At 50.1% G+C, this 68,629-nt stretch overlaps 15 protein-coding genes across 15 annotated transcripts; 10 read left to right on the top strand and 5 right to left on the bottom strand.

Moving 5' to 3' along the window:
• Window positions 1–9,482: 9,482 nt before the first annotated feature.
• On the top strand, window positions 9,483–9,883 carry EI90DRAFT_3018630 (uncharacterized protein; the record flags this gene model as incomplete). Its single annotated transcript, XM_039057243.1, has 3 exons — window positions 9,483–9,524; window positions 9,557–9,734; window positions 9,771–9,883. The coding sequence occupies 3 exons, from the start codon at window positions 9,483–9,485 to the stop codon at window positions 9,881–9,883; spliced, it is 333 nt and encodes a 110-aa protein (XP_038912816.1).
• Window positions 9,884–11,377: 1,494 nt separating this feature from the next.
• On the top strand, window positions 11,378–11,911 carry EI90DRAFT_2930259 (uncharacterized protein; the record flags this gene model as incomplete). The annotated part of the gene is made up of 1 exon (XM_039055018.1): window positions 11,378–11,911. The coding sequence occupies one exon, from the start codon at window positions 11,378–11,380 to the stop codon at window positions 11,909–11,911; it is 534 nt and encodes a 177-aa protein (XP_038912815.1).
• Window positions 11,912–24,360: 12,449 nt separating this feature from the next.
• On the top strand, window positions 24,361–26,354 carry EI90DRAFT_3127874 (uncharacterized protein; the record flags this gene model as incomplete). The annotated part of the gene is made up of 5 exons (XM_039064046.1): window positions 24,361–24,613; window positions 24,669–25,016; window positions 25,072–25,358; window positions 25,413–25,637; window positions 25,695–26,354. 5 exons carry the CDS (start codon window positions 24,361–24,363, stop codon window positions 26,352–26,354), a joined length of 1,773 nt encoding a protein of 590 aa, XP_038912814.1.
• Window positions 26,355–27,373: 1,019 nt separating this feature from the next.
• Window positions 27,374–27,859, bottom strand: EI90DRAFT_2999310 (uncharacterized protein; the record flags this gene model as incomplete). The annotated part of the gene is made up of 2 exons (XM_039056286.1): window positions 27,558–27,859; window positions 27,374–27,513 (listed from the first exon to the last, which is right to left on the bottom strand). Coding segments are annotated over exons 1-2 (384 nt in total), but the record flags the coding sequence as incomplete, so codon positions are not given.
• A 2,861-nt stretch (window positions 27,860–30,720) lies between these two features.
• EI90DRAFT_1935470 (uncharacterized protein) lies at window positions 30,721–32,676 on the bottom strand. Its single transcript, XM_039052349.1, has 4 exons — window positions 32,304–32,676; window positions 32,090–32,243; window positions 31,527–32,036; window positions 30,721–31,474 (listed from the first exon to the last, which is right to left on the bottom strand). Exons 1-4 carry the CDS (start codon window positions 32,415–32,417, stop codon window positions 30,858–30,860), a joined length of 1,395 nt encoding a protein of 464 aa, XP_038912812.1. The 5' UTR covers window positions 32,418–32,676; the 3' UTR covers window positions 30,721–30,857.
• On the bottom strand, window positions 32,389–33,058 carry EI90DRAFT_3070294 (uncharacterized protein). Its single transcript, XM_039061226.1, has one exon. It carries the CDS (start codon window positions 32,884–32,886, stop codon window positions 32,518–32,520), a length of 369 nt encoding a protein of 122 aa, XP_038912811.1. The 5' UTR covers window positions 32,887–33,058; the 3' UTR covers window positions 32,389–32,517.
• Window positions 33,059–41,110: 8,052 nt separating this feature from the next.
• On the top strand, window positions 41,111–42,628 carry EI90DRAFT_3070280 (uncharacterized protein). Its single transcript, XM_039061224.1, has 3 exons — window positions 41,111–41,407; window positions 41,467–41,853; window positions 41,912–42,628. The coding sequence occupies exons 2-3, from the start codon at window positions 41,589–41,591 to the stop codon at window positions 42,220–42,222; spliced, it is 576 nt and encodes a 191-aa protein (XP_038912809.1). The 5' UTR covers window positions 41,111–41,407; window positions 41,467–41,588; the 3' UTR covers window positions 42,223–42,628.
• EI90DRAFT_3070282 (uncharacterized protein) lies at window positions 41,134–41,728 on the top strand (the record flags this gene model as incomplete). Its single annotated transcript, XM_039061225.1, has 2 exons — window positions 41,134–41,407; window positions 41,467–41,728. A coding segment is annotated over one exon (225 nt), but the record flags the coding sequence as incomplete, so codon positions are not given.
• On the top strand, window positions 42,382–52,363 carry EI90DRAFT_3070268 (uncharacterized protein; the record flags this gene model as incomplete). The annotated part of the gene is made up of 11 exons (XM_039061223.1): window positions 42,382–43,585; window positions 43,676–45,204; window positions 45,261–45,362; window positions 45,417–46,883; window positions 46,905–47,495; window positions 48,368–48,684; window positions 50,541–50,628; window positions 50,684–51,154; window positions 51,176–51,208; window positions 51,230–51,250; window positions 51,272–52,363. Coding segments are annotated over 11 exons (6,915 nt in total), but the record flags the coding sequence as incomplete, so codon positions are not given.
• A 281-nt stretch (window positions 52,364–52,644) lies between these two features.
• Window positions 52,645–54,057, top strand: EI90DRAFT_3070255 (uncharacterized protein). The gene is made up of 2 exons (XM_039061222.1): window positions 52,645–53,834; window positions 53,896–54,057. The coding sequence occupies exons 1-2, from the start codon at window positions 52,652–52,654 to the stop codon at window positions 53,964–53,966; spliced, it is 1,254 nt and encodes a 417-aa protein (XP_038912807.1). The 5' UTR covers window positions 52,645–52,651; the 3' UTR covers window positions 53,967–54,057.
• Window positions 54,058–58,026: 3,969 nt separating this feature from the next.
• EI90DRAFT_3070242 (uncharacterized protein) lies at window positions 58,027–58,679 on the bottom strand. Its single transcript, XM_039061221.1, has one exon. It carries the CDS (start codon window positions 58,345–58,347, stop codon window positions 58,090–58,092), a length of 258 nt encoding a protein of 85 aa, XP_038912806.1. The 5' UTR covers window positions 58,348–58,679; the 3' UTR covers window positions 58,027–58,089.
• Window positions 58,680–59,129: 450 nt separating this feature from the next.
• EI90DRAFT_3018625 (uncharacterized protein) lies at window positions 59,130–61,541 on the bottom strand (the record flags this gene model as incomplete). Its single annotated transcript, XM_039057242.1, has 12 exons — window positions 59,130–59,175; window positions 59,225–59,281; window positions 59,323–59,492; window positions 59,549–59,704; window positions 59,759–59,929; window positions 59,986–60,369; window positions 60,429–60,491; window positions 60,553–60,729; window positions 60,801–60,964; window positions 61,013–61,148; window positions 61,217–61,390; window positions 61,452–61,541. 12 exons carry the CDS (start codon window positions 61,539–61,541, stop codon window positions 59,130–59,132), a joined length of 1,788 nt encoding a protein of 595 aa, XP_038912805.1.
• Window positions 61,542–62,160: 619 nt separating this feature from the next.
• On the top strand, window positions 62,161–62,528 carry EI90DRAFT_2868868 (uncharacterized protein; the record flags this gene model as incomplete). Its single annotated transcript, XM_039053843.1, has 2 exons — window positions 62,161–62,265; window positions 62,331–62,528. Coding segments are annotated over 2 exons (303 nt in total), but the record flags the coding sequence as incomplete, so codon positions are not given.
• A 162-nt stretch (window positions 62,529–62,690) lies between these two features.
• On the top strand, window positions 62,691–63,125 carry EI90DRAFT_2857125 (uncharacterized protein; the record flags this gene model as incomplete). Its single annotated transcript, XM_039053777.1, has 1 exon — window positions 62,691–63,125. A coding segment is annotated over one exon (435 nt), but the record flags the coding sequence as incomplete, so codon positions are not given.
• A 141-nt stretch (window positions 63,126–63,266) lies between these two features.
• Window positions 63,267–63,932, top strand: EI90DRAFT_2820577 (uncharacterized protein; the record flags this gene model as incomplete). The annotated part of the gene is made up of 1 exon (XM_039053571.1): window positions 63,267–63,932. A coding segment is annotated over one exon (666 nt), but the record flags the coding sequence as incomplete, so codon positions are not given.
• Between the last annotated feature and the right edge of the window lie 4,697 nt (window positions 63,933–68,629).

Below are 68,629 nucleotides of genomic sequence, written 5' to 3'. Positions count from 1 at the left end.
CAGAGTATCCAGGGCTGGGCATTGTAATGGGTCTATCACCACTAGACTTGAGACAGAAGAGAGGGGGAGGGTTGGAGTGGTCGCATGCACAGGTTTGTTAACTGGGAGTGGATTCCACTACTCCTCACTGTCTAGCTAACTATACAGCTGGTCACGGTATCACGGAAGAGTCCGGTAATGACAAATAAGGAAAGAACAATGAGAAGGGGAAACATCAGGTGGAAATGGAGTCAGAAAAATCAGGAAAAATAAGAAATGTGTAGGAGGGAACATTGGCTAAGGGTAGTAGAATCGCAGGATTTGGCTTGTTTATGGTACACCAGAAAATCCCCGTTACAGCATGTTGTGCGTGGACTGTGGGTGGGTCAATGGTACATTGATCAAGGAAAGTCGTCCGTGTAAATAGAAATAGAAAGAATAAAGAATGATACAGAGGAAGGATGGAAAGAGGGGGGAAGTAGAAGGAGGAGGAAATAGGAAGGGGGAGAAGGGGGTAGCGGGTGGAGTGGAACCGGGTGGAGCCGGGTGGAGCTGGGTGGGGCGGGTGTGCCCTAACACCATGAACATGTATGATGAGTCATCAGCATGCATGAATATGCATGAGATGTCACAAGCACTTATGTGACAGACCTTCAGCACTGACTGATCAACCTCCAACTCATGGACTTGTGTTGGCACTGCACTGAACTCCACTTTTCCTCCAGCCACCTTTGCTGCTTGGTATCAGAGACAGTGTTCAAGGGTATTCATGGGAAGTGGAGTGGAGTATGGCATTGTGAGTGATCACTTAGCTGATAGGTTACTCCATTGCCAGGTGTCAGGGGGTTGGGATGTTGGGATGTTGGTCCCAATGACTCAGTGGGAGCATTGTGCCACATGCTCCAGGCTATCCTGTATTTCAGGTGTAGTGGGGGGAACCTGGTGTAAGTACCTAATACATTTATCTATTCACTTAACTCACCAATATTGGCACTTGATTTGTTTACTTATTCATTTTTCACTTCCCATTACCTGGGTTCTTGTCCTTGATTCAATTTAACAATCCCCACTCATTTCTGCACTGGACCAACTGGCCCTTCCCATGATTTCTCTCCCTTATTTATACCTTGTAAATACTTTCAGGGACCTTAGTCTGAAATCAACTAGAGCAACCCCCCCTGTTTGGACAGAGTCTCAACTTCTCCAAAAAGGGGGCTTCCCCCCTCTGAGTCTGTCCCTGTCAGGGCTTGGCCTTGGACTCAGGGGCTCCCTGACCTCCTCACACTATGTGGGGCATGAGATGAGAAGAAGGGTAAAGGTCTCATCTCCCCACATGGTTACTATATAAAGGGATGGGTCACATGCCCACAACTATACAGTTCCTAGAGTTGTATAATATGACCTGGAGGGAACATCCAGGTGGCAGTGCCCAGAGTGTGGGAAGATTCTGGGCAAGCTGCTTGCTCAGAAAGTTCCCACACTACCCATGTGCATGGATACACAACACACAGAAGCAACAACAGGGCAACAATGAAGGAATGGGAGGAAGGGAGTGGTTGGGGAGTCTGGGGCACCCTAGGGCAGGGTGCTGAACCCTGACAGTCCCCACTGAGTTTTGCCCCATCTCCAACAGGCCTGCTCCATCCACAAGTTTGCTCAAAGTCCACTGTAAGTCTCTGCTCCACAAATAAGGGAACTCCCCCAGATGTCAAGCTCAGGGCACAGCACTCCCCTTGAGTTGCTGAGGCTGCAATCCCATTCCACCAACACTGAACAGCACTTCCAGACACACCACTTGCTTCCACCCATACCTCTGCACGTGCACACTCTGACAGATGGGATTCATGACTTTCTTATGTGATGCTTTCATATCACTTTCAACTTAAGGGTAACATGTAATTACCCATTATGCCCCCAATTGTCATTGTTGTACCAAGAATCCTAATTTATGATCAATCACAATGATTCTTGGGAAGACTCATAGTGATTCATGAAGGTCCATGTGGGTCCATGAGGGTCCATGATCCTTTATGAAGCCCCATGAAGGCTCATGACACTTCATGACACTTCATAGACAGGCATGTAACCACTCAACACCTGCCTGGAAGAACCACTTAAGTCATGAGCAATCATGACCCCCCATGCAGGTTCATGACATCTCATGAAATTCCATGATGGTTTGTCATGAACCAGCATGACTGTGTATGACACTTCATGCTGCTTCATGAAGTTTGGTGACCATTCATGAAATGTCATGACTTCCATGACAGTTCATGAACCACCATTACACTTTTTGCAAGTTACTGTTAGTCTGAAGTGGGAAATTGTATTATCATTAAAAGAAAGGAACTACAGTACTTACCTGAAGTGGGAAGTTGAGAAGAAGGCTGCTTCTTCTGTTCCCACCCCAGGTGCTATTATATACATGCGGTCAGGGTCACGTCATCTCCGCACACAGCTGGACCTCTCTGGGTGTCTCTGTGGGAGATCCCGAAGGTGTGCTGCTCTGTAGGCAGGGATGCGCGTGGCGGGTGCAGCAATCGGGGGAGTGGTATTAGGTGTGTGATGATACATAGAGAAAAGGGAAATTGACCATGGAATAGAAATAGAGACAAAGAAGAAAAAGGGAGGGGAGGAACGAGGCGTGGGAGTGGGGGGAGCAGAGTAGGGCAGGGCAGCGCTGGGTGCGGTGCTGGGTCAGGCAGGGTGTGCCCTGACAGTCAGGAGGGCTTCCAGCTCTTTGGTTATGGCTCCATTCTCGTTTGGGGTTCCATCAACGTTATGAATGGGAATGGGCTGTGGGAGAGGGGTTGTCTCGAGCTTGTGCTTGCAGACGAACTCAGGGCTCATGAAGTTCCCAGTGGCTCCTGAATCTAGGAGGGCTGATACCAACACTGATGCGAGGGAGGTCAGGGTGGTTAGTTTCACCATAAGGTTGAGGGATCTGGGGGATTGCTTGGAGAGGACATAGATGGCTGGTGGGGATACTGCCACTTCGGGTGCCGCCTCCATGGTTCTCTTACTCTCACAGGCTGAGGATGCGTTTTTTCTCCTCTTCTTTGCAATAACTCAGTGAAGTTTTGGCATTGGTGTCGACTCACGTGCACTGCAGTATTCACACGAGCTATCTTCTACGGGCAGCCAGGACACATCCCTCACTGGTCACCTTCCTGAAAATCCCCCTGAGCCTCTGTCTCCGGCTCTGTCCCTTCTGTCTCTGGCTCCTCAGTCAGCTGCCTCTTCAGCCCTTCCATCAACGCTCGAAGGTCCTCAGGGTGGAGGTGTTGTGCTGTAGGCAGGCACAGCCGGTACCACGCAAACGAGCCGATTATCGCGATTTCACCACCCACATCAAGCACCCCACTCCCAAAACACATCTACCACTGTTCCAGATACCCCTTCCATGTTTCCCATATTTTTTCCGATTTTTCAAACCATTCCTGACCATGCACAACCATCAGTTTCCAAATTGGGTAACTGTCACCCGCATATTCCACCGCTTCCTCCATATCTCCATCAATTCTCCACCGATCCGGACGAATTTGGTATCGTTGGAAAGCCCTTGTCAACACGAGTCGAACAATGTTACGAGTGACGCATTTGGTTCAGCGGTTGAGGCGATCGCCATGGTTCTTTATTTCCTTAACAATGTCAATATTTCTTTGATATTGCTTTTTTTCTTAAGTGTTCCTTGTGGATCTGTTTCCGTCCTAAACCCGTCGGATTATTTTCATTTCCACGTATTTCTTTCATATTTATAGTTACCCTCTTTCCTGTATTTACAAAAAGGACACCCCCAAAAACAGAGAGGTGCTCCCAACGAACATGAAGTTTTAGCAAGAAGCTTACCAGCGCCCAGAGCGGCGAATGCGAAGCCAAAGAGGCTCAAGACATAGTGCAGGGGCAGAGTTCCCCATCAGTTTGATTATCAATGAGATTTACGAGTTTATCATTTTTATCATATAGCACCGGACCATTTCTCCTCCCCCTCCTCATCATCCTCACCTCCCCTAAGCATTCCCAACTCTGTGGCCCCCTCTCTTTCTCATTAGGGTGGTAGATCCCTTGCCCCCTTACAGCAGCCAGCGGACTTTGGGGTGTGGGCAGTCTCGTAGGATGTGCCCCTGGGTGTTACAGTTGTAGCACCATCTCTGGTCAGTCCTCAAGTGGTCGAGGTCCATTGGTTGTGGGCCCCTCCCTGTCATGGGGCGGGCTGCTGGGGTGGAAGGTGGAGGCACTGGTGCAAGTCGTGGGGGCCCAGGCATGGGTCGTGCATGAGGTGGGGTCACGATCGATGGGGGTCGAGTTGGTGGGAGCATGGGTTTGGGTGGGAACGTGCACAGTTGAGTGGCCTGGAATCGTTGCCACTGGTTGTCCAGGAGCGTGGCTTCGTGCTTCCACTCGGCCCAAGTAGTGGGCATGGGACGGAGCCGGTATATGCTCTCTCAGAGGCAGGAGTTGATCACCTGCTCAAAACAGTCGACCAGTCCTATGTTGCCCAGCCTCAAGGTGGGTCCCAATATCTCGAACTCTTGGATTACTTTATCCACAGAGTCGCTCCCTTGGCAGATGGCTGCCAGCTTCTGTCTGGCTGTGGCCTCCCGGTTCGGGTCCTGGAACATGGCATCAAGTTCTGTGTTGAACTCGTCCATGGTGAGGGAGGGGGAGCCAGCCGTCAGCAGCATGATCATGCGTTGCATGGCCCATGCCCCTGCAGGTCCTCCTTTCATGTAAGACAACATGAAAAGGATCTGGGAGAGGGTGGTGGGGAACTCAGCCATGTGAACATGGAAATAGATTCCTGTCAGGGCACACCCACCTGACCCCACTCCACCTGGTCCGACCCCACCCGATCCCACTATCCTCACCCACTGCCCCTGTCATATCCGTGCATACCCGACCCCGACCCGACTTCCGGACCTCCACCCTCTTCACCTCCGGAGTCATACCCTACCGCTGCCGTTCCGATACTCACCTTCGGTCCTGGCAACACACCTCCTTCTACCCCCCACGCCACCTCTACTCCTCCTTCCCTCTCCTCCCCTATCTCCGTCCGCTCCGATACTCACCTCGGACCGAACACCGCCCCTCTCGCCACCCTCCTACTACTTCTCCTCCTCCTACTCCGCTCCTCCTTCACAACACCTCCACCCTCCCATCACCCTCCTACGCTTCCCCTGTCCGCTCCGATACTCACCTTCGGACCTGACAACTCTCCTTTCCGCCACTCCGTCTCCCTTACCTTTCTCCTCTCTCCTCCCTCTGGTACTCCTCCACCGGTCTCCCGCCAAGTTACGACCTTCCACCACTGTCCCGTACTTCGTACTCGGACACCGCTCGTACCTTTGCTCCGAGCCTCTGTCACAGTCCCTACCTCAGACTTTGACTCCACCTCGGTCTTAGTGCATTGGTGACCTCATACTACATAAACACCATTGCCAATATCCCTCAGACTTTCAACCCCGCCTCCGTAAGCTCCGTAAGCTCTGCAACCTCTGAGCTTCACGGATCGCCTTTGGCACTTTCGCCGCTTGTAATGTATCTCTCGCGTTTTCCCCTCATCCCTATTTGGACTACTGCTTCTTCCCATTCTAGCCAGTTAGTCATCACCCCCACTTCTCCTCATCCTCCTGCCCCTCTGGGCCTCACCCTCCCTACCTCCTTTCGGACGTATCACAGGTCCTGCCTTATGACCTTCGGTACCGCTCCGCTTCTTTTACCCTTTGTTCCCGTTCGGACATCTTCGTTCCGATTTGGTTTCCCTTTGTTTCCTTGTGCTTTTGCCCCCTCCATTATATATATCGGCACTTGTACATACTCATTTTGGTTCAGTCCGAAATCGACCTGAAATGCCCCCTAGAGACTTCCTGCTCACCTACTGTGAAATTAAGGACCAAATGGACAAACAGCAATGGCACAGCGCTCCGCTTGAGTGGCTGAGGCCAAGGTCCCTCCACGCTAAGTCTCCGATTCCACTCCAGAGTCATCTGTATCTGCCCGGTTCTAACAGCCCCCATCCTCCCCCCTCTCTTCTCTCCTTCTTCCTTCCCCTTTTCCTTCCTTCTTCTTTCCTTTCTTCCCCCTTGTCAGGGTTCAGCACCCTGCCTTAGGGTGCCCCGGACTCCCCACCTACTTTACCCCCTTTTATTCTTTGACTGTTCCCTTGTTGTTGCCTTTGTGTGTTGTGTACATGCGCGCGCACGGGATAGCGTGGGAACTTTCTGAGTGAGCAGCTTGCCCAGAATGTTCCCATGGGTCACAGCCACAGTTCTGGGCGAGCAACTCGCCCAGAATGTTCCCACACTTACTGGGCACTGCCACCTGGATGTTCCCTCCGGGTCACACTACACAACTCTAGGAGCTGTATAGTTGTGGGCATGTGACCCATTCCTTTATATAGCAACCATGCGGGGAGATGAGACCTTTACCCTTCTTCTCATCTCATGCCCCGCATAGTGTGAGGACAGGCCAGATGGGGGTTGAGGTCAGGGAGCCTCCGAGTCCGAGGCCGGGCCCTGACACCCCTTCTTTCCTTTTCTACTACATGGACGACTTCCTTGCTCGATGTGCCATTAACCAGGCTGCACAACACGCCTGGACCCGGACACACTGGGTGACGCCCTACACACCGGATGCCCCTGAGACCTCTTACGGAGATACCTGGGCGGACACGGCTGTGCGCGTAGATGATGTGGCGCTCCCCATGTGACCTCCAACCGCATGTACATAAACACAGCCTAAGTGGGAACTGAGAAGTAACCTTCTTCTCACACTTCCCACTTTAGTCTAAGTGGCCAGGGACCCTTGCCTGCTTTGGGCCCATCGTTACACACGCCCGCACCGCACCCTACCAGGCCCTCAGCCCCGGGCGATATACCCGGACGCTCTCGACCCCAGGTCAGTCCCTGACAATTCCGCACTCAGCCTTAAAACAGTCGAGGTCCTCACTGGCTCCTGAGAAGGGAGTGGGGGGGGGGGGCGACCTTAGGTGGTTTGGGTCTGGGTGCGGGTGCAGGGGTAGGCGCAGGGGCGGGTGCTGGTGCAGGTGCAGGTGGGGGGTGATTGCGGGCCTGGCTCTCCACAATGGCTTGGAGCTCTTGGAAGCGAGCTAGCAGCTCTTCATACTGCTCTTCTGACACCATGGCTGGGGAGGCAGGGGAGATGGGGGAGGCAGGGGAGACAAGGTTGAAACCTTCTTCTGCTGTCAGGGACGTGTCCAGGGTAGAAGGGGTCCGGATGTATCGCCCAGCAGAGGGGCCCTTGTGGGATGCAAATCGGGTGGGCATACTGGCAGGTCCGGAAAGGGACAGCAGTCCCTGGCCACTCAGACTGAAGTGGAGAATGTGTTATTATTATTAAAAGGGAAAACTATGCTACTTACCTGAAGTGGAGAATGTGAGAAGAAGGTTACTTCTTCGGTTCCCACTTCAGGTACATTTATGTACATGCGGCTTGAGTCACATGATGGGTGCCACGTCATCCTCGGAGACAGCCACAGCCATCCAGGTATCCCCATGGGGGATCCCGAGAGCGTCTGCTTGTCAGGGACATGTCTGGGGTCGAGGTGGTCCGGGCATAGCGTCCGGTGCTAAGGGCCTCACAGGGGGTAGATTGGGCGTGCATACTGGCAGGCCTGATGCGGGACAGCGATCCCTGGCCACTTAGACTGAAGTGGGAATGTTGAGTTATTATTAAAAAGGGGAACTATGCTACTTACCTGAAGTGGGAATGTTGAGAAGAAGGTTACTTCTTCGGTTCCCACCCCAGGTGTGTTTATATACATGTGGCTTGGGTCACATGAGGTCCACCACGTCACCCCAAGGTACTCTCCAAAAGTGTAATCCTGCCACGAAATCATGAGGAGTCATGACATATCACAAAATTTCATGACCCCTCATGACATGTCATGACAATTGAATTGAATCAGACATTTTTTACATTCAAAAATTTGGATTTCATGACAGTCCATGACAAATTGTCATGAACTGTCACCAAATTTCATGAACCGTCATGAACCGTCATGTGTTGACAAGGTTCATGATGGCTGGTGACACAATTTGACATGATGCCTCATGGAGGTTCATGAGATTCATGAATGTTCATGAATGTTCATGACCCATCATGAGGGGTCATGGAGTGTCATATGTTTATTTTGACCTTTCCTCATCATGTAAAATCCTATAATGTTCCATGATGCATCATGGACATTCATGATGCTCCATGAACATGTATGATGGGTCATGAGCATGCATGAATATGCATGAGATGTCACAAGCGCTTATGAACTGTCATGTGACATCATGTGGCTGTGTTAAACTTTCGCACTTGCTACCACCTCACACTCACACAACTATCACTGCACCCTACTGTGCTTTATTTGAGCTTGAATATCAATCACCTCTCATGGCTCACCCTTTTGGTCAACAATCAGAGACTGGGCAGCATAGGAGCACCAGGATTCATGACAAAGGGGCTCCTCAAGCCCCTAAACCCACCCCAGCCTCAGGCAGCCAGAAGAAGGCCCAGGATTCAACCTTGGCTAGTGGCTCTAAGCGACAAAACACTAAGAAGACCTTTGCAGCTGCTAAGACTGGGACTGTCAGAGACCAGGTTGAGACAAAGGAGTGTCTCTGTGGCGGAGGGCTTCGGCCTCAGCGACTTGTGCCAGGAGCGCTGTGCCAAGTAACACATCCATGCCCTAACTTATGAAGCTGGCAACCAGGACCGAAGGGGGATAAACTCTAGTTGATTTTATTACTGAAGTGTAACCTATGTACAAGTTGAGTATATATAGTTACAGCGAGGGTGGGTCCGCAAATGGCGGAGCGGAGCTAATGGGGTTAAACATTAGCCGATTGAATATTACCGACGAGTTGGGTTACGGGGTTAATGGAAAGGCAGGCAATAACCCAGAAACGGAAAGGAGGGATAGGCCCAAAGGTGGGCTCTGCAGGGCAAGCGAGTATATTGCCCAGCGGAGGTGGGAGTGCACTAGCGGACGTCGGAGCTGTCCAGAAGCCTTTGGGGCTCCGTACTTGGGGAGGCGTAGGTAATAAATTGAAAGGAGGGGGTGGTGACCATTGAGGGGTACCGAGGGGATTGTGGAATGCGGGAGCTCCGAGGTTAGTGAAGAAGGAGCGGAGGTAGAGTGGAGGAGTCAGAGGGATCAGAAGTCGATGGCTGGGGATGGATATGACAGGGACTGGGACTGTGGCTGAAGGTGATAATGATAATGACCCGGCACCAGGCCCCTCCATTGCCCCTCCAGGTCGAACTCGCAAACAGGCTGCAAGCCCAGAACCAAAAGTCCCTACTGCACCTTCCTCTACAGTCCAGGCAGCTAAAGCAGGAAGAAAGAGGGCAAAACAAGATGTGAGCCAATTTTTCTTTGCAAAAATAACTTTAAAAAATCAACTCCCAACCCTTTTGGATAGGATTCCAAAGGGAAGGGTGCTACTCAGCAAACACACTTTGCTGAGGGAGTCACTGCAATTTCTGACTCCATGTCTGAATCAGCAAAGCCCAAATCAACTCTTCAAATTTCGGTAAGTTTTAACTTACTTAATACATACCTGAGAGTAAACCCTTCTTATTAGAGGATACTGCTCCAAGTGCAGTGGACACTGAAAGCAGAGATGATGCAACTGGTGACTTTGAAGAGTTCGATATCCCCAGCAGTGATGAGGATGTTGATGAAGACAGAAACAAACAGGACGAAGATAACAAAGAACAAGATACTATTCAGCTTTTGAGTGGTATGTTAAATGTTAATAAATGCTCCCATTATGCAGGAATTAACTCTCCCATTATTAGGATTGAAAGTTACAATCCAATTCATTGGTCCTGGGTCATCTCCACAGAACAATGGCATTTGCATGGGACATTGCTTTTGTGCAATGCCTAAATGCCCTAACCTTCCACTTAATTTTCACTCAAAGAAACTCTGTGCAGAACATGAAAGGAGTAGGGGCCATTTATGTGGCATAGTCTCTTGTCAGAATCCATGTGTAACAGCCCCCTTGAACTCTGGTGCTTGTAGTCTCCCTGACCATCAACAACGCTGGGAGGCATTCTCTAGAACACATGATAAGGAGTCATATGGAGCATATCGCAGGGTCATACAGAACCAACAAGGACAAGGCCTTCTTGGAGTTTCATCCCCAACAGAGGAATGGGTTATGAATGCTCATCGCATTGCTCAGCAAGCCCTACCTGCTCCAGAGGATCCTGAGCAAGTCATTCCACATCATCATTGTGATGGTGAGGCACCATCTCCAAGTGCATCATCCCGATCCACTCCACGTGGGCAGCACACATGGCAATATAGACATGTATATTGCCCTGTTATAGATACAGAGTCTCCAACAACCATATCTGTCACATAGTCAAAGACTTCCCCTCTCCATCGCTCCCCCTCTCTCTCTCTCTTTCGCCCTCTATCCCAATACCTTACCCTCCTTACTTGTTCTACTCCTTCCCCCCCCCTTGTGCAAAGCTTTCCCCATTGGGGTTTTGGTGCTGGCCGAGGTTGCTTGTGTTTTGCGGGAAATCCTGTGACCTTTCCATTTGTAGATAGTCATGCATCTTGTATGGAAACCACCGAAGGTGGTTCCTGCTAACTACAACTACTCTCTACAACTGTCTTGTGCGCCATCCCTTGTAACAACCCCTTCTTGTGACTCAACTGAACCTGTGTGACTGTACAACTCTCAACATGTCCTATAAGTCTGGTTATGTCGAGTCCTCTAGCGGTCCTTGCCGTGAGAACTCAAAGTTGTGAGTCGAAGACTCTCGACTTGTGTATCATCCTATGGAACCTGTATCCTATGGGACTTCATCACTCAGCTCTTCCCCCAGTGCTCGATGGACAACATCATACCACGATCTTAGGGATCATGAATACTCTGAGGCCCACATTCCCATGATGCTGGTATGCTCGCTACGTGAGCGCCAAGTAGCCACCCATCCATTGTCTGTTCCCTCCCTCGTCAATCATCGTACTCCCTCGCCAACGGTACATTCCCTTTGGGAATGCCAAGTCACCGAAGGCCCCACTAGTCATTCCTCATTGTACACTCATGATACCAACCTGCTACCAGTATGTTCACACTGCAAACGCCAAGTAACCGATGGCAACTATACGAAATCTTCACCCAGCTCACGAGTCGTGACTGCACACACAGTACACTCCATTGAGGAGCACCAAGTACCCATGGCTGACCTGTCCATCCTGATGTCTCCAACTACCCATCATCAATTCCTTAATAGCTCACTTCATCACGAACTATGATCGATGGGAATTCGATCATCTACTCTCGTACAAGACTGGGAACACTCATCGATTACATATCCCATTATGGTACAGACTAGATATAACAATCATCATCCCTCTATAAGAATGGATCGAGAAAAGGGGAATTCTCCCCATCCTCGTAACACTCTCACCCATCCATGTGGTTGTATTGTGGCTTGGACTAAATATATGGTGTCTGAAAGCCCAACCAATATTCTTCATATACTTGAAGAAGTCTTTCCAGACCCAGACTCCCAGCCATCATACATTGTGATTGATAAGACATGTAGAATCCTGGCTACACTGATGAGCCAAGGACAGCATCACAGATGGTTTCAAACATCCCGTTTTCTGGTTGATGCTTTCCATTTCAGGAACCACCACAATGACCCTACATGCCAGAAATATTGCAATCCAACCCCTCAAGTCAAAGATGACCCAAATTTGGTTCTTCCTATTCAAAATGGAAATAGTCAACAAGCTCGGTTTCAGCATGCTTTCAATACAGAGGCTGCAGAGCAGTTGAATGCTTGGTTTGGAGGCTATGCTTCACAGCTAAGTCATATGCATCCAGCCAATCATGATTTTCTTGTGCATGTGATGCTTTCATATCACTTTGAAGTTAAGGGTAACATGTAATTACACCATTATGCCCACACCTGTCATTGTTGTACCTACCAAGAATCCAAATTCATGATCCTTTATGAAGCCCCATGAAGGCTCATGACACTTCATGACACTTCATATACAGGCATGTAACCACTCAAAGCCTGCTTCATAATCACTCATATAGAGGCTCATGGTGGTTCATGAAGGACATGATATCCCATGAAGGCTCATGAAGGCTCATGACACCTCATGAGGTTGCATGTAACTAAAAACCTGCCTGGAAGAACCACTTAAGTCATGGGCAATCATGACCCCCCATGCAGGTTCATGACATCTCATGAAATTCCATGACAGTTTGTCATGAACCAGCATGACTGTGTATGACACTTCATGCTGCTTCATGAAGTTTGGTGACCATTCATGAAATGTCATGACTTCCATGATGGTTCATGAACCGCCATTACACTTTTTGCAAGTTACTGGTCACCCCGCATACAGCCGCAGTCACCCAGGTGTCCCCGTGGGGGATCCCGAGGGCGTATGCTGCATGCATGTGCACTAGGTTGCGCCCTAGAGCCGTCTGGGGTCGTCCGGGGCTAGGCATGTTGTGTGCGCGTCACAGGCGGGTCAATAATACATATATATAAGGGAGAGGTCGTCCGTGTGAAATAGAAATAGAAATAGAAATAGAAATAGAAATGGGAGAGGGATAGAGGGGGAAGGGATATGAAGGAAGGGTGCAGGGTGGGAGAAGGGGTACCGGGTGAGGTGGGCCCGGGTGGAGGCGGGTCAAGCGGGTGTGCCCTGACATCACCCCCTCCTTAAGCCGCTTTGCCTCGAAGTGGCCAGGGGGTTTTCCCTCTCTCTCCCTGGGGCTTGGGGGTGCGCCTGGTGGAACTCTTCGATTTGGTCAGGAGTGTGTGTCAGCCGGTCTTGGGGGAGCCACTCATTTTCGGAGTTCAGCAGCCAGAGAACTTTACCAAATACCAGAGTTTCCAGCGTAACCACTTAGAGTTTAATATTTTCTCCACCTCATATTCCTCCTCATCTACAAGTTCTGGGCCCGGGCAGGGGTCAGGGGGTCGTTCTGAAATTTCGTCTGGGCGGTGGGGCCTTATGTTCATCACGGACATGACTGGGTGTATCCCCTTCTGTCGGGCGGTGAGCTGGAGCTTGACAGCAGCTGGGGAGACGACTTTGACGATTTTGAAGGGGCCTAGCCATTTATGGTCCAGCTTTTTGGTCGGGCGGTCTGTCATGTAGTTCTGGGCGCTGAGCCAGACCCGGTCGCCCTCTTGGTACTTAGGGGCTGCTTCGCGACCCCAGTCGTAGTAGCGGGCCATCTCGTCCGCTGCATGTTCCAGTGCTGCTTTTGCCTCCTCTTGCATCTTCATCATCCTAGATGAGAAGGTGTCAGCAGCTTCCACCTCGGACGTGCATGTGGGCTCTGTCCCCATCCTGGGGTGCTGTCCAGTGTCAAGTTCAAAGGGAGTCCGGCAGGTGGAGGAGTGGACTCGGTTGTTGTAAGCGAACTCTGCTAGCGGGAGCCAATCCACCCAGTCGTCTTGGCAGTGGTTGACGAATACCCGGAGATAGGCTTCGATCTCTTGGTTGACCCACTCTGTTTGTCTGTCCATCTGGGGGTGGTAGGGTGTGGAAGGGGTTAGCTTGACTCCCAGGAGATCTGCGAGTTCTTTCGAGAAGCGCGAGACGAAGGTGCTTCCCCTGTCACTGAGGATCTCTTCAGGGAGCCCATGGTGTCTCCAGACATGCTCCAGGAAGAGCCAGGCGATCCCAGCCGAGTCTACGGATGTCACAGTGGGGACCGTGTGGATATGTTTTGACAGGCAGTCCACTACAACCAGGATGGCGTTGTAGCCTTTCGAGTCTGGGAGCTCTCCCACCATGTCCACTGAGATCACCTGCCAGCGATGGGTGGGGACTTTGTTTGGGGTAAGTTTTCCAACTTTCCGTGTGGGGAAGGATTTGACACGGTTACAGGTGTCGCAACCACGTACGTACTGCCCGACGTACTCTGCCATCTGAGGCCACCAGTAGTCACGGGAGACAAGTTCCAGGGTTTTCCATCGTCCTGGGTGCCCCGTCACCCGTGTGTCGTGGTGGAGCCATACCAGATCATGGCGGAGTTGCGGGTCTTTCAGAACGTACACCCTTCCCCAGTAGAGGACTAATTCTCCTTGTCTCTCCCACTCGTCCGACCTCAGCATCCCCTCCCCTAGTCCCCTCATGGCTTTCACCACCCGCTTGTCATGATCCTTTGCTTCTCCTATCCTCCTCAGAATATCCGCCTCCTCGCCCTCTACTGAGACTGCCTCCATTGCACGGGCCTCGAACCAGGCTGGTTGGAGGAGTGTCAGCCCCTCATTGTCATCCCTTCCCTTCGGGTGGTCAGGACAGTGGGAGAGCGTGTCCGGTTTCCCCATGAGCTTCCCTGGGCGATGGACGAGGGTGAAGTAGAAGCAGGAGAGGAAGAGGGACCAGCGTGCTTGACGTCAGTTAAGTCTCTGGGCCATGCGGAAGTACCCCAGGTTGCGGTGGTCAGTGTAAACCCGACCTTCTCCTCAGCACCCTCCAGGAAGTGCCACCATTCTTCAAGGGCCTGGACGATCACAAGCATTTCCTTGTCATACACCTCATAGTTCCGCTCTACGTCCGTAAAGCTCTTGGACATAAAGGCTACCAGGTGGAACTCTCCATCCGACTGGAGCTGGGAGAGGACCGTGCCAGTCGCGAAGTTGGAGGTGTCACATTCGAGCCTGAGACAGCCCGAATCTGTGGGGAAGGAGAGGACGGGGGCAGAGGTGACGGCATCTTTAAGGGCATGGATCAAACCCAACCCCCACCTGCGCTTGCACCTGTGCTGGCACCTGCACCCACCCCCAGACCAAAACCACCTAAAGTTGCCCCCACCTCCTTCTCAGGAGCAACTGAAGACCTTGACCGCTTCAAGGCCAAATGCGGCATATACTTCCATGTTTGGGTGGTGGAGTTCCCCAATGCCCTCTCTCAAATCCTCTTTGTCTTGTCTTACATGAAGGGAGGGACCACAGGAGCGTGGGCGACTCAGTGCACCATCATGCCGTTGACAACGGGCTCCCCTGGGCTCACCATGGACGAGTTCAACACGGAACTCAATGCCATGTTCCAAGACCTGAACCACAAGGCCACAGCCAGGCAGAAGCTGGCCACCCTGCGACAAGGCACCGACTCTGTGGACAAGGTCATCCAAGCGTTCAAGATCCTTGGCCCCGCCTCACGGCTAGGAGACGTAGGGCTGGTAGACTGCTTCGAACAGGCGATCAACTCCCAGCTCCGGGAGAGCATCTACCACCTCTGCCCCATGCCGACAACCTGGGCCGAGTGGAAGCGTGAGGCCACCCTCCTTGACAACCAGTGGTGGCGCTTCCAGGCAACGCAGCCTCGCTTGCCCCCAGCCAGACCCCAACTCCCACCTGCAAGACCCCCACTCCCTACTACCTTCCCGCAAGTATGCCCAGCCCCTCCACCGCCGCGCCCCTGTCAGGGCACACCCACCTGACCTGGGTCCACCCAGACCCACCCAGCCACACCTCACCCGCTACCCTGCTGTCCATCCCTCTCCTTCCTCCCTCCCTCCTTTTTCCCTCTTTCTTCTCTCTCTTTCTTCTCCTTTCTCTATTTCATTCTTCTCATCTTTCTCTTCCTGTTTATTCCTTCTATCTACACAGACCACTTTCCTTTGTATCAATGTACTATTGACCCGTCCGGCCCAGTGTCAGGGACAGCTCCGAAAGCGGCAAGGTCCCAGCATGCGGGACTCAGTGGGACGGATAGCGGCCATGCATAGCGGCGATCCCGTCGTGGGGTGAGCGTCCCTGACCACTTAGTCTGAAGTGGGAATGTGAGAAGAAGGCTACTTCTTCGGTTCCCACTCCAGCTGTTATTATATACATGCGGGATCGATCACGTGGGGTGCACCACATCACCCTTGCACACAGCCATGGCTCTCCGGGTGCTTCTGCGGGAGATCCCGAGAGGGCCCACTGTGGGTGCAGGGCGAATGCGGCAGCAGTGGCAGCAATATAGGGATGTAAGATACAGGAGGGGAAATGGGCATGCGTGCTGGTGATACATTGAGCAGTGGGAAAGGTGGTCCATGTAAGAGAAAGAGAGAAAGAAAGAAAAGGAGGGAAGGGGAACAGGAGACAGGAAGGGGGAGAGGAGGGAGAGGCGGTGCAGAGCAGGGAAGCGGAGCGGGGATCGGGTGGGGTGTGTCGGGGCATGCCCTGACACCCAGACACCCTGGACAGCTTCCCGCTGTGCCCAGCACACATGCATGCAGTGGTGTCAGGGCACACCCGCTTGACCCGCCTCCACCTGGGCCCACCTCACCCAGTACCCCTTCTCCCACCCTGCACCCTTCCTTCATATCCCTTCCCCCTCTATCCCTCTCCCATTTCTATTTCTATTCCTATTTCTATTTCTATTTCACACGGATGACCTTTCCCTTATATCTATGTATTATTGACCTGCCCGCGATGTGCACACGACATGCCTAGCCCCAGACGACCCCGGACGGCTCTAGGGTGCAACCTAGTGTGCGCGCATGCAGCATACGCCCTCAGGATCCCCCACGGGGACACCCAGGTGACTGCAGCTGTATGCAGGGTGATGTGGCGGACCTCATGTGACCCAAGCCGCATGTATATAAACACACCTGGGGTGGGAACCGAAGAAGTAACCTTCTTCTCAACATTCCCACTTCAGTCTAAGTGGCCAGGGATCGCTGTCCTGCATCGGGCCTGCCAGTACGCATGCCCGATCTACCCCCTGTGAGGCCCTTAGCACCGGACACTATGCCCAGACCGCCTCGACCCCGGATGCGTCCCTGACAGCAGAAGAAGGTTTCAACTATGCTTCCTCTACCTCCTCCCCTGCCATGGTGTCAGAAGAACAGTATGACGACCTGTTGGCCCGGTTTGAAGAACTACAGGCCATTGTCGAAAGTCACGCCCTGAACCGGGCCGCACCTGCACCCGCCCCCATACCTGCTCCTGCCCCCCCACCTGTGCCAACACCTGCACCCAGACCCAAGGGCCCCAAGGTTGCCCCTCCTACCCCCTTCTCGGGAGCCAGTGAGGATCTCGACCGCTTCAAAGCTGAATGTGGTATCTGTCAGGGGACGACTCCTGGGTCCCCATGACCCTCCCCTATGGTCCACAGCCTCTGGTCTGGCCAGCCCTATCCAGGGCACAATCCTACTGTGGGTAAGGAGATGAATAGATAAAGAGGCAAGTATGTACACTTGCCTACTGTGGGTAAGAAGATGAGAAGGAAGCTAACTTCTCATCTTCCCACAGTGGCCACAATATCAGCAAAACTTCCGGGGATACCCGGAAGTCACATGAAGGGGTAGGAACCGGGCCTGGAGCATGCGGCGCGTGGAGCGTGCGCGTGTGCGGGAAGTGCAGCAGGTGGAAGCGGGTCCGGACGCGGGTCTGGGTCCGGGCTAGTCAGGGTGTGTGCCCTGACACAATCCTACTGTGGGTAAGGAGATGAGAAGGAAGCTAACTTCTCATCTTCCCACAGTGGCCACAATATCAGCAAAACTTCCGGGGATACCCGGAAGTCACATGAAGGGGTGGGAACCGGGTCCGGAGCATGTGGCGTGCGGAGCGTGCACGCGTGCAGGAAGCGCAGCAGGTGGAAGCGGGTCCGGATGCGGGTCCGGGTCCGGGCTAGTCAGGGTGTGTGCCCTGACAGAGTCAGGGTTTCCCAGATCCTGAGATCAGGAGGGTTTGCCTCTACTCTGAGGCATAGTTGAGTGTGCATCTAGGAACAGTGCACGCATGATTTGCATGTGAGAACTAAGTGCAAATGCACGTTGTCAGGGTAGACAACGCTTGTGGGACACAGTAGGGTTCCAGCGCCGATCACGGTGCCGAGATTGTAAAGGAAACTAGCTTAAAAAAGTGAAAGGTTGCTTACTTATTTGGGGACGGTAACGTTCCATTCCCCCGTTTGCCTCAGGCCTCAGTTAGTCCATCTAAACATAAGCTTTGATGAGCTGTATATTCAATGGGGTAGAGGTAAAAGGCTACCAGGCCTTTACAACTACTCCGAGGTATATATATGTAAATTACATATCTCGGCACAAATAAATAAAGAAATAATAGCATCACTATAATAGGAATTATAGTGATGCAACATAATGATATCACTATAATCAGAATTATAGTGAAGTAAGGTTAATCCCTTACAACCACGCACCGTACCACACCGGACCATACCATATTACCATTACCCCTTTTCCCTGACCTGTTGGATACCAATCCAGTCCCAGTCCAAATAAGGATGAGGGGAAATCATGAAAGATACATTACAAGCAGCAAGAGTGCCAGGTATGGTCCGTGGAGCTTGGAGATTGCAGAGCTTACGGAGGTTGCAGAGGCAGGGTTGGAAGTCTGAGAAATGTTGGCAATGGTGTTTACATAGAATGAGGTCACCAATGCAATGGACTTAAGCTGAGGTTGTGTCAAAGTCCGAGGTTGGGACCATGACAGAATCTTGGAGCGAAGGTACAGGCGGTGTCTGAGTACGAGGTACAGGACAGCAGCGGAAGGTCGTAACTTGGCAGAGGTTTGGCAGAAGAGGGGAGGAGGGAGGAGAGTGACGAGAGGAGTGGGTAGAGGAGTGGAGGGAGGAATGGGGTCACATCTGAAGGGGGGTATCGGAGCAGATGGAGGTAAAGTAGGAGAGGGGTGATAGGAGGTGTAGAGAGGAGTGGGAGGAGAGGTGTCAAGTCCGAAGGTGGGTATTGGAGCGGACGGAGGTAAGGTAGGAGGACTCCAGAGGTGGTTGAGAGGAGGGTCCGGAAGTTGATTTGGGATCGGGTATGTACAGATATGACAGATATGTGTCAGGGCACACCTGCCTGACCCGGCTCCACCCGGTACCCCGCTGTCCACCCCTCCTCACCTCCTCCCTCTTTTCCTTTCCCTCTCCTCATTCCTGCTTCCTCACTTTCTTCCTATTTTACTTCCTCTTCATTTTCTCTTTATTTTACACAGATGACCTTTCTTTGTACCAATGTACCATTGACCCATTTGCAGTGCACCCATGACACACCCGGCCCAGGCACCTCAGGCGACTTCCCGCTGTGCCCAGTATGCGTGCTCACACTGGATGCCCTTGGGATCTCCCATGGAGACACCTGGGTGGTTACAGCTGTGTGCAAGGGTGATGTGGCATCTGTCATGTGACCCAAGCCGCATGTATATAAACATACCTGAAGTGGGAACCGAAGAAGTAGCCTTCTTCTCATCTTTCCACTTCAGTCTAAGTGGCCAGGGACCATTGTCCCACATCGGGCCTGTCAGTATGCACACCCGATCCGCCCCCTGCCAGGCTCTCAGCACCGGACACTACACCTGGGCCTCCTTGACCCCAGATGAGTCCCTGACAATATGACAGATCCCATCTTTACCAAAGATGCGGACACATCCCAAGAGGCTCACGATCTCACAGCTGGGTGTATTCTCCAGCCAGTTATACCTCAAGGACTTCAAAACATATCTTGAACTTTGCAATTTTTTGGGAGTCAACACTAACCATGATGGGAACAATGAGGTCGAAACACAGAGCGATTGTAAGGCCAGTTGGGATGCTGGCCTGGGTTGACTCAGTCCTCAGAATGTCGAGATCTAGGCTGTATGGAGCTTATGATTTGACATCGGGTTGAGGGTAAAGAGTAAAAAACCCTTTACCTGAGCCCGAGCCATACATATGTAAATACAGTTGTTTTACATTGTATACAAAGAATAAAGATGAATAAAGAAAGCACGCTTTGCACGCATCACCACTCTACCACCCATCCCTTACAGTGATGGTTTTATCCTTCCCAAAAATTGTACAGAGATGCGCTTGGTCTGTCCATTTGATAACAGCCCTCTTGTTACAAAAATGGGGCCGGAAGCGCCCATTTTCGTTCGTTCTGGCGCAGGAATAGGGAAGGGGATTGGACATAATGGTTTACAGGTGGTTTCACAGATGGTTTGACATGTGGTGTAACAGATGTTAGCACAGCGGGTTTTTGGTTAATTGTTGATTGGATAAACTATATTACTATATAAATCACATGATACAGAACCCATAAGAGTCTAAAATGGAAATTCCCATTTCCATAACACCTCTGCCCTTTATCCACAGGCTCACGAGTCTCAGGAGGAAGGGTGAGTTTCCCACCCAATTTCAAAGAATTGTTCTTCACAACAACATGAAACACCCTAGGGATACCCTATACTTCCACTCATCTTGGATGAATTGTTCATGGAGCATTTGTGCGACCAGAGGATTTTTGATGACAAATGTGCACAGTGCTCCCAGCTGCCTATCTTGCCCATCGATCTGTCTGGATGTATTGATAGATTTATCATTGTCGATTCCGGTATGATAGAAGATATTTTCTTTAAATAAGATCAAATGAATGGGGGTTAGACATGGGAGCTGAAAAGTAGATCGAAAAGAATGTATATCAGATGCCAGACACAACTCACACGAGGGATACTGATTAATGCATATGCTGATAGTGTTTGAAGTTGCCACATTCGCTTGTTTCCTTTGTGAGTATCAATTCACTTGTCTCCACTGACAGTAGCATATTTCCTGTGTTGGGCCAGAGGTGGGGAGAATTTTGTCAGGGTGGAGCATTATCGTTTACCACAGTGGGAATTTGAGTCGCGTAAAAAAACCATTTTAAAGATGGTAAAATACAGAAAACCTACAAAACCCCTCTGAGATTAGCACAAAAGGAAATATGCATGTGATCATGGCTGAACAAAAAAATGAAGGGAATTGATTTAGAAACCAGCCAATGACCATTGCCTACATGTGACGTTATTATGTAATAAATATTCATTGCATGCGGTCTCATCATCCCCTCCCTGTTATTCCCCAACCCAACCCAATTACCAAACTAAAATTATTAATTACCATTACAGCGCTTGTGTATTGTAGAACGTGCTTGGAATAGGGTTTGTTTAGTGCAATTAGTGTAGCATTGCTTATCAGTGTTATATATACATTAAAGTCATCCTCGTGCAATAACTGTGGCAAAAAAAAATCCACCAAGAATGAATCAAACGTGCACAAGCAGGGGGGAGACAGGGTCATAAACAGTGCAATAATCCACTAGACCAAGTAGACCTCACATGGATCCGGTCCTAAAAGTAATATATAAAGTGTTAATTTCAGCCACGGATCCAGGGTTGATCACGAAGTCAAAAGCCGCCCAATGTACATTTTTCATGACATTGATCACCCCTTGGAATTGAAGTTTTTCATCTTAAATGTTTTCTAAGGGAGAAAAAAAACAAACACCATACAGGACTCAAACCAAGATCCATCCCAACACAGGATTGAAGAGAATCCAGCACCAGCCACTAAGTCAAACCACCATCACTAGGGGTCTCGACCAAACCATATATATGTATAGTTAAACTGGCCTCACAATTCCCTCGCCCCCCTTCATCCACTATTTCTTTCTTACTGCATACAACTTTCTGTTCCCTTCCGTTAAATGCCCCACAGTTATGAAGGTGCCCGGGCCCCTGCCCATGCATCTTCATGCTTGCATCCTATTCATTTCCTTCATTGTAATTGGTGGATTCAAAAAAAATATCATCATTTTCATATTTGTGTCAATTCATCAAACACGTGATTTTTTGCACTCATCTCAGAGGGGTTTTGTAGGTTCACTGTAAAATACCTCCACTTTTATGATGATTCGAATAGTATTTTACCATTAAGACTATGGTCCTTTACCGAGTTCCCATTACCATTACTAACGAGGGTAAAAGACCTACTTTTTCACAGTTTTCTACCATCTCAATGATGGTAAACGGTCACTTTACAATGGTCGTATTTGGTATTTTACCTCACAGGTCTGGTAATTTACGATGATTGTGGATGGTAAAATACATAACGGTTCATGGTTATTTGTGGCTATTAATATGGTAATATACAGTGAAAACGACATCGCATCTGCCAGGTTGCATCACGACAAACAGCATTGATTGTGAATGAGAAATCGAGCTGTTTTGAGCAGTGAGCAAGAGGCAAATGGGGGTTAGATATGAGTGTTGATTCGATCCTGATGAAGAAAGTTGATTCAATACAGCACGGACCGTGCAGCCTAGTAAAAATGCTGGAAGCCTCGGAATCGAGAGTAAAATGACAGACACAAACCTATGAGCGGCCGAGAATTTCAACTCCAACGTGAGGTACCATGAGGTACTGGATAGAACCTTGTCTTCCGAGATGGTCCAAGCACATCAGCGGGTTGGATGCGTACCTTCAACTCTCAAACTCTGGCTGCTTTTGCACATTTTGATTGTTTCCTGGTATGAAAGGGGGTCAGAAAGGCGGTGGAGGCAAGGAAATGGGAATATTGACCAAACAACAACCACACAAGCTTCGCCACTGGGTGTGGGAAATGCCACGATGGATGCATTGGTCCAGGAGTTATTCAGGAGAATAATTGTCGGGCCCATCTGCGGTGTCGTTCAGTAAGAGTGTTCAGTGAATCTGAAGTCCAGATCAGATGCTTTCAAGTATGAGCCCAGAAGAAACTAAAAATAGCGGACATACTCCAGGGCCAGACAACACCCTGCTGAGCGGATGCTTGGGCTCTCTCTTCATGGATGGTGGGTTGAGGCGACACAGTGGCTGGAGAGTGAGCAGACAAGAAAAAAGTTGCGCACAAATAGAGGTACACTGAAAGCAGAGGAATATTACGAATAACCGTGAAATCGACCCCTTCATCAAGCAGACTGGGGGTTGATCAAAATTGCGCATGCATTTGCAGTGCTGGACTGTCAGGGGACGACTCCCAGGTCCCCGTGACCCTCCCCTATGGTCCACAGTCCCAGGTGTAACCAGCCCTGTCCAGGGCACAACCTACTACTGTGGGTCAGAGATGAGAAGGAAGTTAACTTCTCATCTTCCCACAGTGGCCACAATACATCGAAAACTTCCGGAGATATCCGGAAGTCACATGAGACCCGAGACCCGAGGTCCGGGCCATCCGGCCGCACTGAGCATCCGGCACAGGGCGCGCGCGGGGAGTGCAACAGCCGGGTGCAGTCACGGGTGCGGGTGCGAGTGCGGGTGTGGATGCGGTATGGGCTAGGTCAGGGTGTATGCCCTGACATGGACTCTGTCATATCCGTGCATACCTGACCCCGACCTGACTTCCGGACCTCCACCCTCTTCACCTCCGGAGTCATAACCTACCGCTGCCGTTCCAATACTCACCTTCGGTCTTGGCAACACACCCCTCCTCTTACCTCTCCGACCCTTTCTCCGTCCGTTCCGATACTCATCCCGGACCAAACATCGCCCCACTCGCCACCCTTCCTACAACTCCGCTCCCCCCTCACAACACCTCCACCCTCCCATCATCCCCCTACGCTTCCCCCGTCCATTCCGATACTCACCTTCGGACCTGACTACTCTCCTTTCCGCCACTCCCTCTTCCTTACCTGTCCCCTCTCTCCTCCTTCCGTTACCCTTCCGCCAAGTTACAACCGTCCACCGCTGCTCCGTACTTCACACTCAGACACCGTTCGTACCTTACTCCGAGCCTCCGTCATAGTCCCTACCTTGGACTTTGACTCCACCTCGGTCTTAGTCCATTGCATTGGTGACCTCATACTACGTAAACACCATTGCCAATATTCCTCGGACTTCCAACCCCACCTCCGTAAGCTCCGTAAGCTCCGCAACCCCCGAGCTTCGCGGACCGCCTCCGGCACTCTCGCCGTTTTGTAATGTATTTCTCGCAATTCCCCCTCATCCCTATTTGGACTACTGCTTCCTTCTATTCTAGCCAGTTAGTCATCACCCCCACTTCCCCTCATCCTCCTGCCCCTCTGGGCCTCGCCCTCTCTACCTCCTTTCGGACGTATCACAGGTCTTGCCCTGTGACCTTCGGTACCGCTCCGCTCCCTTCACCCTTTGTTCCCGTTCGGACGTCTTCGTTCCGATTCGGTCACCCTTTGTTCTCCTTGTGCTTTTGCCCCTTCTTTATATATATCGGCGCTTGTACATACTCATCTGGTTTCAGTCCGAAATCGACCTGAAATGCCCCCAAGAGACTTCCTGCTCACCTACTGTGAAATTACAGCGAAGTGCAAAAAAATCTGCCGGTTTCGATTCGAATGGGTAAGTGGGGCAGGTGAATCCTCTACCTAAAAAGTTGGCAAGATCGTGGCTCACAACAGGGATTTCCTTATTTGGATCAACAGCTCAAGCGCTGGGGTCTTCACCCTCGGCAATCACGGCAAGGGCAGCAACCCTCAGATCAGTTTATGACAATGACGTTGAGTGTTGTGGGGTTCAATGGTGCCCATCGCGGTATATAGGATGTGCGGAATGACTGTAGGGCTAGAGGTTACCTCTTGCTGCCACTCTCAGCCACGATGTCCGACAGCAAACAACTTGATAGAGAATATTTCATAAAGAACAAAGACCAGCGACGCACTTGGAACATGGCCTATCTTCTAGGTCTGGCTGAGGAAAAGCCATTGCCAAAGAGCCGTCGTGAAGCGGTCTATCATTTTATCGAAAATGGACATCTCAACTACCTTCCAGATGATTCAGACACAGTTTCAAATGTTCTCACAGATGGTGGCGACGATGCCAGCGAGATGTCAGTGAAGATCCCCGAGAATTGTAAGTCTGATTTCCTGATCTGGTCTTTACCAATGACGCTGGTATTTGTCACAAGGGGAAGAGAAACCACTTGACGATCCTGTTCGCACCCGTGTTCAGACATATCTTACTGCGAAGCGCAATGGCCACTTCCCATATTCCTTGGAACCTCACCTGCCCACTACCAATCCACCTCCTGTGTCTGCACCCACTCCGTCCACCCAGGTCAATGTTCCCCTCTACCCGGGTCAATGGGGACCCATTGCCGTGCTCAATCCTGTGCCCGTATACACTCTGCCTAGTACACCCCAAACTCAGGTTGCCGCAGCAGGGCCAGCTCAGGCATCAGTCTTAGGGGCTAAGTCGGGGAACAGGCAGGTCAAAGGAAAAGACAAAGAGAAATCCAATGAGAAAGGTACGAAAGGTATGTCCCAATGTTTTATTACTTCTTTGGACCTCACCGAGATACTTCTGATCAGAATTTGAGTATCAATTCATGTTGAACACGATGGATCCGAAGAAACAGAACGAAACCGTCTACTTTCCAGACTCGAAGTCCCAATCACCAGAAGAGGTTCTCAATGGAATTCTCATTAGGATGAAGGTGGACCTCTCCATGCACCAGATCGGATATCGTTTATCCGATGAGAAGGAATCCATCTTCACTCAGATCCGCAATGTGGATGATTTCACTCGCGCTATTCATGCGCAGCGTGATATTCAATCTCGTGCATACAAATCAAAGAAACTACGAATTGTTAATAAGGTTTGTGGTCCACTGTGCTACCCACATGAGTCTTAAGTGTTGGGGTCTATCTAGGATGCCGTCAAAAAAGAGCTTCGACCTATGGCAATCAAGAAGCGCCGTAGAGCCAAAACCCCATCTGTTGACAACACTTCATCCATGCATCGAGTAATTTATGATGAACTTCACAAGAGACTCTTCTGCCATGGTTGTGGGCGATGCTGTTACCGCCATCCTGATGCTAATTTCCACCATTTGCATGTCACAAATGAGGCCCTTGCCCTTTGGGCGAAAGCATTGGTATGTCCAAGTCCATCTCACTCATGCTTTCACTTTCTAAAGCTGATGATCCCATAGGCCGATGGGGTTAAAGGAGTCTCCTTTGTTGAGCCACCCAAGAGTCGTTTATTTAGTGCTTCACCTCTCAAACCTCTCACGCAATTGGATGATCCCCATACCTGGAAGCGTGACCGATCAACTTCTCCTCCTTCTCCGACTCAGATGCCAGCCAAGCGCAGGAAGGCCCATTTGGAAGCTACTCGCAATATACGAGCACTCTCAAAGGACTTCCAGAATACCAAACAGTCCGTGGGTGACTGTCAAGTCCAAGTCCCGCACTCAATCACCACTTCAGAGAATAAACCCGTGGTCCTAGTCCCAGCAACTCCGAGTCCAGGGACCCGTTCATATGTTCTAGATCTTTCTCCGAGTCCAGTCAAACATGCTTCGACTTCACAGCACACCCACATCTCTCAAACCCAGACAAACTCTCAGGGAAAAAATTGGCGTTTTACTACTTGTGTGCAACATGAGAACAAGCCCGCATTGCCTCCATCTCCTTCCATTATTGAAATATCCTCCGATTCAAGCACTCCCGAGGAGTGCATTTCATTACCCTCGCCACCAGTGGCACACATTGGTCCTGACTCCGACCACGCATCTAACGATAATGATGAATATGATGGTGAGACTGCTCAAGATGAACTGGCCAATGATCCGTGGGAGGAAATCTGGTAATTTCTCTAGCAATTCTGTTGTACTATACAAGCCCCCACGGATGATGAGTTTTCTGTATGAATTCATCCTATGGATGTCTACTCACTGTATATCACTAGTCCCTCACTTGCGTAATGTCTTCACTTGCCCTGTATATTCTACGCATGCAAGTATAATGTACATAGGTTTTGTTTGAATGTAGTATAGGAAGAAATGAAATAACGTTGCAGCTTAGATGTAACCTGAGTGCCTGAACCATCCACCGGCTTGATGTCTTGTCACAGAGAACACAACTCTTATGAGTAACTCAGCTGCTCGGTAGTGTGACCCAGAGGAAAACTCATTGTTGACATAGTCTCGGTCCCGTCGGAGGCTTTGCTTGATCGTGGAGAATGCCAACTCTATTGGGTTGAAGTCAGGGGAATAAGGTGGGAGATATTCAAGGACAACACCGCTAAAATATATCTTAGTATATCAAATGCCTCTAGATTGAGAACCACGCGCACCACTCATGACACATCTCTAGCAAGGTATCGGATTTATGAATGGACGCATTGTCCATAACAAGGACAGATTGGGGCTGGGGATATGGGTTCATGTGAATGAGAAGGGAAGCAATGAAGTCGTTGAATGATTCAGTGGTATATGCGTTTTTTTGTATATCGACGTGAATGATTCCATTGACCGACAGGGCAGGAAGAACGGAGTACCTGAAGGGTAAAAATTGAATATTGTGGTTACCAATTAAATGCTCAGTACAAACTTAGTGCCACGGACAAAGAAATCATGTCGGCGAGCCCTATCTCCACAAGGGGCCCAGCCATATGTACGTGATGATGTATGACGGTTGACCCCTGTCTCATCCACAAAAACAAGTTGACTAGCATTGTAAGTCGCCCTCATATGCCTCCTGAAATCTGCTCGGAGCTGTTCATCACGCTCAGCTGCTGGCCTCTGGATCTAGTAAACGGGCGCTTATCAGGGTTTGAAAGGCAGTTGGGAGTCGGAAGATAAACCTTCTTTCTGGTGAGACCGTGCCTATGTAGCGCTCTGGAAATCGTCCAAGTGCTTGTTTCAATCCCAAGCTCATTTCTAAGCCCAGCCTGTAATTCGTCAAGGTACAAATCCGGCTTTTGTTCGATGAGGCTGTCAAGGAACTTGAGATCATACACCACAAGTTCTATTTAGACGCGATTTTTGTACTTACATTCACTGCATGGATACTAAGCGCTCGATGTCGCCCTCTTGTTTCAACTCGATCCTGATGGTGTGCATATGGAGCAGTGAGCAACTTCCGAACAGTGCGTTCGGACACTCCCGAGGCCTCAGCAATCTCTTGTTGGGTCATCCTTGAAGATAATGACACCAAGATGTCCTTCGCGCTGCGGTCAAGATGTTTTCCCATGCTAGGACAGAGTTCACGGTTTGTTGATGCTGGGGCAATGAGTTTGGGCGCTAAGCGCCACATTTAGGGGGAGTTCTACGGTGCCATTGGGGTTTCCATTCAAATCCTGGTTTTGGTAGTGGGTGACTCCACCCCAGATCACTTCCGTCAAAATCGAAACCGGCAGATTTTTTTGCACTTCGCTGTAAGGACCAAATGGACAAACAGCAATGGCACAGCGCTCCGCTTGAGTCGCTGAGGCCAAGGTCCCTCCACACTAAGTCTCCGATTCCACTCCAGAGTCGTCCGTTTCCGCCTCGTTCTAACAGACTCAAGATAAAGGGATCGAAGGGTAGCCACAAATGTGGGTATCTCTTGGGGGTGTTATTTGCATAGAATTGCCAAGATTGGAGGTGCCGATTGCCCAATTTTCCGCTTGCAATGCTCAACTGGACAGGTGATGATGAGTGTTGAAGTGTGTATATAGACGCAAAAAACAAACCACAGCAAGCCAAGGCCTAACTACACGTGTCATAGCAGCCAGGCATGGATCCAATGCGTATGGTGAGTGTATGGTGAGAGAGAAGTGTTGTGAGGCAACAACCCGTGACTCACCAGCAAGTGCACATGACCCGCATGTGACACACGGTCCTCGTGATCGCGAATGTATAGTTTCTCGTTATTTGGGATTGTTTTCTTTTTTCCTCAGTTCTCGCTATGGAGACTGAGGTCAGTTTCCTCTTTGACATTCCTCATAACTTAATAACTCATTCCAACCAGTATATTATTATAGGTTAGAATGCTAATAATATTAGTTCTCGCTACAGAGACTGAGTATATTATTATAGCCCTCCGTTAAGAAGAGGAAGTTCGGTGGGTCCGGGAGTTTCGGTTCAGTTTGACTTTAACTTGAGATCATTTCTGACGAGTAAAGATGGCAATGAAATGCCACATAAGGTTGCTCCCAATGCTGGCTTGCCTTTGTGAGGCATTGTGCAAATGGCCTTCAAGGGCGGGATCGAGGCATGTACCGCCCATGGTATGGAGGGTGATGTACTGTACCTACACGACCGGGAGCCGCCTCGGGTTTGAGCGTGACAAGGGAGAGCCTGCCACAAGCGGCCCTTCAAGGCATGACACATCTCCAGAGGCATGACACATGAGTCGGCATTTTCCTGCACAACAAAATAAGCAGGCAGCCTATATTTCTAAATTTGAACATTCGAAAATTCCCCTCTTGCAAAAATCCGCGAAAAGCGTCAAATGGCGATTTTTCGTTTTTAATTCATGAAGTATGATTGCCTTTTTTGGAAATTGAAAAATTGAATTGAAAATGTCACAGCTACCCTGAAACCGTACTCACAGCGTGACGAGGGACCCAGAGCCTCAGACCCAGTGTGACGCGTGACAAAGGACCAATTTGAGCCGTGCCGCAAGGCCAGCGTGACGCGTGACAGGCTCCCGGTCATGTAGGTACAGTATTAGCACCCCGCGCTCCGACTCCCCCAATCAGACTTCCTGGTGGTCTTACCTTCTTTGTGTCCCCTGATAAGCGCATGACGATATAATACGTCTTGGGACTCAGTTTGTAGCGACACTGAGGTGAAAACATGATGATCTTATGCACCCGCACAAGTTACCGTGAAACATGTAGTAAAATACTTGCCATGAAAAGTCAGTTCCTTGACTCGCAATTTCGATTTGGTAAAATACTAGACTCCAAAAACCATCGAAATGATGGTAAATGGTCAATTACCAGAGTAATTGTGGTCATTTACCGAGGAATATTTCCCATAGTGTTACTTCGTGCATTGTGGGTCTCACGGCTTTCGATTTCCATCAGGTGCTTTCCCCCCGTTTTACGCCTCCATGATGACGTGCCATACATATCTACATGGCGGCATGGACGCTTGTCCCATGCCCCTCTTTCCCATAGGTCATACCCCGCGCTCGCGTCTCATGTGCGATGACCTATCGATATCGGTGTCTAGGTAACTGTGTCGCCTGCTGAGAGTAACTCCATGGAGCAGTTGCATGCACGCAAACTCTTGCTCGGCTGTCTTTGTTTCGCATCTTGTAAATGGGACGAATTTCAAGATCTACTCACCACATTGGAACTCAAGCAACAAGAGTGCATATTGATGTGCGCGACAAAACATAGGACCAAGCTTGTGCTATTGTTCAGTCTACACCAATAATCCCGTAGTCGGAACCATCTCCATCAGAAATAGACCTGGATATATGTCAAGGAAACACTATGGAAGTTCTTCAAAAGCGACTTCCAGTTTGAGGCAAAGTAATATCTGATCTCCTTAACCACGGGTGGTGTCGTCTGTACAAGTGATATGAGATATTGTTGATGGAGCGATGCATTCTTTGTTTCGTGGAAGCCCGACCTCTCGATCCCAAAGGGGGCGCCTCCAACTCGTGTTTGAATTAGTGGGAATGGAGACACGATAACAAATATTGCTAAAAATCTGACACCCAATTGTTAGTCCCATGGTAACAGGGACGAAGGAAGAATGCGGGAATGCATAGGGCCACTGGTGGCTGGAGGGCGTGGTGGTTTTGTTCAATGGCTTTACGCTTCCACTCGTGGGAACCAGCGACTCGGAGGGAACCATCCCGTTTCGGCCACCACATCGTGCGTCGGAACCTGTCCCTTTGCCAACCCTCTACAAACATGCATGATTCCAATTGCGTCGAGCCTTCGACACCGAATATGTTTGCTTTACTCGGATGGGTTTTATTTTATTATTCTCAGATCAATTTGTTGTCTTCTACTTTTATTCCACAATTTATCCCGGGGACCCCCGACCAGTCAGAAAAAAATGAACAGAGCAAGTCTTCGCACCCTCGATCCTAGCGTTCCGAAATGATAGGATGTCACACACCGCACGGAAATCACTCTTGGGCGACACAACGCCGATAAGCCTTCACCATTCATGATTGGGTTCGAAGCATCTGAAAACAAAACCCATTAGCATTCATATAGGAATCGGCGATAGTTGCATTGTGTATAAATCTACAAAGTATAGGGGGCTGCACCAAGACTTGGAAGCAAGAAGTGATATGTGTTTGTTGATAATTACGGCTGCAGTCTGACGTAGTCTGTGCTGTTGGCACTATTGTGTCCAATCCTAGACGCGAACAGGCACCAGAATGCCTGGCTTGCAGTTGCTTCTTGCGATTTCACAACACGCTCGTGGATCCTTCACCCAATTGCGTTTACAGTCCTCCCCCACTCTATGGAAGTCACTGTCGTCCTCAACACCCGAGACAACACCACGCCCACCTAAGATTTTGTGAGCTACGTCATCAGTTGAGGAGCGCAAATTGCTCGCAGCGTACCTCCAACGTGGGGAGTCACCGCGTGTGAAAATTTCTTCGTTACCCCTCGTCCCCGCGGCATCTCTGCGCGTCACCGGAGACCCAAAGCAAGTTCGCCTAGGTCTGGACTTCTGTGCTGAATCAGATTTCAAATTATCCAGGGCGGTTTGCAAATCATTCTTCTCCCTCTCAAGGCTGGCGACAATTTCTCTCATCTGAGCGACATCACTTTCATGTTTCCTTTTGATATCGTCCAAGGAGCCTTGTAGCCGTTCTATACCCCCCTTTTGCGCATCGATACTCTCCCGGAAAGTGCTAAGCTGCTTCAGTGCGTGCTTGTTCTCAGCTTGTGCTCTGTGGGTTGGTGCATTCGCGTTATTCGGTTTTTCTCGTATTTCTTGAAGTCCCTGCTCCAACCTCAAATTTTCTAGGAGTTGTAAGTGAGGCCGGACCTGCAACTATAACAAGCCTTGACTGACCAGCATTGTGGACGCTCTCAAAGCCGAGACCCAAATCACCTTTTTCCTCCTTTGTTCCCTGTGAAGCCTTGTCGTACTCGTTCAACAGCGCGGGGATGGGCTGGGTGATATCAATCTCTCGCTTGGATTTGACGTCCAAGGGCTCTTGCAGCCCAGCTTCCCCGTTCGTAGACCCAAAGCGATTTGGCAAAGAGACGGACTTCTTGGCCAGCTCGGATTTCAAGACATCCAGAGCCGTTTCCAAGTCACTCTTCTCCCTTTGATGACTAGCGAGAGCTTTTCTCATCTGAGCAATATCAACCTCATGCTTGGATTTCATATTGTCCAAAAAGCTTTGCAGCTGTTCTGTCTCGTCCCTCTGTGAATTTATGGTTTCTTGGGCAGAGACAAGCTGTTTTAGCGTGCGCTTATTCTCCGCTTCCGCTCTCTGTGTGGATGAGTTCGCTTTGTTCAGTTTCTCCCGTAGTTCTTGAAGTGCGCACTCCAGATTCCAAATCTCACTATTTTTCTCTGTGGGTCTGCAGGTTAAGCCAGATCTGCAACTACATCAAACTTCAACTAACCAGCATTTGCTTGATGTTTTCTGAACGATGCCCGGAGGCTCTCCACGCTGCGCTCCAGATCATCTCTTTGTTCCCTCAGCTCCTGTAAAGCCCTGTCACGTTCGCCCACCAGCGCACGTATGCGGCGGTTTTCACCCGTCGATGGATCTCCGGTCTCGGTTGTGATTCTATTTCAATAATCCCGCTGTGAATAAGAATGGAGTAGCGTACTCACATCATCTGAATACCAATCTATCTCACTGACGTCTTTTGCGTTCCGCAGGCTCGCATTTTTGGTACGCCATGGCGATTGGGTGGCCGCTCGGGTTACTTCAGGGTGAGAAGACATATCCCCACCTGATGAGGAGCTGGAAGGGAATGATGGTGCAATGGGTGGGTCAACACCCGGCTTTTCGCCATAAACCACTCATAGAAATAATGTGAATGATCTACAAGTCTCCAATGCTTACGCCTACTAATGTATCAAGGGCGAGGGCGTTAACCCAGGTCTCTTGGTTCTCCGCCTCCCATGTTTTCAATGTCCTTCCCAAACTTTCCAGCTCATCTCTAGTGGGCGAAATGTCTCTAGAATCGCTGGACTGCGGCACCCCAATTTCTGCCTCGACCATTCGCTGTATACGTTCCTCGAGCTCAATCTCTTGGCTAAGGAGCCGTTGCCCGAGAGTCCCCACGAGGGTAAGTTGTCGTTTCTTGTTGCTGATCAATGCCTGTAGTTGTTCCCGTATTCCTGACCGCAAGGGTGGGTTACCCTTAGCAACTTGAGAGTTGCTGAAATTAGGCGGTATTTTCGGTTCCATTAGACGTGGAGGGCATAGCAAGAAAAGAGACGACAAGGTAGTAGGCAAGAATGAGGGACAGGTTGTGCAAACGTCGTTCGAGAGTATCACATATCCTGAAACCTGAAGGGTCTGGCTGCACAAGCAGCATTTCCTTGCCAGGATCCCAGGATTCCCATTCCAGCCACTTGGTTTGTCGGCTGATGCCGACGCGTAATCTGCGTAATCTGGGACCAAAACGAAGCCTCCCTTATTACTGCGTGAGGGTTCCCGCACTTCGCAGGCCCATCGGACGTCTTGAGAATAGATCTATGTCCCACACCTAATCAGGTACCGAAGAATTTGATAATGTGCCTGGCTCGTCCTTGGCAGCGTCGAAGAGCCCTAAGTGATTTCTTCCGTTTATGTAAGGAGCACATACTCCTTGCGGCGGCATAGCAATAGATTTCTATATGCGGTCTTTGTCAAACCCAGGACACAGCCGAGTCAAGTGCTGTAACCACAAATGTCTGAGTCTGTGTATACCGTCTCCGATGAAGGTGCCACCGTCAAGCTGACGCCGAGATCATGGAAGCCACTCATATTATGTAATCGAGCCTGTTCAATGGATTCGTCGGCAGCACTGCGGAGAATAAAGCAGGGGGCCGATCGAACCCTTCATTCACACGGTGCGGGGCCCGAGGAGCCCGTGCAGCAAGATCTCGACATAAAAAACGCCAGACTGCTAAAAACCAAGTCTAATTTCACCCACTCCGTTTTGGACGCCGTCAGAATCTGGTGGTGACCGGTAAATATATATACAGACTATTTTACTTTCTCCCTAGCAGCACATTCCTCGGATTTTCCTAACGTTTGTTGCATGTAATGTTGTTATGTAGCTCTCAGCGGGGACACTCGGATAACGGGGAACAACCAACTTGATATTGTAACCGCACAGCGGTATAAGTAGTTAAAGTAATAACACGGATATCAGACAAAAGTGATAAGAAAATGAGATACGCGACAGCGCTACATGTGGAAGGCAATCAACAGTGAAACACGAAACACATGGTAAAAGGGTATCATATCGGACAGCCGATATGGGCATGATATGCGTACCGGCGCGTCGTCATGTCTTGCTCAAACAACATGTAAGGCAGCTGGTTTGATGCATCAATGCCTCCCGCCAGTCGCACATTATCATCATCCGAGAATACATAACAGCTACTTGGTGGAAATCGGTATGTCCCTTCAGTACTCGAAGATTCCTTCCTCAAGGGGCATAGCGATCTCTCAGCATCACTACCTGATGGCCGACACCTAGCCTTGGATGATGGTATCATAGGTGTTTGGTAGGATATGGCGACAGGGGTTCCTGAAGGGTCATATTGATTTGGTCCATCGAATTTTCTCCCGATGGCAACCATCTGGTCTCAGCCACCCGATTGCATCGTGTGCCTCTAAAATGCTGTTGGTGGGAGCTGCATTGAACAGAGACAGCTCGATCTGGATATCGATCCTTGTCGACTGCCATTTTCCATAGATTACTTTGAATAATGATTCGTGTCAACGGTCCGACAGCGACGAAATATTTGGGTATTCCGAGCTTAGAAGAGATAACTCCAATCTCGCCCTTCGCGTCTGTCGGCTTTATGCCCATTTCTCGTATCGCACAACATGGGAATCGTTGAGCGAGAGGGGGTGCGACTGCATTCATCCATTTGGACCCCATTACACTTCCCAATGTGAGGTATTTGCGCACACACACGACATCATTATCACTGGATTTGCTATTGCATTGTCGAGATCTCACCCGCTAATGTTAGAGTTGGATGCAAGTGTGCGAAAATATATTAAGTATGGGTTCTCGATAGGACCCTCAGCGACAGTTGGATCAATTTCCCTATTTAATCTCACCCTCTTATGAGTCGTAGAACCAACATGTCCAGCTAATACGAAGGGATGCCTTGGGTGCTAACTTGGAGAAACTTCCGGGGTGGCCACGGAGAGGGGAGAAGAGATTTTTACCCACCAATTTTTCCAGGTGATCGATTTCGTCGATATTCTCGTTACTAGATTTCCAGAGTGAACCATTGTCAGATTGTTCCAGAAATCCCCCTCTCAAGCTCCCGAAGGCCGGAATTTTTTTGTTTTCCCTAGAATGATGTTTTAAAAGTTTGTTGAGCAATGACGCGCAGAATGTGATGATCGAGCAGGTAGGCGAGATAACAATGCGACCGTCGACCCATAAACTATTCCATCTGGATACGGAGGGAAGGAGTAATAGAACAACCTAGCGACGGACGATTCTGTGGAAGTACAGTTAACCCCGTAGTCATTCCATCTGCCCCCATATTACATTACCCCAGGGTGCGGTAAATTCGGCGAAGGCGCAGATTTGCTGTCACTCCAAAAATACTACTACACACTGGGAGGCAAAAGTCCATCCAAATTGAGAAATGCAATCATCCCCTCCTTTCCGCCAATGCAAACATTATTCCCATGTGCTGCGATAGGGGTACTGGGTTCAAAGTAGTCGGGGAGCCAACAGACGTAAAGACTAGTGTCCCCCTGCTTGATACAAAGAGCATTGTGGTCAAGGCAGACAGGGGATGGATTAGATTGGAAGAATAGCGGTGAAGCTGGGGGGATATATTCTCTAAACTCGGGAAGCTCAGATCTTCCGTCTCCGTTGGACCTTGGACATGGATCGTCAAGCCGTCGGCGGAGAATGAAATCTGACGAGGGTCAAAGCCCCAACCTAGCTGTCTTTGTCCAATACAGCGCCCGTCCGCAGCATCCCAGATACACACGACATCATCCTGAGTGGCTGAAACTAGATGACGACCATCGGGCGAATATTCGGCGGACAATACTGAGCCGGTGTGCCCCTTCCGTTCTCGATCAGATACTCCTGTCACTTGCCACACACGCATGGTACCATCATCTGAGGATGACACCACAAGACTGCCATCTGGCGAGAACTCCGCCGACAAGGCCGAAGCAGTGTGGCCTCTCAGTTCACGCGTAGGCGCTCCAAACGCCGTGTCCCCGATACGTAGGGTACCGTCTAGGGAGGCTGAGACCAGATGACGGTCATCGGGTGAGAATTTAACGAATGAGACGGAATGAGCATGTTCTTCCAGTTTTCGGACAAGGGCTCCGGTCTCCACGTCCCAGACACGCATATTCCGATCGTCCGACACCAGATGACGGCCATCGGGCGAAAATGAAACGGACCATACCTGAGCAGTATGACCTTTGAGTTCTCGAAGAAGCACCCCATCTCCATCCCCCCCGTCCCAACCATGCGACGCCTCCCAACCATACAACTCCTCCCAACCAGACAGCGCCTCCCAACCATACAATCCCTCCCAATCATTCTCGTTCCAAACACACACGGTGTGATCTTCCGAGGCGGAGGCTAGACGATCGCTGTTCGGTGAAAAGGCGACGGACCTAACCCAACCAGAGTGTCCCTTCCGCTGTCGAAGGAGTGTTCCTGCGGCAACATCCCACACACAGACTGTACGATCGTTCGAGGCTGAGGCCAGACGACAACCATCCTGTGAAAAGGCTACAGACCTAACCCAACTACCATGCCCTTTCAATTCTCGAAGCAGTCCTCCCGTCACCGGATCCCAGATCCGCACGACGCAGTCATTCGAGGCCGAGGCAAGATGACCTTCTGGCGAAAATGCAACAGACCCTACCCAACCGGTGCCACGACCCTTCAGTTCGCGGAAAAGCGCCCCTGTCGTTGCATCCCAAACACACACGCTGCCATTCGATGAGCCGGAGGCTAGATAACGGCCGTCTGGTGAAAATGTCGCTGACAAGATTCCACTTATGGGAATCTTCATGACCTGCGATGGCCATGAATGACCGCTGTCCATGTCACGAGCAACAATCCGGCATTTAGCATTCCCTTTCGTCGGAAATGTAGCATTCAATGAGGAACCTAACGGAATAAACGGGTGGCTACTCCCGAGTATGGATAAGGATGAGAGCGCTAATGCACTCTTGGATTGCATGACCAGACGGTATAAGTCATAAACTACATGACATGTGTCGGTACTTTGCTCATCGGATTCCTTGGAGATATGATGTGAGCGATAGGTTATCATTTAAACTTTTAACATACCAGCCATTGCGCCAGTTCTTTCAGTCCTCGGCAAGCTTGATCTATTTCGCCCATGATCCCCATTGCTGCAATCCAGTGAAGAAATGATGGCACAGCGCGAGATAGTGCTATCATTATCTCATTGTCCCGATGATTCGACACGCAAAGGAGAGTGGTCCACTGGCGGCAGACCAACTTCAACTCCAACGTTATTAGCATGTCGAATTCACTCTGAAGATTAGGAATAGTGTCGTTCATTTGGAAGCGCCACGCTGTTGGTAGACTATCCAACACCGTGCACAGACCCAGAAACTCCAGCGCAAACAGCACGACCTTGGGTCCTGGGAAGAGCTGGAAGTGGCATGAGACAATGCTTACGTGGCTACGAGCGGCCAGGGAATGTCGGCGTACCGTAATCTCAGCTACTTTCTGCTGGCGATAGATCAGGCGATCGGCAGTTGCAGCGGCGCGAGACAGCACGTACCGATGATCTTAAGAGGTCGGTGATGCTGGATATCAAAGTAATTATGTCATCCATGTTCTGTGAGGAACTCTGGAGACTCTGTTCCCATGATAAAACCGTCCGAATCAATTCACTGGCATAAGTGTGTCAGAGGGATGGCGCAAGACTGCTGTTTATCGAGAATTCACTGACTCGGGGAAACTCTTTGAGAATGTCCGTGCTTCCCGAGCCCCGTAGCATCTACGAAGATGCTCAAACAGGTCGTCATGGAGCATAATAAGAAGTCTCCGCGCAGATGAAGAGACTTGAAATGCATCGAACGCAAGGAAACTGTGAAAAGCAAACTTCTAGCTCAAAAGTGGATCAATTGTTGTGGAAAATACTTGGCGCGAACCGTTTTCCTTACATGATGTTTTTTGATAGTATTCAGAACTGACTTGACAGCCTTCGTCAGCGTTGAATCTGCAATTAACCCAGCGCTTCTCAAAATTTTGTCCGATGCAAGTTCGATCTCATTAGCAATAGAGGAATACATCAAAAGTCTGATACGGCCGCGCTGCTCGGCCCCAATTTTGGGATGATTGAGAGATGCACTCTCATACTTGGCTCCATACATCAATATTACCATTTCCTGGATGGTGGATGAAAAGAACCAACAATTATCCTACATGTTGCCCCGGATTAAGTGACCATAACGTAGGAAGGGCCAAACGTTGACACTTACTCTGGTCGACTTGTACCCAAGAGATTCTGCCACAACGGTATGCAATATCCGTGCGATCGTAACGAGAGGAGCCGGGGTCGGAAGGACCATAATGCCTTCAATTCCGGCCTTATTGTTCGTGGCATCCAGAAGATGCTCAAGTCGACCAGAGATAGCAACCTACAAGTGCTGCGTCTTAGCTCTCGCGCAATGACCGTATATCACGCAACACACAGTATCTACCACATTCGACTTCCCTGGATCTCGATCCAAGCGAATGTAAAAGTCTCTTCCACAGGCCCGGGTAACGTGAAGGATAAGAAATCGATGTGGGACGCCATGAAGGTCCCCATAACGTCCAATTGACATAATATTGGCATCGGCGGCGCGAGGGCTCTTAACCACGCTTTCGCAGAATGTTCGCACAGAGCAAGTCCTGTACGGCTGAGGGTTCAAGTCTTCGGAGTGGGCACCCGCTTCTGTGCCGCTTGCCACATGTGTGGCTGATGATGCACGAAGGATTGGGATAACAGCGAACACAGCAAGAGATGAGGCCATGGAAAATCGGTTACTAAGGGACGGCACCTCTGCGGATGAAGGATCGACACCAGATGGGCCAGGCTGGATTGGAAACTCAATCTCCCCATCAAGCTGTTAAGCCCAAGTGAGTAAAGCCCAGCTCGATCAGGAAGTTCATTCTCACATAGACAAGGAAATCTTCGACCAGGGTCGGCTGTGGAAATCCTGGGGGCCTAATTAAGTTAATGGGGGTGCACATGGATCCCGGGGGAGATCTAAGATGCAACTGGACGTCGGAGCTAGTAGCAGCGTCGTAACATGAAGAACTCCTTTCCTATCTGAACGCCGCAGTGGAGATAGAAGCAAAGGTCAGGAACTGTCTTCGATGCTCTTTGATTAAGGCCGCCGTTGGGTAGAATTTGATGGGTCGTTGAGAGGGTTAGGAGTCTTGGTATCGTCCACTGATATGGTGACTGGCTAGGGACGAAACGTGTGTGGAGGCAGGATGCCGCTTGTTGCTGTTGTTGTACTCTATTTTGTTACCCCGCGGCCGCGTTTGTACGTGGCAGTGCGGCTAGCCCGGTTATTTACATCTGACTGTACATGAGGGGCTCGTCAATACAAGGTAGGTTATCTGGTTGGTGTGGTCGGGATGACGGGATCCTCCGGTTTGTGATGTCTGGGATTAAGCCGTGTCTGGGTATGCGTGGGGGTGTGGTGGCGTCTATGTCACTCCTCTCTCCCTACGGGTGGATACTGGTTGTGTGCTCCTGTCCCCTGTTCCTCCGCTATGCATTGCTCTCTGTCCGCTCTTTTTGTCGATGGCCCGCGACTTCTTAATAAAGGCCGCTAGTCTAAGAATGCCTTTGGGCTTCCCCATCAGGATCGAAAATCTGCTCTGACGACCGCGGCCCAGTATGTGTCTGTATTTCTTAAACTGTGGGCATACCTGAAGGACATGTTCTCTTGTCTGGTTGGCAGCTCCACATGAACACTCTCTGCTCTCTGTGTGGATGCCGAACCGGTGATAGTATTCGCCCAGGTGTGCGTGGCCGGTGCGGAACTGGACCAGCCTACTGAAGGTTTTCCGGTCCAGCGATTTGAATCTGGTGGTGGGTTTAGTTGATGGGGAGATCTGGTTTGCCGTATGGAATCCTGATCGGATCGGGGTGGGTGTGCTTGTCCAACGTTCTTTCCACTCTTCTTCCATATCCTGCTTATGCAAGCTTTCTACATAGGATAATGAGCGGTAGCGGGGTCTGTCCGTTCTTTGGCCAGTTCGTCTGCCCGCTCGTTTCCCTTGATGCCACAGTGGCCTGGGCACCAACTTATCGCGACCTTGAGGTCAGCTCTGTCATCCAGTAGTCTGCACACTACCTTCCTAAAGGTCTGGGCGTGTTCTTGGGCTTTACCGGGCTTCCCTTGGAAGATGCGGCCGATCGCGCTCGTGTTATCTCAGTAAAATACCACGTCCGACGGCTTGTGGGTGTCCAGGTTGTTTTCGATGAAGCGACGTGTTTCTTCCGCTGCTGCCCTCAGCCCCATCATTTCTGTGTCGAAGGCTTCTACGTAGCTACCCATGGAACCGTTCCTCTCGAATACCGTTTCACCTGCTGAATAACCGACTACACCGAATCCTGTGGCGTTTTGTCCTTCTTCTGTGTACTTGGATCCATCGGAGTACACGAAGAGGAAGTCTGGGTCGTCCTCGTTTTCCGTCGTAAATTCCAGGTGGTCGTCTGTCCACGACTCCTTGGCGGATTCACCAGCGGTGTTCTCTGGTAGGTAGATCTGGATACGATCTTCGATGTCGAATTCTGAAATGTGCCATGGGGCTTCGCTGTGTGGGCGGATCCTCTCTGTGCCGTGAATCATATGGTCCGCGATGCGGGTGATGCACGTTGAGAAGGTGTCCCTTGGGTCTGTGCGATATCTTCTGTGGGGGTCGTATACCGGTAGTGGTGGTACAGTGTGTGGTGTTGTTAGTCTCCTCTGCCACGGGTAGAGGCGGTTGGTGACTGGGTGGTCGTCCGGGAGTCGGGACAAGCGTGTTGCCTCCATCTTCAGTCGGTATTCGAGGAGTATGTCGATGGGTGGGATCGATGCTTCGATCTCCATGGCCTGTATGCTGGTCGTTCGAAATGCTCCTGTAATCATGCGCAGGCATTTGTTCTGTAATGTAGAGAGATGTTTAATGATCAATTTAGATTTTTTGCGCCAGTATACCGGTAAGCCATATAAAGCGATAGGCAATACCGCTCCTAGGTAGAGGCGCCGGGCATGGGTCTGGTGGAGGCCTCTCTCTGAGTTGCCCAGCATACGAAGGGCTTGGGCTGCAGACGCTCCTTTCGAGGTGGTCCTCTTAATGTGTTCAGGATGCCGCTTTGTTGCTTGTTGTGGCACAATCAAGTTCAGGCTGTGCAGGCGAATCGCACTGCCACACATGCTTCCAGCGTTCGTTCAAGTGTACATATATCTCATCATAAGCTAGTCTCCAAAAATGGAACTCCCGCATTCAACTATCCGGTTCTGCTGTCCTCAAGGCCAAATGAATGCTATGGAATTCCACAGAACCATCAGGCACTACACTCGTGGTCAAATTACATTGAAGAATGCCCCTTGACAGCTCTGACCCGATACTGGCCAAGCTACACACACGCCTCGAGCTCTCTTCACCGAGCTGATCTACACCATACTCAGGCTTAGGCTGACATTTGCACGGTTAGCAGGAAACCGTGATTCAAAGTTTTCACCGGTGTGTCAAAGAGCATTCTCTCGGGCACGAGGACAATATTGATGTAGGATGAAAACTAGAGGGGTGCATTCCGATCGACTGATTTTCGACTCACGATATTCGATATCCCTTCCCCCTGTCTCTTCTTCATTGCGACGTCTCAATACAAAGGTTTCTCGATTATTGCGCTTCAGGGCCCGCAATGGGGGATGATCTTCTAGACTTCGTCATCAACCATGTGTTCATGCCTCCCAAGTTGCCCCAAGAGGCGGATGAGAGTCCGGAGCGCATAGATTTTCTTTTGTCAACTATTCGCAAGAGCATGAAGCTTTACAAACAGCAGCATGCTGCGCCTGAGCACCAAGCATTGTGGGATTCATTATTGAAAATGGTGGGTACATTGCGACGAATCAACATAGACCCCGAGGTCGGGATCAGCGAATGCATCAAAAGAAGGTGCACTGGAGGTAATGTCACTAGATACAAGCTGGAGCCGAACAGTAGGAGTAATATTTCTGGATGCAGATACAATCGCCATTTTTGTCCATGCTCAAAACGCGGGTGTGACCGTCCGTTGTGGTGAAGAGGAAATAATATTCGAAAGTTTCGAAGCATCAGCGATGAATACAGCCGTGATGCGCTGCACAGGGAAGCTTATCCGCTCCTTTCCTGGACCTGCAATTGCCCTTCGAAACAATGTTATGCAGGATCCGGATTTTCTAGAAGAATTGGCCGCGTTCCTAACCCAGATGTATGGGGGCCAACGTGAGGATGAGGGCATGGTGGACGGCGATCAACTGCTGGACGAGGACATAGTAGATAACGATTATTTGTAGGAAGAGGACACAATGAATGGCGATCAGCTGGACACTATGGACGGCGATCCGCCGCTCGGTGAGGGCGCAATGGACAGCGATCAACCATGGAATGGGGGAGAACGCGAGAACGGCACATTCGCATTCGCACCCCGATGGCGATGGGGTTCCACGGACAGGGGCACAACCCATCCGAAGTACATCACTGAATTGCTGACCGGGATACTCCGTGGACTAGGAGAGCCTGCCGACATTCCTCGCATCCAGAAGAGGACATCGGACGATGTTTTGCAGCGTGCGGATGATATTGTCCCATGGAGGCGCAGCTCCCTCTGGCTTGTTGTTCGTGTTGCCTTGCAAACTACGATTCACCGAGGCACTTCGAACATGAACGAATACAAGTCTTTTATGATACTCCTTCTGGCCGAGATTCTGCGGAGCGGTGTTGAGAACCGCTTACCGGGACATATCCTCTATTGCATGCGTGCCAAACTCAGCCGCCGACTCTTTAAAATCCGATCATGGGCAGCTCCGTCTCTGGTCACACTTGCCCACGAGGTTGCGCTTGATACTGAAGAACTGCTCCAAGATCGATGGAAGAGCATTCAGGATGCGCACGTGCGGGAAGCCAAGTGGGCACCAAACGAGCTAGATGTTATTGGGGACACTAGCCTCAACTTGAAAAATTGCAGGTCTTACATCTGTGCCGCTCTCGTCCCGGGGATTCCCGCCAATCCTAATGCTGCATTCCAATCACATCATCCACGATCATTCAATCATCTCTTTGACGATGAACCTGAGCGGTTTTCGGCAGCAGTAAAAGCCAATGGATTTGTTGCGCTTTGCGATTTTGAATGTTGCGTAAAAAATCGCATTGACGAATGGGTATCTCAGCAAATCTCCGACCAGAACTACGAAAGTGCTTGTGACTTAATTTCTCATTACATGACGACATACGCCAAAGAAGCCGGGGATCTGTACCAAAGGGCGCCAGCGGAACAGTCCATTATGCTCCTCACGCTTTTTGAGTTATGGATGGCACTCGACATTTTGGCGGTAGCTAGCTGTCCCCTCTTGAAGGATTATTCGCCTGAAGTTCCACCGACTCTATATGAGGGCCTCCTGCTTTCGAAAGCTGAGCCGTTGGCACGCATCTCGAGGATCCAGGCGTACCTGCGCAAGCGCTATTACGAAGCTGGCAGTAACCCTCGGTCGGTCTTCTCAGAAGTTGTTGACGCGGAAACCTTCGCAGTCAGATTTTTCGATTCGTCCCCGTCGCTCCAGGATCTTCAGCGCACCATAGAGCAGCAAGCGATGACGAGTCAAAAACTTCGCGAGCTTCATTTGCTGAAACTTGAATATAGGGGAATAATGAAACGAGCAGGTACTGAATATTGGGAAATGATGAAACGAGCAGGTACGACCTCGAAGAAGGCAAATTTTCTCATGATTAGACACTAAACTGGATCTTTAGGCTCTCACACTGTGAATCGCATGAGGTCCAGGCACAATCCGGAATCTTGCGAAGAATGCTGTTTCAAATGGCGGGCAAGAGCCCTGAGGACAGTTATTCGCGAATGGCCTCTTCCACAAAAACCAGTCCGAGCCAAATTCTTTGTGTTTGAACGAGCAGTTCCTAGCGTTTTCAAAACTTGGAGGGAGACGACTTATTGGCTTCTCCGTGACATCTGTATGTCGAAGGAAGGAAGGACACTTGCGATGGGCGAATCGTATATCCGCTCAGACTCATGGGAGTCCTCCTCGGGTAAGGAACGTCGCGTCCCAAATTCTCAACAACGAATATCGTTAGCACCGGAGGTGGAAATCCCAGACAAGGAAGGCGGTGTCTCCCGAACGTACACAGCTTCCTGTCGGCTGTGGGACAACAACCATCGCAGATGGATATATCCTCCATCTGGTTATTGCGATCTGAGTCACAGAACGTCCATGCGGATACCGGAAAAGTCTCCATATGCTTCCTTGGGACGCTTTGCGTTTGGAACATCCCACACTTCGAACGAAGTTCTTGCGAGTCAACATAAATGTCCCTCTTCGCTTAGCCTACGCAGTTTCGTCGCCTTCGGTTCGTTGCGCGCTGGAGCCCGGTTGCAATGGTGCAATATTGCCCGAGAGATTCCCTCCGGAAATTTAAGTTTTCAGTGCGAGGAGGTGTATGACCTCATCTCTCAGGCCGTGTGCCAAGTCGGATGCCTTTCCGGTGATGGTATTTGGGAATGTCACCAGGTTTTACAAGAGGTACCATTCGGTAACATGTTGTTGGACGTCCTTGAACAGCTGGGGACGGATATAGAGGGGAACTGGCGCCAGGGTATTACAGCACTGACTATCACTACACTAGCTTCTCGACTGCCGGTCTCGGCTGTGGCACAGCCAATCACCAATAGAACGTACAAACTACTCCAGAAGATACGAGACACCACTTTGCGCTGGTTGCACGAACTTCTGGCACTTCAATCACACGCTGAAACCGAAACTGAACGGGGGAGATATCGGCGAGCAATATGTCAAATAGCTGCGGTTTGTAGGAGCTCATTTGATGTCGATGCGTGCCATGCTGGCGAACTCCTTCGAACTCCGGAAGACGTTGCCATATTCATTGAATGTGCTATCATCCTTTGTAGCCACTCTCCCCAAGAAACCCTTACTAAGGCAGACCCTCATTTGCACCAGTTGCTTCTCCGAGACAAGCGCCTGTCCTGCAGGATGGAAGAACTTCTTGTTACTCGCATCCAGGAAGGGGGGACCATATTAGGTATTAACGGGGCAATATCAGCTGTTTGGAATGGTATCGATCCAACATGTAGCTGGACAAGGCGACCAAGACCTAACGACTGTTGGTTGACCACTGCCGTAGATGGTCAAAGGACACAAAACGTTCATTTCAACGTATTAAGTGGCGCTTTGCTCATTGATGGAAAACCACCTGGTTGGTTGCCATCTGACATTCGTGGGCATTCGATATACAAAGAACTCTTTGGTGCAGTACGGGACTATTCTCCACCCACAGTAAGACCCGCCGATTAACGGTTCATCTGCAGAGAAGCCCGGAAGTTGTTTCATCGGATATGGAAGACATGGACTATGTTAGCAAGGCTCACATGTTCTACGAGTCTCAGCTCGAAACCAAGGATACTGATGAGGTTCGTCGAGGAAGATGAAGGAAACGGGTTTGACTAATTCTCACCATTAAATAGACAATTCACTTTGGGTGGCGAGATGGAAGGCTCATTGTACGAAGCAGATCCCTTGCGCTTGATGGGAAAAGCTGTCGGATCTTGGAATTGTTACCACGTGAAATCTTTGAAGGGGATCTGCCATCCATCCTAGTCAAGGAATATTTTCACTGGATGGAGAAATCCACTTGTCAGATTGAGCTGCGGCCCAAGAACGCACCCTGGACATCCTCCCGATCGAACTGGCACCTCCGTCGTACTGCATGCTCCACATGGGTCATGGATAAAGGGTCATCTGTCAGACTAGTTGACTGCCAAAGCCGCACGGCCGAGATGATTCATGCTATCCTTCGTCCACTTGAACCTGAAAGTAACATTCTTATCACAATGGCAAGGTCGTCGATGCAAGAATTGCGCATCGATATTCCCCGGCTCCAGCTCTCCTTCACCCTGAAAGGCGGAAGGCTGCATTCATTAAACTTTCCGGGTTTCGAAGTAGATAGTAGTAATCAATCAACAGGCACAATGCTAGGCCTCCGCAGTCAGTTGGTTTTGCGCCGCAGCGGAGATCTCGCTCCTGGCGTGGAGCTTAATTATTCGAGGCGGGTCATAATCCCGACGGGGGATGTGTCTATCGCAAGTGACGGTGACCACGTCGCTGTGACGATTGATAACTCGGAACCGTTATGCGTCAAATATTGTGATTATGACGTTGATGTCTTACTGGGCCGTCTGGTTGGAGATGGAAGTTTGCCCAGCGCATTATTCCAGTCACTTCTTCATGCCATTACTAGTTACTGCTTGCCCGATCCTCTCACGTCATTGTCAGGAGTCGAGGAAGCGATCCAAATCCTTCAATCAGCGCGTTGCAAATCGTTCCAAAGTCTTGGTGACTGGGAGTGGCAGCTTCTGCGTCGGTTATCGGCGTTAACACCATCAAGAATTCGGGAACGGCCCAATGAACGGCGTCGGGAACGGCGTCGGTCACCGTATCAGCAACGGGAACGCGAACGGGAACGCGAACGGGAATGGAATCGGACACAGCATTTGAGAAAGCTTTGGAACGATGGTATTGGAGAAGTCGTTTGGAATGAAGCACTCAATCCGCTTGTTCAACACGGTGCCTTTTGGGATGAGACCCGATCTATTTTCAAATGGGATAACGAAATGGATATCTTTGATCCTTCCATAGGTTTCAGAGAATCGGAAAGTGATCGGATAGAATTACACCTGCTTTCCCGTGCTAGATGTCACAATGCAGTCTGGTACGGCCCTGATCTTCCATGGGGCATGCGGGGTGTAGACATGATATACGAATCTAGGGACGCTGACGATGGGTTCAATACCACCCGTATTCGTGCTGCATCCAATGTCTCTAGTTTGGTGTTCCATTGTCCTCGTCGGCTAAAGACCCCCAAAGATCTTCTGTCTCATATGGAATCATGGACGGACGACATCAGAGGTTCTTCCCCCAATCACTTGTCGGATGTGCGTTTGGGATTCAGCAAGGAATGGCTGTCCCTGAGCATGCCACGCAAATGGATTCCTTTGTACAATGCCTGTCGAACGGAGGGTTGGGGAAACCATACTCGTTTCAAACTGTTGTTTAGTCTTTCGGCACTGGGCCACTCTAATCCTTCACTTGAGAACTTGGTCCCTGCTCTACTTGCATTCACATGCTTCCCCGAGTTCCGTTCCATTGATCCACCGTTGTGGCCTGAATACGATTTGCACATGGGCTACAAACCAAATGCACCCCAACTCTATGACATCATTACGGCACCGATCCGTCCAGGCAAATTGAGTCGCCGAGCATCTTCTCAAGTTTCTTTTCTTGTCAAAGAATTAATCGCTCAATGGGATCATGAACCTACAGGAGCGCCAACATTACCAAGTCTGCCGGATGGCGATGTGTGGCTGATCAACACCTCTGACGCCATGACTGAGGTAACTAGGTGGTTTGAGTCCTGGTTTAGAAACCGGGATTTACTCCAGCACATTCAAGCAATCCAGACGGTATTGGACAAACACCGGACTTTGACTTCAGATGCTCCGGTTCTACCAATATATTCCTTCCGGACTTCCTTGCAACTTGCAGAAGTGGATCTGTCCAATGTATCATACAGTGATGTCTTTCTCCGACAACCTCCGATGCTTGCGCATCCACCTTCCCCTCTGAAAATGAAAGGATGGTTGACCATCAAACCGTCTTTGGAACATAATGATAGCCTCAAACCTCTCATCTCAACTCTCCGCTCATCCCACGACCGGATATCCTGTTAGACACTGGTCCGGGGTCGGCACCGGGGGTCGCCGTTGCGGGCCGCTATGGGCCGTGATGGCCGTGATGCCGCGAACAAGGCCCGGGGGTAGGGCATTTGGCCTCAGCAACTCTAAAGGGAGTGCTGTGCCCCCTAGCTGTCTCTTGGCCCTCATTTCGGACTCACTGGGGTTGCCTTGTTGGGGTCAGGACTTAGGGGTCGTGGTCACATCGATATTAGAGCTAAGGTACAATAAAGTATCATACAGGATATATATAGGAGGAAGAAATGAATGGAAGCGGACCCGGGCCGGAGGCCGAAGGGTCCGGAAGCAAACAAGAAGAAGGAGCGAGGTTGGCCGCATAGCGGCCGGCAATGACCGAGGGTCAAAACAAACAATAACAGATAAATAAAGGAAAGAGCGTAGGGCCGCGATAGCGGTGATGGTATCGTAGCGGAGTAGGCGATGTTGCGGAGTCACGCTAGGTCGGTGCCAGAGGCGGACTCGGGGCAGGGAGGTCGGTGTGGCTGTGGGGGAGTCGGCCAAGTGTAGGGGAGCCTAGGGGCAAGTGGGGGAGTGAGCAGGGAGCCCTCAGGGAGGATAGGGCTGAGGTCGGGGCTCGCGCTCGCGCTCGCACAGCGGGAATAGGCTCGGGCAGCATCGGGATGGGCGGCTAATGGGCCGGAATGCATGGTCGTGACATATCCCAGAAATACGGTGCTGATCTCGAGGCTAGCCGCAATGCATTGCACAACATACAAATCAGCCCGGAGCGGGTGGAATCCCTCCAAGAAGAGCTTTATCATGATCACCAGATGTACCAATCTCATCTCTCTCATGTGTTAGGGCAAATCCGACGGGTACTCAATCCAGACCCTCAGTCCGAGCGAGTACAGGAGGTTGTGCGGGTTGCAGGACTATGGCCGAAAAGCACCACTCGTTCTTTACTGCACCACCTATCATTCTCATCCCGTTCAACAGTAAACATATCCCCCGAATGGAAGAATGTCCTCGTTTGCCTCGCCCAGTCCATACTGCATCAGCAAAAAATTGTTATGCTCCTGAGTGCTCCGGAGTATCGAGAGCACTGGGAGAATCAGGAGGAGATTGGCCGGTCCAGGAACAGCCCATTTCCTCCGGAGTTGGCTAGGTACTCCAGGGCACTCCCAGGAGGGCCTGGAGCATTGCTTTGTGCACAAACATATCCAGTAAATACAATTTAAATGCTTCAAAGTGTATAGGGGTGAGAAGCTTCTGGGAGCTCCTGGAGCATTTGAAAATGAAAAGGAAAAAAAGAGGGAAGATCCCCCATGAATACCTCCTACCACAAGACTAACACAACAAGACACTGCTTAACATTTAGATCAAACACTATACTATATATCAAGGACACTGAGACTCACCAATACACAATCAAAATTTATGGCCTGATATATGATTAATCTGGCAACTTAATCACTTTCAGGCTGGCAGAATATGAGGGAGGGGGAAATGGGGGAGAATGAGGGGGGGAAATGAGGGGGAAATGAGGGGGAAATGAGGGGAAATGAGGGGGAGAATGAGGGGAGAATGAGGGGGAGAATGAGGGGGGAGAATGAGGGGGGAGAATGAGGGGGGGAATGAGGGGGGATATAGAGGGAAATGAGGAAAATTTGAAAAATAGGGACTTCTAAAAAGTTGAAAAAAATAATTAGGGAAAAAAATCAAAAAAATTCAGGAACTGTAGTGCCTTTGAAGTGCTTTCAGGATATATAATTATTTGCAAAATCGAGGAAGAAATGATGGAGAAAAATGGAAAATACTTTCGGAGACCCGAGAAATAATGAGAACTGAATTGATGGGAAAGTCTGAAAATTGAATAGGGAAGTGAGGGGAAGCCTTGTAGCATTGTTATTTTCTGCTGTTCTAATTTTTCCTGATTGTTCTTGGTCTCACTCCCAGCTGCTACTGGATACTCCTGGAAGCTCCTGGGAGGGTCCAGGAGTAGCTAATGGAAAATACTTTTGGAGACCCAAGAACTGAATTGATGGGAAAGTCTGAAAATTGAATAGGAAAGTGAGGGGAAGTCTTGTAGCATTGTTATTTTCCACTGTTCTGATTTTTCCCGATTCTTCTTGGTCTCATTCCCAGCTGCTCCTCAATACTCCTGGAAGCTCCTGAAAGCTCCTGGGAGGGTCCAGGAGCAGCTGGGAGTGAGACCAAGAACAATCAGGAAAAATCAGAACAGCAGAAAATAACAATGCTTACAAGGCTTCCCCTCACTTTCCTATTCAATTTTCAGACTTTCCCATCAATTCAGTTCTCATTATTTCTCGGGTCTCCGAAAGTATTTTCCATTTTTCTCCATCATTTCTTCCTCAATTTTGCAAATAATTATATGTCCTGAAAGCACTTTAAAGGCACTATAGTTCCTGAATTTTTTTTGATTTTTCCCTAAATTTTTTTTTTCAACTTTTCAGAGACCAAAATTTTCCTCCCACTGCTCCTGGCACATTACATACTCCTCACCACTCCCAGCTGCTCCTGAACCCCCTCCCAGGAGAACACTATTGGCTCCAGGAGTGCCCAATCTGCTGTTTTGTCTCCCACATGCTCCAGCCACTCTTGATGCTCCGGAGCATAACAGACTTTTGCTGATGTGCTTTGGCAGCGATCGGAGAGATTGGTAAGATTTGTTGGAGAAAGGGATCAAGTGATCTCCCAAACCATCAGGGAAGGGGTACCCCCCCCTGGCATAATGGGCGAGTAGTGTATGGATGCACGCTAGAGGTCCTGGGTTCGATACCAGGCTTGTCCATTTTATGTCATTTGTCCAGTCACCTGGTTTACCTCATTTGGATATCACGGAGTAAGTCCGGGCAGGCAATGTGCAATTTCTTCAAGATTAGGACCCAAAACTGACGAATTTCTGAAGGAATGTTCGAGTTATCCTGATCTGCATGACATTTCTGACGACTGGCTGCTCGTCCAGGTGAGCGTGTTGTTCATCAGCATGGACGATGGGATTGACTCTCCGAGATTCTCAGATTGACTCCAACTTTCTTGCGCGCCCTCTTCAAGTTGATGTTGCGTGTAACATGATGTTTCCTCGCTCACAAGGCAATACCATCCTTCAACTCAATATGGGGGAGGGAAAATCGTCCGTCATTGTTCCCCTTATTGCCGTATCTTTAGCAGATGGACAAAAACTAGTCAGAATCATCGTGCCAAAGCCCTTAGCAAATCAAACATTCCAGTCACTGGTTCAACGCTTGAGCGGCTTAGCGAATCGGCGAATATATTGCATGCCGTTTTCCCGTGCTATCGCAGTGAAGCCGGATGCTTTTCAAACGATCTACCATCAGTGCATGAATGTTGGTGGCATACTGGTTATGCAGCCTGAACACGTCCTATCGTTCAAACTCACGGGCATTGAACGACAGCTCTCATCGGCTAGGCGCAAGGGAACTCCGACTCCAAATGCAATGCTGGAGCTACAGCGATGGCTGGACGCAAGGGTTAGGGACATTTTGGACGAGAGTGACGAGATTCTGGCGGTCAAGTGTCAACTTGTGTACGCAGTTGGCACTCAGCAGCCCCTAGGTCCTCAGCCTGTCAGATGGACTACGGTGCAGCATGTGTGCTCCATCCTGCGTAGTAGGGGCGGGCTTCTTAATCAGCTGGCTTCTCAAGGGGGTCTCGAGCTCGAGCAACGAGACGGATACTTCCCTCGACTTCGCATTCTCAGACATGAAGCCGGCGTCCAAATTTTGAAATCTCTTTTACAAGGAATAATGCAAAGGGAGTCTCCTGATCTACCTCCGTTCAGGCTATTTCATGGAGGGGTACTCCGAGAAGCAGAGGCTTTCATCGCCCAAAGGGACGCTGGAACACTTCCTGAATTGCGAAACCACTGTCGCAGTGACAACCATCTATGGAGCATTCTGCTCCTGCTGAAAGGCCTTTTTGCGCATGGGATACTTATGTACGTTCTAAGTGGACGTAGGTGGCGAGTAGACTATGGGCTTGACCTAACGCGGTCACTTCTCGCCGTGCCCTATCGTGCAAAGGATGTGCCTGCACCGAGAGCAGAGTTCAGTCACCCGGACGTCTGCATCTCGCTCACATACCTCAGCTACTACTATGGCGGATTGTCTTACGATCAGCTTGATATGTGCTTCAAGCATATCAGCGAAGTTGAAGACCCTGTAGCGGAATATCGCAAGTGGATTAAGGACAATTGCTTGGTGCCAGACTTTCTCCGCAATTACAGTAGTTTCAACCCGGATGACCGCGAACAAAAGATCCAGCATCCCTATCCAGCTTTCGAAAGGAACCCACCGACGATTAACTTCTTCCTCTGTCAGGTGGTTTTTCCGAAGGAAGCCAAGACATTTCCTCAAAAACTTTCCACATCCGGTTGGGACATCGCCGAACGAAGGCAACACGTAACGACGGGTTTCAGTGGCACCAATGACAACCGCTATCTTCTCCCCACTTCTATTCAACAGGATGACATCCCTGCGCAATTGGGTACAAATGCTAAGGTGTTGAATTTGATGCTGCAGCCTGAGAACGATCACTACCAAAGCGTGGCCAGTAGCGAGTTTCTGGACGTCGTCGTCAGGGAAACACCCCAAATCCGAGTTTTGTTGGATGTGGGTGCCCAGATGTTGGAATTCTCCAATAAGGAATTGGCATCGATATGGCTTTCGCAAGTCTTGGCAGTAGATATAGATGCTGCGATCTTCTTCTCCGAAGATGACGAACTCTTCGTTATCAGGCGTGATGGGGCAACGGAACCATTCATCTCTTCGTCGTACAGACACCAGCTTGATCGCTGTCTCGTGTACCTGGACGATTCTCACACAAGAGGCACCGACTTGAAATTGCCCGCCGATTATCGTGCCGCAGTTACATTAGATCCGAAAGTGACAAAGGATAGGCTAGCCCAAGGTGAGCCTTCCCATTACTATGAGGATATGATCGAATCAGCAGGCATGTCTTCAGGATGTATGCGAATGCGCAGGTTGGGTAAGGGACAATCTGTCCTTTTTCTCGCCCCTCCTGATGTGGATCGCAAAATCCGCAAGTTCTCGAAAAAGATCCATGGAGAACGAATCGGTGTATACGACGTTCTTTCCTGGTCCATCAGGGAGACATGTTCCAGCCTAAGGCGTTATAGTTGTGATTGGAGAGAGCAAGGCATTCATTACATCGACAGGCAATGCGCATGGAAAGAGTTTTGGACATCCTACATCCGCCGCACCTCAGTGTTAGAAAAATATTGGTTGAGACCCGAGTTGAAGTCTCTCGAGGAAATGTATGGGGCACCGTCGTCCTCCGGGCCACTGGAACAGGAACCGTCCCATCCGGCAGCCGATTGTCGCGAGATCAAGCAGAGGAGTGAGATTTTCTCGTCCTCCACAATGAGTTGGCTGGTGAAAATGGCAGAAGAGCAGGAACGTGAAGTAGTCCACGAGTCTAGGCGCGAGCCGGAGGACGAGGAGTCACTACCACCTTTACGACCTGCTCGCCATCACCTCCATCCTGATGTCGAATCATTTGTGCACGATGGTCAAATACCACCATCTTCTCGTGCTTTCGTCTCGCTCTTTTCTTCAATCCCAATCCTCCCTCGGTCTCAGCAAGACACCAAGTGGTCACGCAACCTTCTTGCAACCAGCGACTTCGTCACCACAATCAAAGGTTCGAGTGCACACAAAGGCATCGAGTTTCTTCGGCCTGTGAACTGGATACTGTCTAGCATTCGCGGATCGATGCTCGTGGTGTGCAGTCCTTTTGAGGTGAATGAGTTGCTCCCAGAAATTCGTCGCAGCGGCAACGTCAGGTTGCACGTGTACTCTCCAAGAACAAGTCAGCCGATGAGGTCCTTCGATGATCTCAAATTTTACACAATTCCGTCCTTACCGACGACGTGGACCTACACGGAGAGGCTCACAGTCTCGCAGCTCAATATATTCTCAGGCCAGATGTACATCAACAACTTCGAAACGTATCTCGAACTTTGCAATTTTCTGGGCGTCAACACCAGTCATGATGGGAGGAACGAAGTAGAAACACAAAGTGATGGTTTTGTCCTACCCAGGAAGCGTACTCGGGAAATGAGCTTGGTCTGCCCCTTTGATATTAGTCCCTTGCCTTTCATCCGCAAGCTAACGAGTCTCCGGAGGAACGGTGAGTTGTTCCATCTGATTCTAGCAGCTCGAAGTACCCACGCTAACACGCCACGCTCAAGGAACGTCCTATGCCTCTACTCATCTTGGACGAATTGTGAATGGAGCATTCATACAGCCAGAGGAGTTTTGATGGAATACGCACCATTACTGATCATGTATATAATTATCCAGCTTGCAAATTCGCAGCTAGGCGTATACTTGTACCATTGAATGAGCTTGCGTCATGAAGGTCATGTTAGAGCCTCCCGGCCAGCGGAACCTCACATCCGATCCACTGTCACACGCGTGCAGACTGTGAATGGTATTGTCAGGGAATACTGCGCACTGGCATGTGCACCAAGGGTCCCACAGCAATCCTACAGTGTGGGTTGCCGTATTACGTAGAAAGGTAGCGAGTTTACGCTCAGTGTCGAACGTTGTTGAACTTACTAATTACGGCTACGTGAGTGCACGTCAGTCATAAAGACCAACACGAAAGAGAAAAGGAAAAGCAGCCAGACGCAAAGCATTGGACACGGAAGAGAATGTCGCAACGCGCAAAAAATCCTCGATCAAGCCGCACTGCCAGCAGCTCCGAACTGGCTCCCTAGCCTCGTCAATCTTCACGAGCAACTTACAACGACATCACTCCCTTCCAACCCTCTTCATTCTTCACCGACCCCCTCTCTTCCACCCCTTTGCCAACACCACCCTTAGCCAACCCCAACCCGCTCGCAATCCCTTCCCCACCCCGAATGCCCACCATAAGGCGTGACCACGTTGACAGCCAAATTTCCCATCGCTTTCGATCTCCTTTATAGGATTTTCTATCGTCCCCCCACGTTGAACGCCGAGAAATGAGTCTTATGAATTGTAGAACCGGCATAATAGTGATTGGCTGATGCGAAGGGGATTCCTCCTATGAATCGCGTGACGCGATGATCGAAATCTCTCAGAGTGGGTGCCAACTTGGAAAGAGTTTCGAGGTGGACTCGGAGGTAGGGAGGATCCCAGCCTCTACTACCTCGGAGGAAGAGGTTTCCGCCCACTGGATGTCGCGGTACAGGATCACTTTTCTCGTATGGCTAGAATGGGAGAAATGAAAGAAAGAAATGAGAAGTCGAGTTTTCCGGGGAACGGTGCGGTAGAATGGCTACTCACATTCCCAAAAACGCAAATACTCGACAACGCACACTTATCGCCCCCCTTCCTCAACATACAACGACAATACATTCGCTCCCAACGAGGACCCTCAGAGCCGGGGTTGAGGAGGTGTTAGGGTTACAGTGTGAGAATTCTAGTGAATAGCGCTCCAATGACGCTTCTATTTGTGTTCTGAATTCCCGATTGACACTTACAGCTCTTAACAAGGGCGAGGTATCTGTGGAGCCTGAAAATGCATACAACAAAGAGGAAATGCACTACTCCGGACGGTGTAATGGTGTCCGATGACCGGGGTTCAGATGCCTTCACCACGAAACTGACGGCCAGAGATGCCGATTGCAAGGCCATCGTGCCCATAATAAATACAGGTGAGCCAAGTTACTCCGAGTACGTTGTTCGGTTCATAGAAAACGTCATCATCACGTCATCATCACTATTCCTATTCAGAGCCCGGAAAGGGACCCGGCGCGTAAACAAACTTGGATTAAACCGCAGGAACCTTGGCACCATGACTTTCATCCATTTATAGTCAGGTGTAAGAACTGGTGGCCGTTCAGTCCCATTTTACCTCAGAATGCATGTTTGATGTAAGCGACGCAACAATTTCCAATGACTGTAGAAAGTCATTGGGGGCTCGCCATCCGAGCTCTAGACTGGGTGCTCTTGTCATGGTGAGCATTCACATTGCAGTTGAATGAGTGCCGAGCGCTCTGGGGACGTTGCAATCACTTATGAGAATGCTCCCCAACTAGCTGGGCACAAGTGATCCCACCTTCCGTGCTGTAGTAAGTCTGAGCGCTTTGAACAGTAGGGTCGCTCATACGTAAGTGCAACATATACGCGGCTTGATTCTGAGCGATCTAAGAATGCCGGCCACGCAGTGTTGAAATTCGACCCCTGCTTGAGACAACCAAGAGTTATTACGGGGACCAATGGAATGGGGCCCCCCATATATCCAGTCGCTCTGGTAAAAACTACGTTTGGCAGTAAGATTTTGGCTCGATGTAAACAATGGTAAATGCATGCTGTTCCAATGGCCTCAACGGCAGCCCTGCGGCTTCTATGTCGCAAACCACATCCCCCCACCGCTCGATCCAACTGCCAGGTTTAAAACCCTGGACCGCAAAACATTTAGAGTCACCCGGTACCCAGTTTCGCCACATCGGCGAATACTACCACCGCTTCGGTATCCGCATATACGGGTGCACATGTGGTGCGACCACACACCACACAGACCAGGGTGCACGCACTACAGGTATGCCCATGGCCACACCTCAGAAAGCTTAGACATCTATTGGGCCGTAGTCCCCAATCCAAGGGGAAAAGGAGGGAGCTCAACGGAGTTTGGAGAATATCAAAAATCGACGTCGAAGCAGGCGTATAACAACAACTGGGTTCTTTAATCTGCCAAGCTTCAGAAGACCAACGGCCCAGTGCTTGAATTCTCGAATCGGGAACAACCCCGAGAGCTGCCAAAATTAGACGCTCCTCTTAAGCGAAACGAGTTGGCCAGCGAACTCCAAGGTACGTAACTGGTGCAAAACCAAGAACGTGTAGGGGAGCGAACCACCGTGACATGACGAACCCAGAGATGAGGGGGGAAAAGGAAAAGAGTCATCTGGGATGACGTTCAAAAAATAGGAATCGGATTGAGCGGATGACTGCAGTACTACCATGGATCCAGCGGTCAGCTTTGGCGCCGCAACGTCAGCTGGGTCTCAAGTACAACCCGATGCCCATTGTCACGCTGTAACCTAGTTGGTACGTAGTGGATGTTCCGTGTCGCGGTTCATATTTCCCAATAATAAACCCAGCGGTTCGGGTTCAAACTTTTACTTTCCATGCGCAAGTCCGGGATCGCTAATAAAAGAGCGCGAGGAACAAACACGATCATTCTCAACTAACAAGCGCTCTTTAGTTATGGATGCTTCCATCGTCGCTCGTGAAGTTCTCGCTCACGCAAACTCTGCTAACTTCTTGGGTCCCATTGACCCCGGTTTAACCGTGGCTTACCGCAGTGCAGCAGTGTCTAATCAGACTATACGCATGGTGATCGCCAACGCACCGGCCGAATTCGGTTTTTTTTTTTGGGAGTGATCACCGTGACCGACGTCGGTCCATACGGTAATCAGCGTGCCGCGCCATTTAACGCGTGGCGCGAATAAGACGTTCGTCCTCTTTCCCCTCTTGCATTGTTCGATTCATCACTTACAATGTTCGGCAGCGCACCAAAGTGAATGGCACGATGTATCAAATCCAACTGGGTAATGCCCCCAATGGTTCTGGCACCTGAAACGAAGAAATTGTCTTGCGGACCAACTGTACGCTTTAAATCCTCTGAAAAACGCGTCTGGTCTCGGCCACCATTGTGAAGGTACGTGGCCAGCTTTCTTCGTTGTACTGGACCTCAGTCGTCGTGTACGTTTCAAGAGGACATGGTCGAAATTCATGAAATCGAGTATGGCTGGACTTACGCCGACAATCGTAACTGTTCTTTAACTTGCGATTTCTGCACCCAATGTTCAAGGAGAGCTGAGTCGTGGCTCCAAAGGAGACCAAGAAGGTTAAGATGTCTCTTTCTCTGGAAAATAGTAAGCGAGCGGGCGGCGGTGAGGATTCATTTCTCCTACTTCTAGATGATGTCGCACTCGAGGGGAGTAGTCTGATGGAAGAAGCGGGTTTGGCCTTCCATGTTCTCGCAGCCGGACTGGGACTCGGGGCGATTGCGAAGCAAGAAACGTGGGGGGAAACAAAGGAAAGGACAATAACTGCTGGAGGAATGAGAAACTCAGGCGGGGTCTCGACTGAGGGCGACGCCGTTTCGAGGGCCCCGCCGTTGATGGTGAAGGACACAATATGAGAAGAGTAAGCGGGTAGTGCCGCTTCAGGCAGTGTGTTCCCCAGTTATTCAGTGCGCCTTAGCTCTCGTGCAATGACCATATATCCCACAACACACAGTATCTACCACATTCGATATCCCTGGATCTCGACCCAAGCGAATGTAAAAGTCTCTTCCACAGGCTCGGGTAACGTGAAGGATAAGAAATCGATGTGACACGCCACGAAGGTCCCCATAACGTTCAATCGAGGCATCGACGGCGCGAGGGCCCTTAACCACGCTTTCGCAGAATGTTCGCACAGAGCAAGTCCTGTGCGGTTGAGGGTTCAAGTCTTCGGAGTGGGCACCCGCTCCTGTACCGCTTGCCATGTGTGTGGCCGATGACGCACGAAGCGTTGAGATAGCAGCGAACACAGCAAGAGATGAGGCGAGGCCGTGGAAAATCGGCTACTCGGTCGGCTGGGAAGTGACGGGACCTCTGCGAATGAAGGATCGACACCAGATGGGCCAGGAAACTCAATCTCCCCATCAAGCTATTAAGTAAAGCCCAGCTCTATCAGGAAGTTCATTCTCACATAGACAAGGAAATTCTTCGACCAGGGTCGGCTCTGGAAATCCTGGAGGCCTAATCAAGTTAATGGGTGGACACGGATCCCAGGGAAGATCGAAGATGCAATGGGACATCGGAGCTAGTAGCAGAGATAGAAGCAAAGGACAGTGGTGGAATTTGATGGGTCGTTGAGAGAGTTAGGAGTCCAGAACCGACTTGTTATCTCCCACTGAGATGGATGGGATTCGTGACTAGCTAGGGACGAAACGTGTGTGGAGGCAGGATGCTGCTTTGTTACCTTGCTTGCAAGGTCACTTTCCGGGTCCACAATTCGTGGGAATTTTACTTTTCCCACCCTGTGGTTCTCTCTTCCCATTGGCTATTGGGTTTACTATTGATTGTTCGTAACTATCTCGTGATGTTCTCACGTTGCCTCTCATGATCGATCCTAAGCTCTCTGATATCTTTCCCGTATCTCCTCGTTCACACTCTCCAATATGTTGGTTGCCTGAACAGCTTCTCATCAAACACTCACAAAAGTCGGATAGTATCACGGCCTGCGTCACGAAAACCGGCAGACGCTCTCATCAGCTCTTGAGTGCTCCTGAGCAATTAAAGCAATTAGAGCCCAGGAGAAAGGTACCCCCTCTGGAGTGCTCCCGAGCATCGATTTGCTCCTGAAGTGCTCTGGAGTGCTCTGGAGTACTCTGGAGCATATATTATACTCGATCTCACTGGCTCAGTCTATACATTGTAGACAATTAAATCGTCGTGTTGTTTCGTTGCAGAAAGAGGGATTGCAAAGTTCTATATACAGGAGATGTGACTAATCATCGTCTCTAAGTATCTGAACCACCTTCCCTCCCCCATGCACGCTTCTGGCAGCTCCGCTTTGGTGTCTACAATATACTTGCTGTTGGATGTAAATAATAAAGTGAAGTGGAAAGAACTCACAAGGCAGCGTTACCAAGCGATGATGAGATGTTCAACCACTCCTTGGGTCGCCTCTCACTCCATTGAATGATCCAATCCAAATGGCTCTGGTATATGTTGAAGAAAGAGCTCCCACTGAACTCCGTCGTGAGATGTCTCCCGGTCTCCCATTCTTTCAGGGCACATTGGATCTAGGAGTAAGGAGAGTGGCTGAGAACAGGAGGGAGAAGGGGGCGAACACACGCACTGCTGTTAAGGAAAAAGCCACAGTTGCCCTTGGCATCTTTTCAAATGCCTTGATGTTTCGGTGAAGAGAAGCCTCCCGTCGCCTCATAGTCGGGGTGAAAAATGCTAGGATAGTCTCCTGGATGCAGGGGTGCTGAAGCGCTCCCCTGCACTTGTTCTATGTGACTTCATAAGGTGGAATTGGGTTCAGTTCAGAAAAAGAGGTGCATACTGTTTCGGTGTCGTACTCTGCAAAACAGAAGTTTTCGTGCTGCAGCGCTGCACTAACAATCTTGCGATTGACATTCTCATCATTGGTTTCGGCCAGATGCATGTGTTGTCTGACACTGGCACTAGCTGCTGTCTTGAAAATCCCCCGAAATCTTGATGCAGTTTTTGTAACCTAAGTATGAAGATTGACATTTTGGGACTTATGGGCAGAATCATTGCAGCTCGTACCGTCAGGATCATGTCTCCGGTTAGATTAACATTTGCTAAGTGGTGTTCTTGAAAGGCTTCTGAGAGTGCGTGAGTTGCAAATGACTCATTCTCATCGTGCACCGGGAATGGTTGGTTAAGTAGAAGTGAAATATGATACAGTTCGAATGCAGTTTTGAGCACTGGGACCATGAGAGAGTCCGCTGTCTCATTGGTCCTGCTTTTCCACTCACGAAGCGTTGTGCATGTGCGATGCCATGTGATATTGGTGCCAGAATCTGGGCATCCAGAGAAATCCTCAGTGGATGCTTCAAAGGGTGGTGATTGTGAATGTTTCAAAGCAGTCGGTTCGAAAGAAGGCGAACGTGAATGTTTCAAAGACCGCCCTGAGTTGGGAGTTTGTGGCTGGTAATCGCCACAGTGCTTCAGAAAAGAATATGAAACATAATTTTGTCCACACGGACCTTGATCTGGTTCCAAATATGATCCATGGGTTGTCCCATAGCGAGTGAGTTGACCTTTACCCCCTATTTGTTGTCAAAATATTAATATTATGACAGACGGCAAGTTACAGCTATCCAAACCTACCCGGCGAAAATTCTTTGTAAGTGCGGGTGGGGCCACATGTTCATCATCATCTGGCAGCGAGTGGCTGAGACAGTCCTCAGAGTCTGGGAAGAATTGCGATGCAGAGGGCATGGAGTCACATGTATTGGTGGCAGTGTCATGTGCAAGGCCGGTGCTTGATGGATTCACAAGTTGGTTCTAATTAATTAAAACAAGGAAAATCAGTAGGATGAGAAACAAACCCAAATATGTAATGGTCATCCTCGCACCTCACCACCCCTTAGCCATGCATTTGGCACTGTGCTTGTGGTGACACGTGTACTGTTTTTCTGAGATATCCTCTGTTTTCTCCTTTGATGATGCTCTTCATCCTCCTGTCTTCGCCATCCAGCAATCTCTTGTTCTTCTGTGTCCAATGAATCGATAGCTACATCTACGAAAAAATTCAACTCAAAATAACAATAATTCCACGTTGACTCACCAGAATCACTCATACTGATGGCAAATCGGTCGTTACTCCACACACTGGCCTTTGAAGTCCGTGGCATTGCCTTCAAACCCTCATTGCTGGAATCCTTGTCACCATCATATGGATGTTTGCGCTTTCGGTTTGGGTTCTGATGACATTGCGGAATCTTTGAGTCAGTGATGATATGCACGCAAAAACATTCCAAGTGGCTCGCACCTTCCGTTTTCCTGGAGTGACCAGTGGGTCACCCAGCCCAATTTTTCGTAAAAGCTCCTGATTCTCCTCTATATTGCGCCGCCTATATTCTTCCCAGTCATCACCTGAATCTCCAAGCTCCAGTTGCGAAGCGATATTCCTCAAGTTGCCTGTGCCATCTGACTGACGGGAGTCCTGAAGAGTAAACCAGCTTGTGTAAGTATGGAAGAAAGTATAAGTAAACCAGATTTCGAACCTTTTTCTTCAAAGTTCCACGACGTGATGCCCTCTTTGTTTCTGCTTGTGCCAGTGCCTTTTCAGTTGGCCTTCGTTCCCTTCGGAGCATATTTGAGTGGGATTGTTGCAGGACGGAGCCAAGTATCAACAGTGAGAAGATTTTCACAGAAGGACAAGGAAGAAGCCCTTGAAAAAAAGGGGGGAGGACAAATATTAACTAATCGGGAAAATTCGAACTCCGCACGTTTCAGCTTCTGGGTCACAATATGCCTTCACCCGAGTCCACTAGCATGGGCTATGCACACAATTTATGGTGCCGTTTCTGCCGAGCTGGTCCTTTCAAAACAGATGGAGGCTTGAGGTCACATATCCGCCAGAAGCGTGCCTGCCGAAAAGCACGATTAGTTGCTGCTAGTCTGAAAAACGCCCACGGCATTGGTGTGGCACAGTCAGGATGCATCCCACCAGTCAGTTGTAGGAGCCACGCTAACCCAGAACCCGGACCTGAGGGGACCGAGGCCCAGGAGCCTGAGAGTGGTCCAGGACCTACTCTTTCTGGCCACGAAGATTATTCCCCCGGTACCAAGCTTGAAGCTAGCCGACAGAAGAAGTATATGATAGAGCGAGTAGACGGGGCAGCAGCAATCGTTACATCTACATCAAGAGATGGCAATCCAAGACCACAAAATCGGTGGGAAAGGCTCCTTGCACAGGAGGATTTCGAATATCCCTACTTCCCTTGGTGTTCACTCGCGGAATCGAACCTCGTAGATTGGCTGGCATCTAGTGGGCTCTCTAAAGCAAAGATCGACAGCTTCCTACAACTTGAATGGGTGAGGAATCCTCTTCGTGCAATGCTGTATATATTCAGTGACATGACTCACCACTTGCTAACCAGACCCGGGACCATCCTTATCTGCCATCATTCCCGAGTGCAAGCAATATGTTTGAGAGGATTGAGACCTCGATGCCAACGGGCCCGGACTGGTTCAAGACAGAGATTACCTTGTTGGATGCGCCAACTGAACCTCAAACATTCTTCTATCGCGACATAATCGACTGCGCCAAGTTCCTCTACTCCAACCCATCCTTTCAGGAAGCCATGAGTTATGAGGCAATGAAAGTTTTCGAACTTAAGGGACAAGGTCGATTGAGGATATATCATGAGTTCATGACTGGAAAGATAGCAAATAAGTTACAGGTGTGGCAATTAATAAATCTAAGTATACTTATCTTATGTCCGTGGTGATAGATTTCCATCCCAACTGGTACTGGATTCATCGGAGTAATGTTGGCATCGGATGAAACACACCTTACCAACCATAGTGGGAATAAAACTGCACACGCTGTCTATATGTCCATTGCCAACATTGACAAATCTGTTCGTCGGAAACTCACACAGGGTGCATGGATTGCGATCGCAAAGATCCCAGTCTCAAAATTTTCAAGAACTCACTTTCGAACAAAAGCAGAGGATGCCAGGATGCCAGGGTTGCTCCAAAGTATCCTGTTCCATCGATGCATGTGGATTGTCCTTGAGCCACTGTGCATGGGGCCAATCTCCAAGCCACATACTGTGATCGACCCATTAGGTAACTTTCGCCAGTGCCTATTCTTCCTCGTTGCTTGGATGGCAGATCTGAAAGAACAGTGGCTGATTGCTGGGTTGGGTCACTCAGCCTGTCTGAAATGTCTTGCTGTGACTGCTGATTTCGAAAAGCCACATGCGTGCAAGAAAAGATCAGGGCAATCGACACTCGAAATGCTGAAATCAATCCGAAATTGGTATCCAACAGCGGACACGTGGCAGTTCTTCCTGAAGGCCAAAGAGCTTGGACTGGCCGGAGTTGAGAATCTGTGCTGGGAAGGGTTGGCTATTGACATCTGCAATGTATTGTGTGTGGATGTCTTACATGGAATCCATAAATTCTTTAAGGACCATGTGATGGAGTGGCTTACAAATACGATCGGAGAAGATGAGCTTGATCGGCGTATGATGGCTCAGCCTCATCGGATCGGGTACCGTAACTTTAACACTGGTATATCTCACCTTTCCCAATGGACTTGTCGAGGAAATCGAGACCTTGAACGGCACATCTTGCCCGTTATTCTAGGAGCCGCAGGAGCTATTCCCCCCGTCATTAAGGCCTTGCGATCTCTGCTAGATTTTACCTACCTTGCCCAACTCCCAATGCACAATGAAACAACCCTGCATAAGCTCGAAGAGGCCCTCCAGAACTTCCATGCCACAAAATACATTTTCATTGCCAATGGCTCGAGACGAGGAACTAATGGCAATGTTATCATTGAAGACTTCAACATCCCAAAGCTTCACATACTCCACCATTGGCGGGATAATATAATTGCATCTGGTACCAGTGACAACTTTTGCACTGAGGTCGGGGAGGCTCTACATAGGGTTGGACCAAAGGCTGCATACAAAAGTACGAACAAAAAGGAGTATGAAACCCAAATGATTCGGTACTTTGTTCGGTCTGAAGTGCTTCAGCTTTTTTCAGCATATTCCGAATGGCGTTTGAAGAAACAACAGCAGGATGGCACATACCAGGGTGTGACAGAGCAACGTGTTTCCCAAGGTCAGATCACTCTTTCAAGGCGACCTCACATTTCCCTGCCTGTTGCCACTGCCGTTGAGAAATTTGGTCTCACGGGCTTCATCTCATCCCTTCACCGGTTCCTCGAACTTGGAGATAACGGGAGTCAGCGACGTGCCCGCTATAACTATAATGCACCAGCACCGTGCAGATTTGAGAAAATCCTGATCTGGACTTCATTTCGCCTCGATCTCCCTCTCCCAAATGAGTTCTATGACCCTGTGTCAGAACGGATTCACTGCAACGCTCGGGATCCCATACTGGTCGAGTTAAATCCAAATCGGAGAGATATCCAGCGTGCGTACTACCTATCTAAAATACAACAGCACCCGCGTGCAATGCTAATGTGAACTGGCAGGTTTCCGCATGGCCACTATCCTCCTATTATTCTCATCACCTGCATCTAACTCCAACACACTTTATGCCTTTGTTGAATGGTTCTCACCCTGTTCAACCCCGACTCCACACGCTCAACTTTATGAGATTCGAAAAGAGTATAGAAGTTCAGGTGAACGCGCCACTGGGATCATACCGGCCTCCTCCATACGGCGTCCATGCACCCTAGCTCCAGTGCTGGATGAAGAATGGAGTCAAGACATTATGACAAGCGAGTGTTATCAGAAAGTGGATAGATTTTATATAAATTGTTTCTCGAGTCACTTGGATTATGCCTTCTATACATCCTTTGAATCTTAGTAATATTATCATCATCACCAATGAGAAAACTTGCCTGTGATGTTGGGGAAGAGGTGTCGGAGAGCAGGAAACCGCGAGGGCAGCGAAAGTGTAGTTACTTGATGGCGAAATGTCAATGTGTCCCTTCTCCGTGACAGCCCCAGGGGAGCCGAGTCCTCAGGCTTACCATTGGTCAGCGCCACAGGTGAAGAAGTGTCAGAGTGAGGCTGAGAGGGAGAACCAGCAGCGAAAGCGCAGTTGCTCGATGACAAAGTGTCAATATGTCCCTTCTCCATGACGGCTCCAGAGGAGCCGAGTCCTCAGGCTCACTGTTGGTCGGCGCTGCAGGGGAAGATGTGTTGAAGGGAGCCTGAGAGGAACTGGAACTGTTGGGCGGTGAGTCCGAGGAGGTGCCTTCGCGAAAGCGTAGTTACTCGATGGTGAAGTGTCAATGTGTCCCATCTTCATGACAGCTCCAATGGCCATAAGAGGAGCTGAGTTTCACTGTTTGTCAGTGCTGCAGGGGAAGTTGATGTGGGCTGGGAGAACGGGGACCATCGGACAGTGAGTCCGAGGAGCGCCTTCAATCAATCGATCGGATGTCACGTGGCATGAAAATTAAATCCGGAATCACTTGGGAGCTATAGGAGCTGTTGAGAGCTTGGGAGTATGCAACCAATCTCCAGAGCACTCTCGAGTGCTCTAGAGCCATACCGGTTTTCGTGACGTGAGCCTCCATAGTGGATGCTATCTCAAGCTCGAGCCCACAGGCATCTCAATGTGCATGATGCTCGGTCTTCCTGGATCCGAACCAATCCCAATGATCTCTGCCTCTCCAACCGTATCAATGGTAACCGCACAATCAGCACCCAGGTCTCTAAACTTCAGAGCTTTGCCCTCGATGCCCTCTGTAATTGCCCTTAGCTCTTTTGGCTTCAACTCTCGGGTTCGCGATGTGTCAAATAAGCTGCTCTGAACTCCTGAAGCCATTGCATGTGGCACCTTAGGGTGCCATCACCTCTCGTTATTCCAGCCGACTTCCCTCTCATCACTTTGGACTGGGCAGCTCGCTCTATCGACAGCCAAGGTCTCCAAGATCTCTCACCCCATTCCAGGTTGCAGTCAGATCTTTTTCCTGCTGAACTCGCTTTAACACAAGACCTTAGACCAGCATTCTTGCTCATGAACTCCGGACTTGTCACGTTCTCAATATTACCAATAACGATGCTGGGCCCGAGGCTGGGAGGCCTAGGTTTGCCCCATGTGCTCTGGACTCTGTTAGAATGGGGCTGATACAGACAACTCCGGAGTGGAATTGGAGACTTAGCGTGGAGGGACCTTGGCCTCAGCGACTCAAGTGGAGCGCTGTGCCATTGCTGTTTGTCCATTTGGTCCTTAATTTCACAGTAGGTGAGCAGGAAGTCTCTAGGGGGCATTTCAGGTCGATTTCGGACTGAACCCAAAAATGAGTATGTACAAGTGCCGATATATATAATGGAAGGGGCAAAAGCACAAGGAAACAAAGGGGAACTGAATCGGAACGAAGACGTCCGAACGGGAACAAAGGGTAGAGGAAGCGGAGCGGTACCGAAGGTCATAAGGCAGGACCTGTGATACGTCCGAAAGGAGGTAGGGAGGGCGAGGCCCAGAGGGGCAGGAGGATGAGGAGAAGTGGGAATGATGACTAACTGGCTAGAATGGGAAGAAGCAGTAGTCCAAATAGGGATGAGGGGTAAACGCGAGAGATACATTACAGGCAGTGAAAGTGCCGAAGGCGATCCGTGAAGCTCGGAGGTTGCGGAGCTTACGGAGGTTACAGAGGCGGGGTTGAAAGTCCAAGGGATATTGGCAATGGTGTTTACGTAGTATGAGGTCACCAATGCAATGGACTAAGACCGAGGTGGAGTCAAAGTCCGAGGTCGGGACTATGACGGAGGCTCGGAGCAAAGGTATGAGCGGTGTCCGAGTAGGAAGTACGGGACAGCTGTCACGACCATGCATCCTGGCCCGTTAGCCGCCTGTCCCTATGCTGCCCGAGCCTATTCCCGCTGTGCGAGCGCAAGTGCGAGCCCCGACCTCAGCCCTATCCTCCCTGAGGGCCCCCTGCTCACTCCCCCACTTGCCCCTAGGCTCCCCTACACTTGGCCAACTCCCCCACAGCCACACCGACCTCCCTGCCCGAGTCCACCTCTGGCACCGACCTAGCGTGACTCCGCGACATCGCCTACTCCGCTACGATACCATCGCTGCTATCGCGGCCCTACACCCCTTCGTTTATTTATCTGTTATTGTTTGTTTTGACCCTCGGTCATTGCCGGCTGCTGTGCGGCCAACCCCGCTCTTTGTTCCTATCTGCTTCCAGACCCTTCGGCCTTCGGCCCGGGTCCGCTTCTATTCATTCTACCTCCATATATATATCCTGTATACTACATTATAGTACCTTAGCTCTAATATCGATATGACCACGACCCCTAAGTCCTGACCCCAGCAAGGCAACCCCAGTGAGTCCAAAATGAGGGCCAAGAGACAGCTAGGGGGCACAGCACTCCCTTTAGAGTTGCTGAGGCCGAATGCCCTACCCTCGGGCCTTGTTCGCGGCCTATAACGGCCCGCATAGGCGACCTTCGGTGCCGACCCCGGACCAGTGTCTAACAGTATATTAGAGCTCTCTCCCTAGGTTGTCTCAACATCGTTCCTAGTTTTGACTCCGATCTCAGTTTTCGCGCAATACCGTGCCACGTCGCCGATCACGGATCTTTCCCACGGCCGATAATCACGCGAAAACCACTCCCACTGAAGCTGGATCGCTCTCAGTAGGGATTCTTGGGTCCCTGATGCCAGTATGGCTCAAACCCGCGTTCTCTGACTCTCTGGGGCCTTGGATAGGCACTCAGATGTGGGTTTTAGGTCGCTGAATACCATATTCACTGGATGCGCGACATTTCAGTCCCAACCCGACTCTGGCTACACGACTCTTGCTTCAGATTGTACCCCAATCGGCGAGCCTGAGTTGTAGTCCCTTCCTGTCCTTTCTGATCCTTCATCCAGTCTTATCGCGACCCCCATCAGTCTTATCCGACCTCGATCAGATTTTGGAAACCCAACTTCCACCAATCCCGATCTCCAATCCGACCCCTCTGACGCCGCTAGCAAGCCGCTGGCACCCCAAGCCCTTGTGGGCATCTCTTCCAAAGTCCTGGAAGCAGTTCAGATAGGCACTCCTTCACTCATTCAACTCCGACATCCAAACCTCCGGCAAGCACGCAACTGATTTCAAGATCGCTGCCGCTTTGCACCCTGTTACCCCTTCCAAAGTCCTGGAAGTAGGTTGATTTAGGCACCTCCACTCATTCACCCGCGATACCGTTGACCTTCGGTTATCAATCCCGCATTCCAAGCCGCTGGGTATTCACCCGGATCTCTAACTGTTGATCGCTGGAGACGCTTAGTGCGCCGCTGGTCACATCATGGTTGGATTTCCTTATGGGTTTTCCCTGCTGGCATCCAGCTCTCCTCAGTCCGCTGATGGTTGAGTTCGCCGTCACCCCCGCATACGGCTAGACGCCACTATTCTGTTAGGCCCGAGTGGTTAGGAGTATGGCGAAAGTCTCGGTGAGACAGTACCCACACCCCTACCCTCAGCCGTTATCTTGTACCCTAGGACGCATCTGTAGATGCTTGTGAAACCCGTTAGGTTGATAGAAACCGACCATCCCCGCATTCCCGCAATCCCGTTAATCTGCAGCGAGTCCAGGCCTAGATGACCAAGACTGCCAAAGATCGCCATTACACCCCCGCTGTTGTTGAAGCTTGCCGCTTCACAACCTCTTGTTAGTCTGCGGTTAACCCAGCCTAGATGGCTTGGGACTGCCAAGGACCTCTGTCACATTCTTGACCCATTGTTGAA

This window comes from Cantharellus anzutake, assembly GCF_015039405.1.
Source record: "Cantharellus anzutake strain C23 chromosome Unknown EI90scaffold_46, whole genome shotgun sequence".
NCBI classification, from domain to species: Eukaryota; Fungi; Basidiomycota; class Agaricomycetes; order Cantharellales; family Hydnaceae; genus Cantharellus; species Cantharellus anzutake.
The sequence above is the reverse complement of the archived record's forward strand: the minus strand, read 5'-3'. Positions and strand labels throughout refer to the sequence as shown.

Bases quoted from the DNA above. Each gene is read 5' to 3' on its own strand.
- EI90DRAFT_3070280 (XM_039061224.1), top strand. From the start codon at position 41,589: ATGGGGGATGATCTTCTAGACTTCGTCATCAACCATGTGTTCATGCCT. The intron at 41,854-41,911 runs GTAATGTCACTA...TTCTGGATGCAG, and splicing joins CAAAAGAAGGTGCACTGGAG to ATACAATCGCCATTTTTGTC.
- EI90DRAFT_3070294 (XM_039061226.1), bottom strand. From the start codon at position 32,886: ATGGAACCGAAAATACCGCCTAATTTCAGCAACTCTCAAGTTGCTAAG.
- EI90DRAFT_3070242 (XM_039061221.1), bottom strand. From the start codon at position 58,347: ATGGGGAGATTGAGTTTCCTGGCCCATCTGGTGTCGATCCTTCATTCG.
- EI90DRAFT_3070255 (XM_039061222.1), top strand. From the start codon at position 52,652: ATGCGAATGCGCAGGTTGGGTAAGGGACAATCTGTCCTTTTTCTCGCC. The intron at 53,835-53,895 runs GTGAGTTGTTCC...GCCACGCTCAAG, and splicing joins AACGAGTCTCCGGAGGAACG to GAACGTCCTATGCCTCTACT.
- EI90DRAFT_1935470 (XM_039052349.1), bottom strand. From the start codon at position 32,417: ATGTCTTCTCACCCTGAAGTAACCCGAGCGGCCACCCAATCGCCATGG. The intron at 32,244-32,303 runs GTGAGTACGCTA...ATCACAACCGAG, and splicing joins TAGATTGGTATTCAGATGAT to ACCGGAGATCCATCGACGGG. The intron at 31,475-31,526 runs GTCAGTCAAGGC...TACAACTCCTAG, and splicing joins TGAGAGCGTCCACAATGCTG to AAAATTTGAGGTTGGAGCAG.